The following is a 72,089-nucleotide window of genomic DNA, read 5'->3' as shown; positions in this document are numbered from 1 at the left end:
AGTAGTTTTACTCATTGAATTGACAAGTGCAGCCTTTGCATTGAATGAACGTGTGCAGTTTCATTCACTAAATAAGCGTATTAAGCTTATTATTATTGAAACACGGAATAACATTTGATTCACTGAATCAATTAATAAAGTTTGATTCAACGAATCAAGGATGCAGTTTGTTTCACGGTATGAAAGCATTTCGCGTGACACATTGAATGAATAAGAGAAGCTCGACTCGTTGAATTAACACGTGCAGTTTGATTCATGGAGTGAATGTGTGCAGTTTGATTGAGACAATGTGTGAATCTTATGACATTTCACAGCATGAGTAGCTGTATTCATTGAATTGACAAATGCAGTTTGCTTCATGAACTAAATGTGTGCAATTTGTTTGATTGAATCAATGCGTTAAGCTTGTGGCATTGAAAGAATGAGAGAACCTCTACTCATTGAATTATCATGTGCAATCTGCCTCATTGATTAACCGAGTGTAGTAGGATACACTAAATTAGGTTTGCTCGATTGAAACAAGGAATAAGGTTCAATGATTCAATGAATGCAGTTTGTTTAATTAAATGAAAATGGTGAGCTTGACACCTTGAATGAATGAGAGAAGCTCTACTCATTGAATTAAGACCGGCAGTTTGGTTCATGAAGTGAATATGTGCAGTTTGATTGAGACAATGTGTGAAGCTCGTGACATTGAATGAATGGGTAAATGTATTCCTTTAATTGAGATATGCAGTTTGCTTCATGACATAAATGTATTCAAGTTGTTTGATTGAATCAATGCGTTAGAGATTGTGGCATTGAACGAAGGAAATTACTTCTACTCATTGAATTATCGTGTGTAGTCTCTTCGATTGAATGAACGAGTGTACTAGATACATTAAATTAGGTTTGTTCAATTGAAACAAGGAATAAGTTTTGACTCATTGAATCAATGATCGTAGTTTTATTCAATGATTCAATGAAAGCAGTTTGTTTAATTAAATGAAATTTGTGAGCTTGACACCTTGAATGAATGAGAGAAGCTCTACTCATTGAATTAAGACGGGCAGTTTGGTTCATGTATTAAACGTGTGCAGTTTGACAGAGACAATGCGTGAAACTTGTGCCATTGAATGAATGGGAGAAGTTGAATTGGCAACTGCAGACTCTTACATTGAATGCAGATGGTTTCACTAAAAAAGGGAGATAGGTTTGTTCCTTTGAAAGAAGGAATAAGGTTTGATACATTGAATCAATGATTGCAGTTTGATTCAATGAATGCAGTTTGTTTCATTGAAATAAAGCTTTAAGCTTGACACATTGAATGATTGCGAAAAACTCCCCTCACTGCATTAAGACGTGTAGTTTGGTTCATGTAGAGAACGTTTGCAGTTTGATAGCGACAATGCGTCAAACTTGTGCCATTGAATGTATGAAAGTAGTTCTACTCATTGAATTGACAAGTGCAGCCTTTGCATTGAATGAACGTGTGCAGTTTCATTCACTAAATAAGCGTATTAAGCTTATTAATATTGAAACACGGAATAACATTTGATTCACTGAATCAATTTATAAAGTTTGATTCAATGAATCAAGGATGCAGTTTGTTTCACGGTATGAAAGCATTTAGCGTGACACATTGAATGAATAAGAGAAGCTCAACTCGTTGAATTAACACGTGCAGTTTGATTCATGGAGTGAATGTGTGCAGTTTGATTGAGACAATGTGTGAATCTTATGACATTTGACAGCATGAGTAGCTGTATTCATTGAATTGACAAATTCAGTTTGCTTCATGAACTAAATGTGTAAATTTTGTTTGATTGAATCAATGCGTTAAGCTTGTGGCATTGAAAGAATGAGAGAACCTCTACTCATTGAATTATCATGTGCAGTCTGCCTCATTGATTAAACGAGTGTAGTCGGATACACTAAATTAGGTTTGCTCGATTGAAACAAGGAATAAGGTTAGATTCAATGATTCAATGAATGCAGTTTGTTTAATTAAATGAAAATGGTGAGCTTGACACCTTGAATGAATGAGAGAAGCTCTACTCATTGAATTAAGACGGGCAGTTTGGTTCATGTATTAAACGTGTGCAGTTTGACAGAGACAATGCGTGAAACTTGTGCCATTGAATGAATGGGAGTAGTTGAATTGGCAACTGCAGACTCTTACATTGAATGCAGTTTGTTTCACTAAAAAAGGGAGATAGGTTTGTTCCTTTGAAAGAAGGAATAAGGTTTGATACATTGAATCAATGATTGCAGTTTGATTCAATGAATGCAGTTTGTTTCATGAAATAAAGGTTTAAGCTTGACACATTGAATGATTGTGAAAAACTCACCTCACATTGCATTTAGACGTGTAATTTGGTTCATGTAGAGAACGTTTGCAGTTTGATAGCGACAATGCGTCAAACTTGTGCCATTGAATGTATGAAAGTAGTTCTACTCATTGAATTGACAAGTGCAGCCTTTGCATTGAATGAACGTGTGCAGTTTCATTCACTAAATAAGCGTATTAAGCTTATTAATATTGAAACACGGAATAACATTTGATTCACTGAATCAATTAATAAAGTTTGATTCAATGAATCAAGGATGCAGTTTGTTTCACGGTATGAAAGTATTTAGCGTGACACATTGAATGAATAAGAGAAGCTCCACTCGTTGAATTAACACGTGCAGTTTGATTCATGGAGCGAATGTGTGCTGTTTGATTGAGACAATGTGTGAATCTAATGACATTTGACAGCATGAGTAGCTGTATTCATTGAATTGACAAATGCAGTTTGCTTCATGAACTAAATGTGTGCAATTTGTTTGATTGAATCAATGCGTTAAGCTTGTGGCATTGAAAGAATGAGAGAACCTCTACTCATTGAATTATCATGTGCATTCTGCCTCATTGATTAAACGAGTGTAGTAGGATACACTAAATTAGGTTTGCTCGATTGAAACAAGGAATAAGGTTAGATTCAATGATTCAATGAATGCAGTTTGTTTAATTAAATGAAAATGGTGAGCTTGACACCTTGAATGAATGAGAGAAGCTCTACTCATTGAATTAAGACGGGCAGTTTGGTTCATGAAGGGAATATGTGCAGTTTGATTGAGACAATGTGTGAAGCTCGTGACATTGAATGAATGGGTAAATGTATTCCTTTAATTGAGATATGCAGTTTGCTTCATGACATAAATGTATTCAAGTTGTTTGATTGAATCAATGCGTTAGAGAATGTGGCATTGAACGAAGGAAATTACTTCTACTCATTGAATTATCGTGTGAAGTCTCTTTCATTTAATGAACGAGTGTAGTAGGATACATTATATTAGGTTTGTTCGATTGAAACAAGGAATAAGGTTTGATTCATTGAATCAATGATCGTAGTTTGATTCAATGATTCAATGAAAGCAGTTTGTTTAATTAAATGAAAATTGTGAGCTTGACACCTTGAATGAATGAGAGAAGCTCTACTCATTGAATTAAGACGGGCAGTTTGGTTCATGTATTAAACGTGTGCAGTTTGACAGAGACAATGCGGGAAACTTGTGCCATTGAATGAACGGGAGTAGTTGAATTGGCAACTGCAGACTCTTACATTGAATGCAGTTTGTTTCACTAAAAAAGGGAGATAGGTTTGTTCCTTTGAAACAAGGAATAAGGTTTGATACATTGAATCAATGATTGCAGTTTGATTCAATGAATGCAGTTTGTTTCATTGAAATAAAGCTTTAAGCTTGACACATTGAATGATTGCGAAAAACTCCCCTCACTGCATTAAGACGTGTAGTTTGGTTCATGTAGAGAACGTTTGCAGTTTGATAGCGACAATGCGTCAAACTTGTGCCATTGAATGAATGAAAGTAGTTCTACTCATTGAATTGACAAGTGCAGCCTTTGCATTGAATGAACGTGTGCAGTTTCATTCACTAAATAAGCGTATTAATCTTATTTTTATTGAAACACGGAATAACATTTGATTCACTGAATCAATTAATAAAGTTTGATTCAATGAATCAAGGATGCAGTTTGTTTCACGGTATGAAAGCATTTAGCGTGACACATTGAATGAATAAGAGAAGCTCGACTCGTTGAATTAACACGTGCAGTTTGATTGAGACAATGTGTGAATCTTATGACATTTGACAGCATGAGTAGCTGTATTCATTGAATTGACAAATGCAGTTTGCTTCATGAGCTAAATGTGTGCAATTTGTTTGATTGAATCAATGCGTTAAGCTTGTGGCATTGAAAGAATGAGAGAAGCTCTACTCATTGAATTAAGACCGGCAGTTTGGTTCATGTATTAAACGTGTGCAGTTTGACAGAGACAATGCGTGAAACTTGTGCCATTGAATGAACGGGAGTAGTTGAATTGGCAACTGCAGACTCTTACATTGAATGCAGTTTGTTTCACTAAAAAAGGGAGATAGGTTTGTTCCTTTGAAACAAGGAATAAGGTTTGATACATTGAATCAATGATTGCAGTTTGATTCAATGAATGCAGTTTGTTTCATTGAAATAAAGCTTTAAGCTTGACACATTGAATGATTGCGAAAAACTCCCCTCACTGCATTAAGACGTGTAGTTTGGTTCATGTAGAGAACGTTTGCAGTTTGATAGCGACATTGCGTCAAACTTGTGCCATTGAATGAATGAAAGTAGTTCTACTCATTGAATTGACAAGTGCAGCCTTTGCATTGAATGAACGTGTGCAGTTTCATTCACTAAATAAGCGTATTAAGCTTATTTTTATTGAAACACGGAATAACATTTGATTCACTGAATCAATTAATAAAGTTTGATTCAATGAATCAAGGATGCAGTTTGTTTCACGGTATGAAAGCATTTAGCGTGACACATTGAATGAATAAGAGAAGCTCGACTCGTTGAATTAACACGTGCAGTTTGATTGAGACAATGTGTGAATCTTATGACATTTGACAGCATGAGTAGCTGCATTCATTGAATTGACAAATGCAGTTTGCTTCATGAGCTAAATGTGTGCAATTTGTTTGATTGAATCAATGCGTTAAGCTTGTGGCATTGAAAGAATGAGAGAAGCTCTACTCATTGAATTAAGACCGGCAGTTTGGTTCATGTATTAAACGTGTGCAGTTTGACAGAGACAATGCGTGAAACTTGTGCCATTGAACGGGAGTAGTTGAATTGGCAACTGCAGACTCTTACATTGAATGCAGTTTGTTTCACTAAAAAAGGGAGATAGGTTTGTTCCTTTGAAACAAGGAATAAGGTTTGATACATTGAATCAATGATTGCAGTTTGATTCAATGAATGCAGTTTGTTTCATTGAAATAAAGCTTCAAGCTTGACACATTGAATGATTGCGAAAAACTCCCCTCACTGCATTAAGACGTGTAGTTTGGTTCATGTAGAGAACGTTTGCAGTTTGATAGCGACATTGCGTCAAACTTGTGCCATTGAATGAATGAAAGTAGTTCTACTCATTGAATTGACAAGTGCAGCCTTTGCATTGAATGAACGTGTGCAGTTTCATTCACTCAATAAGCGTATTAAGCTTATTTTTATTGAAACACGGAATAACATTTGATTCACTGAATCAATTAATAAAGTTTGATTCAATGAATCAAGGATGCAGTTTGTTTCACGGTATGAAAGCATTTAGCGTGACACATTGAATGAATAAGAGAAGCTCGACTCGTTGAATTAACACGTGCAGTTTGATTCATGGAGTGAATGTGTGCAGTTTGATTGAGACAATGTGTGAATCTTATGACATTTGACAGCATGAGTAGCTGTATTCAATGAATTGACAAATGCAGTTTGCTTCATGAACTAAATGTGTGCAATTTGTTTGATTGAATCAATGCGTTAAGCTTGTGGCATTGAAAGAATGAGAGAACCTCTACTCAATGAATTATCATGTTCAGTCTGCCTCATTGATTAAACGAATGTAGTAGGATACACTAAATTCGGTTTGCTCAATTGAAACAAGGAATAAGGTTCGATTCAATGATTCAATGAATGCAGTTTGTTTAATTAAATGAAAATGGTGAGCTTGACACCTTGAATGAATGAGAGAAGCTCTACTCATTGAATTAAGACGGGCAGTTTGGTTCATGTATTAAACGTGTGCAGTTTCACAGAGACAATGCGTGAAACTTGTGCCATTGAATGAATGGGAGTAGTTGAATTGGCAACTGCAGACTCTTACATTGAATGCAGTTTGTTTCACTAAAAAAGGGAGATAGGTTTGTTCCTTTGAAAGAAGGAATAAGGTTTGATACATTGAATCAATGATTGCAGTTTGATTCAATGAATGCAGTTTGTTTCATTGAAATAAAGCTTTAAGCTTGACACATTGAATGATTGAGAAAAACTCCCCTCACTGCATTAAGACGTGTAGTTTGGTTCATGTAGAGAACGTTTGCAGTTTGACAGCGAAAAAGCGTGAAACTTGTGCCATTGAATGAATGAAAGTAGTTCTAATCATTGAATTGACAAGTGCAGCGTTTGCATTGAATGAACGTGTGCAGTTTCATTCACTAAATAGGCGTATTAAGCTTATTTTTATTGAAACACGGAATAACATTTGATTCACTGAATCAATTTATAAAGTTTGATTCAATGAATCAAGGATGCAGTTTGTTTCACGGTATGAAAGCATTTAGCGTGACACATTGAATGAATAAGAGAAGCTCGACTCGTTGAATTAACACGTGCAGTTTGATTCATGGAGTGAATGTATGCAGTTTGATTGAGACAATGTGTGAATCTTATGACATTTGACAGCATGAGTAGCTGTATTCAATGAATTGACAAATGCAGTTTGCTTCATGAACTAAATGTGTGCAATTTGTTTGATTGAATCAATGCGTTAAGCTTGTGGCATTGAAAGAATGAGAGAACCTCTACTTATTGAATTATCATGTGCAGTCTGCCTCATTGATTAAACGAGTGTAGTAGGATACACTAAATTAGGTTTGCTCGATTGAAACAAGGAGTAAGGTTAGATTCAATGATTCAATGAATGCAGTTTGTTTATTTAAATGAAAATGGCAGTTTGCTTCATGACATAAATGTATTCAAGTTGTTTGATTGAATCAATGCGTTAGAGATTGTGGCATTGAACGAAGGAAATTACTTCTACTCATTGAATTATCGTGTGCAGTCTCTTTCATTGAATGAACGAGTGTAGTAGCATACATTAAATTAGGTTTGTTCGATTGAAACAAGGAATAAGGTTTGATTCATTGAATCAATGACCGTAGTTTGATTCAATGATTCAATGAAAGCAGTTTGTTTAATTAAATGAAAATTGTGAGCTTGACACCTTGAATGAATGAGAGAAGCTCTACTCATTGAATTAAGACGGGCAGTTTGGTTCATGTATTAAACGTGTGCAGTTTGACAGAGACAATGCGTGAAACTTGTGCCATTGAATGAATGGGAGTAGTTGAATTGGCAACTGCAGACTCTTACATTGAATGCAGTTTGTTTCACTAAAAAAGGGAGATAGGTTTGTTCCTTTGAAAGAAGGAATAAGGTTTGATACATTGAATCAATGATTGCAGTTTGATTCAATGAATGCAGTTTGTTTCATTGAACTAAAGCTTTAAGCTTCACACATTGAATGATTGTGAAATACTCCCCTCACTGCATTAAGACGTGTAGTTTGGTTCATGTAGAGAACGTTTGCAGTTTGATAGCGACAATGCGTCAATCTTGTGCCATTGAATGAATGAAAGTAGTTCTACTCATTGAATTGACAAGTGCAGCCTTTGCATTGAATGAACGTGTGCAGTTTCATTCACTAAATAAGCGTATTAAGCTTATTATTATTGAAACACGGAATAACATTTGATTCACTGAATCAATTTATAAAGTTTAATTCAATGAATCAAGGATGCAGTTTGTTTCACGGTATGAAAGCATTTAGCGTGACACATTGAATGAATAAGAGAAGCTCGACTCGTTGAATTAACACGTGCAGTTTGATTCATGGAGTGAATGTGTGCAGTTTGATTGAGACAATGTGTGAATCTTATGACATTTGACAGCATGAGTAGCTGTATTCATTGAATTGACAAATGCAGTTTGCTTCATGAACTAAATGTGTGCAATTTGTTTGATTGAATCAATGCGTTAAGCTTGTGGCATTGAAAGAATGAGAGAACCTCTACTCATTGAATTATCATGTGCAGTCTGCCTCATTGATTAAACGAGTGTAGTAGGATACACTAAATTAGGTTTGCTCGATTGAAACAAGGAATAAGGTTAGATTCAATGATTCAATGAATGCAGTTTGTTTAATTAAATGAAAATGGTGAGCTTGACACCTTGAATGAATGAGAGAAGCTCTACTCATTGAATTAAGACCGGCAGTTTGGTTCATGAAGGGAATATGTGCAGTTTGATTGAGACAATGTGTGAAGCTCGTGACATTGAATGAATGGGTAAATGTATTCCTTTAATTGAGATATGCAGTTTGCTTCATGACATAAATGTATTCAAGTTGTTTGATTGAATCAATGCGTTAGAGAATGTGGCATTGAACGAAGGAAATTACTTCTACTCATTGAATTATCGTGTGAAGTCTCTTTCATTTAATGAACGAGTGTAGTAGGATACATTATATTAGGTTTGTTCGATTGAAACAAGGAATAAGGTTTGATTCATTGAATCAATGATCGTAGTTTGATTCAATGATTCAATGAAAGCAGTTTGTTTAATTAAATGAAAATTGTGAGCTTGACACCTTGAATGAATGAGAGAAGCTCTACTCATTGAATTAAGACGGGCAGTTTGGTTCATGTATTAAACGTGTGCAGTTTGACAGAGACAATGCGGGAAACTTGTGCCATTGAATGAACGGGAGTAGTTGAATTGGCAACTGCAGACTCTTACATTGAATGCAGTTTGTTTCACTAAAAAAGGGAGATAGGTTTGTTCCTTTGAAACAAGGAATAAGGTTTGATACATTGAATCAATGATTGCAGTTTGATTCAATGAATGCAGTTTGTTTCATTGAAATAAAGCTTTAAGCTTGACACATTGAATGATTGCGAAAAACTCCCCTCACTGCATTAAGACGTGTAGTTTGGTTCATGTAGAGAACGTTTGCAGTTTGATAGCGACAATGCGTCAAACTTGTGCCATTGAATGAATGAAAGTAGTTCTACTCATTGAATTGACAAGTGCAGCCTTTGCATTGAATGAACGTGTGCAGTTTCATTCACTAAATAAGCGTATTAATCTTATTTTTATTGAAACACGGAATAACATTTGATTCACTGAATCAATTAATAAAGTTTGATTCAATGAATCAAGGATGCAGTTTGTTTCACGGTATGAAAGCATTTAGCGTGACACATTGAATGAATAAGAGAAGCTCGACTCGTTGAATTAACACGTGCAGTTTGATTGAGACAATGTGTGAATCTTATGACATTTGACAGCATGAGTAGCTGTATTCATTGAATTGACAAATGCAGTTTGCTTCATGAGCTAAATGTGTGCAATTTGTTTGATTGAATCAATGCGTTAAGCTTGTGGCATTGAAAGAATGAGAGAAGCTCTACTCATTGAATTAAGACCGGCAGTTTGGTTCATGTATTAAACGTGTGCAGTTTGACAGAGACAATGCGTGAAACTTGTGCCATTGAATGAACGGGAGTAGTTGAATTGGCAACTGCAGACTCTTACATTGAATGCAGTTTGTTTCACTAAAAAAGGGAGATAGGTTTGTTCCTTTGAAACAAGGAATAAGGTTTGATACATTGAATCAATGATTGCAGTTTGATTCAATGAATGCAGTTTGTTTCATTGAAATAAAGCTTTAAGCTTGACACATTGAATGATTGCGAAAAACTCCCCTCACTGCATTAAGACGTGTAGTTTGGTTCATGTAGAGAACGTTTGCAGTTTGATAGCGACATTGCGTCAAACTTGTGCCATTGAATGAATGAAAGTAGTTCTACTCATTGAATTGACAAGTGCAGCCTTTGCATTGAATGAACGTGTGCAGTTTCATTCACTAAATAAGCGTATTAAGCTTATTTTTATTGAAACACGGAATAACATTTGATTCACTGAATCAATTAATAAAGTTTGATTCAATGAATCAAGGATGCAGTTTGTTTCACGGTATGAAAGCATTTAGCGTGACACATTGAATGAATAAGAGAAGCTCGACTCGTTGAATTAACACGTGCAGTTTGATTGAGACAATGTGTGAATCTTATGACATTTGACAGCATGAGTAGCTGCATTCATTGAATTGACAAATGCAGTTTGCTTCATGAGCTAAATGTGTGCAATTTGTTTGATTGAATCAATGCGTTAAGCTTGTGGCATTGAAAGAATGAGAGAAGCTCTACTCATTGAATTAAGACAGGCAGTTTGGTTCATGTATTAAACGTGTGCAGTTTGACAGAGACAATGCGTGAAACTTGTGCCATTGAATGAACGGGAGTAGTTGAATTGGCAACTGCAGACTCTTACATTGAATGCAGTTTGTTTCACTAAAAAAGGGAGATAGGTTTGTTCCTTTGAAACAAGGAATAAGGTTTGATACATTGAATCAATGATTGCAGTTTGATTCAATGAATGCAGTTTGTTTCATTGAAATAAAGCTTCAAGCTTGACACATTGAATGATTGCGAAAAACTCCCCTCACTGCATTAAGACGTGTAGTTTGGTTCATGTAGAGAACGTTTGCAGTTTGATAGCGACATTGCGTCAAACTTGTGCCATTGAATGAATGAAAGTAGTTCTACTCATTGAATTGACAAGTGCAGCCTTTGCATTGAATGAACGTGTGCAGTTTCATTCACTCAATAAGCGTATTAAGCTTATTTTTATTGAAACACGGAATAACATTTGATTCACTGAATCAATTAATAAAGTTTGATTCAATGAATCAAGGATGCAGTTTGTTTCACGGTATGAAAGCATTTAGCGTGACACATTGAATGAATAAGAGAAGCTCGACTCGTTGAATTAACACGTGCAGTTTGATTCATGGAGTGAATGTGTGCAGTTTGATTGAGACAATGTGTGAATCTTATGACATTTGACAGCATGAGTAGCTGTATTCAATGAATTGACAAATGCAGTTTGCTTCATGAACTAAATGTGTGCAATTTGTTTGATTGAATCAATGCGTTAAGCTTGTGGCATTGAAAGAATGAGAGAACCTCTACTCAATGAATTATCATGTTCAGTCTGCCTCATTGATTAAACGAATGTAGTAGGATACACTAAATTCGGTTTGCTCAATTGAAACAAGGAATAAGGTTCGATTCAATGATTCAATGAATGCAGTTTGTTTAATTAAATGAAAATGGTGAGCTTGACACCTTGAATGAATGAGAGAAGCTCTACTCATTGAATTAAGACGGGCAGTTTGGTTCATGTATTAAACGTGTGCAGTTTCACAGAGACAATGCGTGAAACTTGTGCCATTGAATGAATGGGAGTAGTTGAATTGGCAACTGCAGACTCTTACATTGAATGCAGTTTGTTTCACTAAAAAAGGGAGATAGGTTTGTTCCTTTGAAAGAAGGAATAAGGTTTGATACATTGAATCAATGATTGCAGTTTGATTCAATGAATGCAGTTTGTTTCATTGAAATAAAGCTTTAAGCTTGACACATTGAATGATTGAGAAAAACTCCCCTCACTGCATTAAGACGTGTAGTTTGGTTCATGTAGAGAACGTTTGCAGTTTGACAGCGAAAAAGCGTGAAACTTGTGCCATTGAATGAATGAAAGTAGTTCTAATCATTGAATTGACAAGTGCAGCGTTTGCATTGAATGAACGTGTGCAGTTTCATTCACTAAATAGGCGTATTAAGCTTATTTTTATTGAAACACGGAATAACATTTGATTCACTGAATCAATTTATAAAGTTTGATTCAATGAATCAAGGATGCAGTTTGTTTCACGGTATGAAAGCATTTAGCGTGACACATTGAATGAATAAGAGAAGCTCGACTCGTTGAATTAACACGTGCAGTTTGATTCATGGAGTGAATGTATGCAGTTTGATTGAGACAATGTGTGAATCTTATGACATTTGACAGCATGAGTAGCTGTATTCAATGAATTGACAAATGCAGTTTGCTTCATGAACTAAATGTGTGCAATTTGTTTGATTGAATCAATGCGTTAAGCTTGTGGCATTGAAAGAATGAGAGAACCTCTACTTATTGAATTATCATGTGCAGTCTGCCTCATTGATTAAACGAGTGTAGTAGGATACACTAAATTAGGTTTGCTCGATTGAAACAAGGAGTAAGGTTAGATTCAATGATTCAATGAATGCAGTTTGTTTATTTAAATGAAAATGGCAGTTTGCTTCATGACATAAATGTATTCAAGTTGTTTGATTGAATCAATGCGTTAGAGATTGTGGCATTGAACGAAGGAAATTACTTCTACTCATTGAATTATCGTGTGCAGTCTCTTTCATTGAATGAACGAGTGTAGTAGCATACATTAAATTAGGTTTGTTCGATTGAAACAAGGAATAAGGTTTGATTCATTGAATCAATGACCGTAGTTTGATTCAATGATTCAATGAAAGCAGTTTGTTTAATTAAATGAAAATTGTGAGCTTGACACCTTGAATGAATGAGAGAAGCTCTACTCATTGAATTAAGACGGGCAGTTTGGTTCATGTATTAAACGTGTGCAGTTTGACAGAGACAATGCGTGAAACTTGTGCCATTGAATGAATGGGAGTAGTTGAATTGGCAACTGCAGACTCTTACATTGAATGCAGTTTGTTTCACTAAAAAAGGGAGATAGGTTTGTTCCTTTGAAAGAAGGAATAAGGTTTGATACATTGAATCAATGATTGCAGTTTGATTCAATGAATGCAGTTTGTTTCATTGAACTAAAGCTTTAAGCTTCACACATTGAATGATTGTGAAATACTCCCCTCACTGCATTAAGACGTGTAGTTTGGTTCATGTAGAGAACGTTTGCAGTTTGATAGCGACAATGCGTCAATCTTGTGCCATTGAATGAATGAAAGTAGTTCTACTCATTGAATTGACAAGTGCAGCCTTTGCATTGAATGAACGTGTGCAGTTTCATTCACTAAATAAGCGTATTAAGCTTATTATTATTGAAACACGGAATAACATTTGATTCACTGAATCAATTTATAAAGTTTAATTCAATGAATCAAGGATGCAGTTTGTTTCACGGTATGAAAGCATTTAGCGTGACACATTGAATGAATAAGAGAAGCTCGACTCGTTGAATTAACACGTGCAGTTTGATTCATGGAGTGAATGTGTGCAGTTTGATTGAGACAATGTGTGAATCTTATGACATTTGACAGCATGAGTAGCTGTATTCATTGAATTGACAAATGCAGTTTGCTTCATGAACTAAATGTGTGCAATTTGTTTGATTGAATCAATGCGTTAAGCTTGTGGCATTGAAAGAATGAGAGAACCTCTACTCATTGAATTATCATGTGCAGTCTGCCTCATTGATTAAACGAGTGTAGTAGGATACACTAAATTAGGTTTGCTCGATTGAAACAAGGAATAAGGTTAGATTCAATGATTCAATGAATGCAGTTTGTTTAATTAAATGAAAATGGTGAGCTTGACACCTTGAATGAATGAGAGAAGCTCTACTCATTGAATTAAGACCGGCAGTTTGGTTCATGAAGGGAATATGTGCAGTTTGATTGAGACAATGTGTGAAGCTCGTGACATTGAATGAATGGGTAAATGTATTCCTTTAATTGAGATATGCAGTTTGCTTCATGACATAAATGTATTCAAGTTGTTTGATTGAATCAATGCGTTAGAGAATGTGGCATTGAACGAAGGAAATTACTTCTACTCATTGAATTATCGTGTGAAGTCTCTTTCATTGAATGAACGAGTGTAGTAGCATACATTATATTAGGTTTGTTCGATTGAAACAAGGAATAAGGTTTGATTCATTGAATCAATTATCGTAGTTTTATTCAATGATTCAATGAAAGCAGTTTGTTTAATTAAATGAAAATTGTGAGCTTGACACCTTGAATGAATGAGAGAAGCTCTACTCATTGAATTAAGACGGGCAGTTTGGTTCATGTATTAAACGTGTGCAGTTTGACAGAGACAATGCGTGAAACTTGTGCCATTGAATGAATGGGAGTAGTTGAATTGGCAACTGCAGACTCTTACATTGAATGCAGTTTGTTTCACTAAAAAAGGGAGATAGGTTTGTTCCTTTGAAAGAAGGAATAAGGTTTGATACATTGAATCAATGATTGCAGTTTGATTCAATGAATGCAGTTTGTTTCATGAAATAAAGCTTTAAGCTTCACACATTGAATGATTGTGAAAAACTCGCCTCACTGCATTAAGACGTGTAGTTTGGTTCATGTAGAGAACGATTGCAGTTTGATAGCGACAATGCGACAAACTTGTGCCATTGAATGAATGAAATTAGTTCTACTCATTGAATTGACAAGTGCAGCCTTTGCATTGAATGAACGTGTGCAGTTTCATTCACTAAATAAGCGTATTAAGCTTATTATTATTGAAACACGGAACAACATTTGATTCACTGAATCAATTAATAAAGTTTGATTCAATGAATCAAGGATGCAGTTTGTTTCACGGTATGAAAGCATTTAGCGTGACACATTGAATGAATAAGAGAAGCTCGACTCGTTGAATTAACACGTGCAGTTTGATTGAGACAATGTGTGAAGCTCGTGACATTGAATGAATGGGTAAATGTATTCCTTTAATTGAGATATGCAGTTTGCTTCATGACATAAATGTATTCAAGTTGTTTGATTGAATCAATGCGTTAGAGATTGTGGCATTGAACGAAGGAAATTACTTCTACTAATTGAATTATCGTGTGCAGTCTCTTTCATTGAATGAACGAGTGTAGTAGCATACATTAAATTAGGTTTGTTCGATTGAAACAAGGAATAAGGTTTGATTCATTGAATCAATGACCGTAGTTTGATTCAATGATTCAATGAAAGCAGTTTGTTTAATTAAATGAAAATTGTGAGCTTGACACCTTGAATGAATGAGAGAAGCTCTACTCATTGAATTAAGACCGGCAGTTTGGTTCATGTATTAAACGTGTGCAGTTTGACAGAGACAATGCGTGAAACTTGTGCCATTGAATGAATGGGAGTAGTTGAATTGGCAACTGCAGACTCTTACATTGAATGCAGTTTGTTTCACTAAAAAAGGGAGATAGGTTTGTTCCTTTGAAAGAAGGAATAAGGTTTGATACATTGAATCAATGATTGCAGTTTGATTCAATGAATGCAGTTTGTTTCATTGAAATAAAGCTTTAAGCTTGACACATTGAATGATTGTGAAAAACTCCCCTCACTGCATTAAGACGTGTAGTTTGGTTCATGTAGAGAACGTTTGCAGTTTGATAGCGACAATGCGTCAAACTTGTGCCATTGAAATAATGAAATTAGTTCTACTCATTGAATTGACAAGTGCAGCCTTTGCATTGAATGAACGTGTGCAGTTTCATTCACTAAATAAGCGTATTAAGCTTATTTTTATTGAAACACGGAATAACATTTGATTCACTGAATCAATTTATAAAGTTTGATTCAATGAATCAAGGATGCAGTTTGTTTCACGGTATGAAAGCATTTAGCGTGACACATTGAATGAATAAGAGAAGCTCGACTCGTTGAATTAACACGTGCAGTTTGATTCATGGAGTGAATGTGTGCAGTTTGATTGAGACAATGTGTGAATCTTATGACATTTGACAGCATGAGTAGCTGTATTCATTGAATTGACAAATGCAGTTTGCTTCATGAACTAAATGTGTGCAATTTGTTTGATTGAATCAATGCGTTAAGCTTGTGGCATTGAAAGAATGAGAGAACCTCTACTCATTGAATTATCATGTGCAGTCTGCCTCATTGATTAAACGAGTGTAGTAGGATACACTAAATTAGGTTTGCTCGATTGAAACAAGGAATAAGGTTCGATTCAATGATTCAATGAATGCAGTTTGTTTAATTAAATGAAAATGGTGAGCTTGACACCTTGAATGAATGAGAGAAGCTCTACTCATTGAATTAAGACCGGCAGTTTGGTTCATGAAGGGAATATGTGCAGTTTGATTGAGACAATGTGTGAAGCTCGTGACATTGAATGAATGGGTAAATGTATTCCTTTAATTGAGATATGCAGTTTGCTTCATGACATAAATGTATTCAAGTTGTTTGATTGAATCAATGCGTTAGAGAATGTGGCATTGAACGAAGGAAATTACTTCTACTCATTGAATTATCGTGTGAAGTCTTTTTCATTGAATGAACGAGTGTAGTAGGATACATTATATTAGGTTTGTTCGATTGAAACAAGGAATAAGGTTTGATTCATTGAATCAATGACCGTAGTTTGATTCAATGATTCAATGAAAGCAGTTTGTTTAATTAAATGAAAATTGTGAGCTTGACACCTTGAATGAATGAGAGAAGCTCTACTCATTGAATTAAGACGGGCAGTTTGGTTCATGTATTAAACGTGTGCAGTTTGACAGAGACAATGCGTGAAACTTGTGCCATTGAATGAATGGGAGTAGTTGAATTGGCAACTGCAGACTCTTACATTGAATGCAGTTTGTTTCACTAAAAAATGGAGATAGGTTTGTTCCTTTGAAAGAAGGAATAAGGTTTGATACATTGAATCAATGATTGCAGTTTGATTCAATGATTGCAGTTTGATTCAATGAAATAAATCTTTAAGCTTGACACATTGAATGAATGTGAAAAACTCCCCTCACTGCATTAAGACGTGTAGTTTGGTTCATGTAGAGAACGTTTGCAGTTTGATAGCGACAATGCGTCAAACTTGTGCCATTGAATGAATGAAAGTAGTTCTACTCATTGACTTGACAAGTGCAGCCTTTGCATTGAATGAACGTGTGCAGTTTCATTCACTAAATAAGCGTATTAAGCTTAGAATTATTGAAACACGGAATAACATTTGATTCACTGAATCAATTAATAAAGTTTGATTCAATGAATCAAGGATGCAGTTTGTTTCACGGTATGAAAGCATTTAGCGTGACACATTGAATGAATAAGAGAAGCTCGACTCGTTGAATTAACACGTGCAGTTTGATTCATGGAGTGAATGTGTGCAGTTTGATTGAGGCAATGTGTGAATCTTATGACATTTGACAGCATGAGTAGCTGTATTCATTGAATTGACAAATGCAGTTTGCTTCATGAACTAAATGTGTGCAATTTGTTTGATTGAATCAATGCGTTAAGCTTGTGGCATTGAAAGAATGAGAGAACCTCTACTCATTGAATTATCATGTGCAGTCTGCCTCATTGATTAAACGAGTGTAGTAGGATACACTAAATTAGGTTTGCTCGATTGAAACAAGGAATAAGGTTAGATTCAATGATTCAATGAATGCAGTTTGTTTAATTAAATGAAAATGGTGAGCTTGACACCTTGAATGAATGAGAGAAGCTCTACTCATTGAATTAAGACCGGCAGTTTGGTTCATGAAGGGAATATGTGCAGTTTGATTGAGACAATGTGTGAAGCTCGTGACATTGAATGAATGGGTATATGTATTCCTTTAATTGAGATATGCAGTTTGCTTCATGACATAAATGTATTCAAGTTGTTTGATTGAATCAATGCGTTAGAGAATGTGGCATTGAACGAAGGAAATTACTTCTACTCATTGAATTATCGTGTGCAGTCTCTTTCATAGAATGAACGAGTGTAGTAGCATACATTAAATTAGGTTTGTTCGATTGAAACAAGGAATAAGGTTTGAATCATTGAATCAATGACCGTAGTTTGATTCAATGATTCAATGAAAGCAGTTTGTTTAATTAAATGAAAATTGTGAGCTTGACACCTTGAATGAATGAGAGAAGCTCTACTCATTGAATTAAGACGGGCAGTTTGGTTCATGTATTAAACGTGTGCAGTTTGACAGAGACAATGCGTGAAACTTGTGCCATTGAATGAATGGGAGTAGTTGAATTGGCAACTGCAGACTCTTACATTGAATGCAGTTTGTTTCACTAAAAAAGGGAGATAGGTTTGTTCCTTTGAAAGAAGGAATAAGGTTTGATACATTGAATCAATGATTGCAGTTTGATTCAATGAATGCAGTTTGTTTCATTGAAATAAAGCTTTTAGCTTGACACATTGAATGAATGTGAAAAACTCCCCTCAATGCATTAAGACGTGTAGTTTGGTTCATGTAGAGAACGTTTGCAGTTTGATAGCGACAATGCGTCAATCTTGTGCCATTGAATGAATGAAAGTAGTTCTACTCATTGAATTGACAAGTGCAGCCTTTGCATTGAATGAACGTGTGCAGTTTCATTCACTAAATAAGCGTATTAAGCTTATTATTATTGAAACACGGAATAACATTTGATTCACTGAATCAATTTATAAAGTTTAATTCAATGAATCAAGGATGCAGTTTGTTTCACGGTATGAAAGCATTTAGCGTGACACATTGAATGAATAAGAGAAGCTCGACTCGTTGAATTAACACGTGCAGTTTGATTCATGGAGTGAATGTGTGCAGTTTGATTGAGACAATGTGTGAATCTTATGACATTTGACAGCATGAGTAGCTGTATTCATTGAATTGACAAATGCAGTTTGCTTCATGAACTAAATGTGTGCAATTTGTTTGATTGAATCAATGCGTTAAGCTTGTGGCATTGAAAGAATGAGAGAACCTCTACTCATTGAATTATCATGTGCAGTCTGCCTCATTGATTAAACGAGTGTAGTAGGATACACTAAATTAGGTTTGCTCGATTGAAACAAGGAATAAGGTTAGATTCAATGATTCAATGAATGCAGTTTGTTTAATTAAATGAAAATGGTGAGCTTGACACCTTGAATGAATGAGAGAAGCTCTACTCATTGAATTAAGACCGGCAGTTTGGTTCATGAAGGGAATATGTGCAGTTTGATTGAGACAATGTGTGAAGCTCGTGACATTGAATGAATGGGTAAATGTATTCCTTTAATTGAGATATGCAGTTTGCTTCATGACATAAATGTATTCAAGTTGTTTGATTGAATCAATGCGTTAGAGAATGTGGCATTGAACGAAGGAAATTACTTCTACTCATTGAATTATCGTGTGAAGTCTCTTTCATTGAATGAACGAGTGTAGTAGCATACATTATATTAGGTTTGTTCGATTGAAACAAGGAATAAGGTTTGATTCATTGAATCAATTATCGTAGTTTTATTCAATGATTCAATGAAAGCAGTTTGTTTAATTAAATGAAAATTGTGAGCTTGACACCTTGAATGAATGAGAGAAGCTCTACTCATTGAATTAAGACGGGCAGTTTGGTTCATGTATTAAACGTGTGCAGTTTGACAGAGACAATGCGTGAAACTTGTGCCATTGAATGAATGGGAGTAGTTGAATTGGCAACTGCAGACTCTTACATTGAATGCAGTTTGTTTCACTAAAAAAGGGAGATAGGCTTGTTCCTTTGAAAGAAGGAATAAGGTTTGATACATTGAATCAATGATTGCAGTTTGATTCAATGAATGCAGTTTGTTTCATGAAATAAAGCTTTAAGCTTCACACATTGAATGATTGTGAAAAACTCGCCTCACTGCATTAAGACGTGTAGTTTGGTTCATGTAGAGAACGATTGCAGTTTGATAGCGACAATGCGACAAACTTGTGCCATTGAATGAATGAAATTAGTTCTACTCATTGAATTGACAAGTGCAGCCTTTGCATTGAATGAACGTGTGCAGTTTCATTCACTAAATAAGCGTATTAAGCTTATTATTATTGAAACACGGAACAACATTTGATTCACTGAATCAATTAATAAAGTTTGATTCAATGAATCAAGGATGCAGTTTGTTTCACGGTATGAAAGCATTTAGCGTGACACATTGAATGAATAAGAGAAGCTCGACTCGTTGAATTAACACGTGCAGTTTGATTGAGACAATGTGTGAAGCTCGTGACATTGAATGAATGGGTAAATGTATTCCTTTAATTGAGATATGCAGTTTGCTTCATGACATAAATGTATTCAAGTTGTTTGATTGAATCAATGCGTTAGAGATTGTGGCATTGAACGAAGGAAATTACTTCTACTAATTGAATTATCGTGTGCAGTCTCTTTCATTGAATGAACGAGTGTAGTAGCATACATTAAATTAGGTTTGTTCGATTGAAACAAGGAATAAGGTTTGATTCATTGAATCAATGACCGTAGTTTGATTCAATGATTCAATGAAAGCAGTTTGTTTAATTAAATGAAAATTGTGAGCTTGACACCTTGAATGAATGAGAGAAGCTCTACTCATTGAATTAAGACCGGCAGTTTGGTTCATGTATTAAACGTGTGCAGTTTGACAGAGACAATGCGTGAAACTTGTGCCATTGAATGAATGGGAGTAGTTGAATTGGCAACTGCAGACTCTTACATTGAATGCAGTTTGTTTCACTAAAAAAGGGAGATAGGTTTGTTCCTTTGAAAGAAGGAATAAGGTTTGATACATTGAATCAATGATTGCAGTTTGATTCAATGAATGCAGTTTGTTTCATTGAAATAAAGCTTTAAGCTTGACACATTGAATGATTGTGAAAAACTCCCCTCACTGCATTAAGACGTGTAGTTTGGTTCATGTAGAGAACGTTTGCAGTTTGATAGCGACAATGCGTCAAACTTGTGCCATTGAAATAATGAAATTAGTTCTACTCATTGAATTGACAAGTGCAGCCTTTGCATTGAATGAACGTGTGCAGTTTCATTCACTAAATAAGCGTATTAAGCTTATTTTTATTGAAACACGGAATAACATTTGATTCACTGAATCAATTTATAAAGTTTGATTCAATGAATCAAGGATGCAGTTTGTTTCACGGTATGAAAGCATTTAGCGTGACACATTGAATGAATAAGAGAAGCTCGACTCGTTGAATTAACACGTGCAGTTTGATTCATGGAGTGAATGTGTGCAGTTTGATTGAGACAATGTGTGAATCTTATGACATTTGACAGCATGAGTAGCTGTATTCATTGAATTGACAAATGCAGTTTGCTTCATGAACTAAATGTGTGCAATTTGTTTGATTGAATCAATGCGTTAAGCTTGTGGCATTGAAAGAATGAGAGAACCTCTACTCATTGAATTATCATGTGCAGTCTGCCTCATTGATTAAACGAGTGTAGTAGGATACACTAAATTAGGTTTGCTCGATTGAAACAAGGAATAAGGTTCGATTCAATGATTCAATGAATGCAGTTTGTTTAATTAAATGAAAATGGTGAGCTTGACACCTTGAATGAATGAGAGAAGCTCTACTCATTGAATTAAGACCGGCAGTTTGGTTCATGAAGGGAATATGTGCAGTTTGATTGAGACAATGTGTGAAGCTCGTGACATTGAATGAATGGGTAAATGTATTCCTTTAATTGAGATATGCAGTTTGCTTCATGACATAAATGTATTCAAGTTGTTTGATTGAATCAATGCGTTAGAGAATGTGGCATTGAACGAAGGAAATTACTTCTACTCATTGAATTATCGTGTGAAGTCTTTTTCATTGAATGAACGAGTGTAGTAGGATACATTATATTAGGTTTGTTCGATTGAAACAAGGAATAAGGTTTGATTCATTGAATCAATGACCGTAGTTTGATTCAATGATTCAATGAAAGCAGTTTGTTTAATTAAATGAAAATTGTGAGCTTGACACCTTGAATGAATGAGAGAAGCTCTACTCATTGAATTAAGACGGGCAGTTTGGTTCATGTATTAAACGTGTGCAGTTTGACAGAGACAATGCGTGAAACTTGTGCCATTGAATGAATGGGAGTAGTTGAATTGGCAACTGCAGACTCTTACATTGAATGCAGTTTGTTTCACTAAAAAATGGAGATAGGTTTGTTCCTTTGAAAGAAGGAATAAGGTTTGATACATTGAATCAATGATTGCAGTTTGATTCAATGATTGCAGTTTGATTCAATGAAATAAATCTTTAAGCTTGACACATTGAATGAATGTGAAAAACTCCCCTCACTGCATTAAGACGTGTAGTTTGGTTCATGTAGAGAACGTTTGCAGTTTGATAGCGACAATGCGTCAAACTTGTGCCATTGAATGAATGAAAGTAGTTCTACTCATTGACTTGACAAGTGCAGCCTTTGCATTGAATGAACGTGTGCAGTTTCATTCACTAAATAAGCGTATTAAGCTTAGAATTATTGAAACACGGAATAACATTTGATTCACTGAATCAATTAATAAAGTTTGATTCAATGAATCAAGGATGCAGTTTGTTTCACGGTATGAAAGCATTTAGCGTGACACATTGAATGAATAAGAGAAGCTCGACTCGTTGAATTAACACGTGCAGTTTGATTCATGGAGTGAATGTGTGCAGTTTGATTGAGGCAATGTGTGAATCTTATGACATTTGACAGCATGAGTAGCTGTATTCATTGAATTGACAAATGCAGTTTGCTTCATGAACTAAATGTGTGCAATTTGTTTGATTGAATCAATGCGTTAAGCTTGTGGCATTGAAAGAATGAGAGAACCTCTACTCATTGAATTATCATGTGCAGTCTGCCTCATTGATTAAACGAGTGTAGTAGGATACACTAAATTAGGTTTGCTCGATTGAAACAAGGAATAAGGTTAGATTCAATGATTCAATGAATGCAGTTTGTTTAATTAAATGAAAATGGTGAGCTTGACACCTTGAATGAATGAGAGAAGCTCTACTCATTGAATTAAGACCGGCAGTTTGGTTCATGAAGGGAATATGTGCAGTTTGATTGAGACAATGTGTGAAGCTCGTGACATTGAATGAATGGGTATATGTATTCCTTTAATTGAGATATGCAGTTTGCTTCATGACATAAATGTATTCAAGTTGTTTGATTGAATCAATGCGTTAGAGAATGTGGCATTGAACGAAGGAAATTACTTCTACTCATTGAATTATCGTGTGCAGTCTCTTTCATAGAATGAACGAGTGTAGTAGCATACATTAAATTAGGTTTGTTCGATTGAAACAAGGAATAAGGTTTGAATCATTGAATCAATGACCGTAGTTTGATTCAATGATTCAATGAAAGCAGTTTGTTTAATTAAATGAAAATTGTGAGCTTGACACCTTGAATGAATGAGAGAAGCTCTACTCATTGAATTAAGACGGGCAGTTTGGTTCATGTATTAAACGTGTGCAGTTTGACAGAGACAATGCGTGAAACTTGTGCCATTGAATGAATGGGAGTAGTTGAATTGGCAACTGCAGACTCTTACATTGAATGCAGTTTGTTTCACTAAAAAAGGGAGATAGGTTTGTTCCTTTGAAAGAAGGAATAAGGTTTGATACATTGAATCAATGATTGCAGTTTGATTCAATGAATGCAGTTTGTTTCATTGAAATAAAGCTTTTAGCTTGACACATTGAATGAATGTGAAAAACTCCCCTCAATGCATTAAGACGTGTAGTTTGGTTCATGTAGAGAACGTTTGCAGTTTGATAGCGACAATGCGTCAATCTTGTGGCATTGAATGAATGAAAGTAGTTCTACTCATTGAATTGACAAGTGCAGCCTTTGCATTGAATGAACGTGTGCAGTTTCATTCACTAAATAAGCGTATTAAGCTTATTATTATTGAAACACGGAATAACATTTGATTCACTGAATCAATTTATAAAGTTTGATTCAATGAATCAAGGATGCAGTTTGTTTCACGGTATGAAAGCATTTAGCGTGACACATTGAATGAATCAGAGAAGCTCGACTCGTTGAATTAACACGTGCAGTTTGATTCATGGAATGAATGTGTGCAGTTTGATTGAGACAATGTGTGAATCTTATGACATTTGACAGCATGAGTAGCTGTATTCATTGAATTGACAAATGCAGTTTGCTTCATGAACTAAATGTGTGCAATTTGTTTGATTGAATCAATGCGTTAAGCTTGTGGCATTGAAAGAATGAGAGAACCTCTACTCATTGAATTATCATGTGCAGTCTGCCTCATTGATTAAACGAGTGTAGTAGGATACACTAAATTAGGTTTGCTCGATTGAAACAAGGAATAAGGTTAGATTCAATGATTCAATGAATGCAGTTTGTTTAATTAAATGAAAATGGTGAGCTTGACACCTTGAATGAATGAGAGAAGCTCTACTCATTGAATTAATACCGGCACTTTGGTTCATGAAGGGAATATGTGCAGTTTGATTGAGACAATGTGTGAAGCTCGTGACATTGAATGAATGGGTAAATGTATTCCTTTAATTGAGATATGCAGTTTGCTTCATGACATAAATGTATTCAAGTTGTTTGATTGAATCAATGCGTTAGAGAATGTGGCATTGAACGAAGGAAATTACTTCTACTCATTGAATTATCGTGTGAAGTCTCTTTCATTGAATGAACGAGTGTAGTAGCATACATTATATTAGGTTTGTTCGATTGAAACAAGGAATAAGGTTTGATTCATTGAATCAATTATCGTAGTTTTATTCAATGATTCAATGAAAGCAGTTTGTTTAATTAAATGAAAATTGTGAGCTTGACACCTTGAATGAATGAGAGAAGCTCTACTCATTGAATTAAGACGGGCAGTTTGGTTCATGTATTAAACGTGTGCAGTTTGACAGAGACAATGCGTGAAACTTGTGCCATTGAATGAATGGGAGTAGTTGAATTGGCAACTGCAGACTCTTACATTGAATGCAGTTTGTTTCACTAAAAAATGGAGATAGGTTTGTTCCTTTGAAAGAAGGAATAAGGTTTGATACATTGAATCAATGATTGCAGTTTGATTCAATGATTGCAGTTTGATTCAATGAAATAAATCTTTAAGCTTGACACATTGAATGAATGTGAAAAACTCACCTCACTGCATTAAGACGTGTAGTTTGGTTCATGTAGAGAACGTTTGCAGTTTGATAGCGACAATGCGTCAAACTTGTGCCATTGAATGAATGAAAGTAGTTCTACTCATTGAATTGACCAGTGCAGCCTTGGCATTGAATGAACGTGTGCAGTTTCATTCACTAAATAAGCGTATTAAGCTTATTATTATTGAAACACGGAATAACATTTGATTCACTGAATCAATTTATAAAGTTTGATTCAATGAATCAAGGATGCAGTTTGTTTCACGGTATGAAAGCATTTAGCGTGACACATTGAATGAATAAGAGAAGCTCGACTCGTTGAATTAACACGTGCAGTTTGATTGAGACAATGTGTGAATCTTATGACATTTGACAGCATGAGTAGCTGTATTCATTGAATTGAGAAATGCAGTTTGCTTCATGAACTAAATGTGTGCAATTTGTTTGATTGAATCAATGCGTTAAGCTTGTGGCATTGAAAGAATGAGAGAACCCCTACGCATTGAATTATCATGTGCAGTCTGCCTCATTGATTAAACGAGTGTAGTAGGATACACTAAATTAGGTTTGCTCGATTGAAACAAGGAATAAGGTTCGATTCAATGATTCAATGAATGCAGTTTGTTTAATTAAATGAAAATGGTGAGCTTGACACCTTGAATGAATGAGAGAAGCTCTACTCATTGAATTAAGACCGGCAATTTGGTTCATGAAGGGAATATGTGCAGTTTGATTGAGACAATGTGTGAAGCTCGTGACATTGAATGAATGGGTAAATGTATTCCTTTAATTGAGATATGCAGTTTGCTTCATGACATAAATGTATTCAAGTTGTTTGATTGAATCAATGCGTTAGAGATTGTGGCAGTGAACGAAGGAAATTACTTCTACTCATTGAAATATCGTGTGCAGTCTCTTTCATTGAATGAACGAGTGCACTGGGATACATTATATTAGGTTTGTTCGATTGAAACAAGGAATAAGGTTTGATTCATTGAATCAATGATCGTAGTTTGATTCAATGATTCAATGAAAGCAGTTTGTTTAATTGAATGAAAATTGTGAGCTTGACACCTTGAATGAATGAGAGAAGCTGTACTCATTGAATTAAGACGGGCAGTTTGGTTCATGTATTAAACGTGTGCAGTTTGACAGAGACAATGCGTGAAACTTGTGCCATTGAATGAATGGGAGTAGTTGAATTGGCAACTGCAGACTCTTACATTGAATGCAGTTGTTTCACTAAAAAAGGGAGATAGGTTTGTTCCTTTGAAAGAAGGAATAAGGTTTGATACATTGAATCAATGATTGCAGTTTGATTCAATGAATGCAGTTTGTTTCATTGAAATAAAGCTTTAAGCTTGACACATTGAATGATTGTGAAAAACTCCCCTCACTGCATTAAGACGTGTAGTTTGGTTCATGTAGAGAACGTTTGCAGTTTGATAGCGACAATGCGTCAAACTTGTGCCATTGAATGTATGAAAGTAGTTCTACTCATTGAATTGACAAGTGCAGCCTTTGCATTGAATGAACGTGTGCAGTTTCATTCACTAAATAAGCGTATTAAGCTTAGTATTATTGAAACACGGAATAACATTTGATTCACTGAATCAATTAATAAAGTTCGATTCAATGAATCAAGGATGCAGTTTGTTTCACGGTATGAAAGCATTTAGCGTGACACATTGAATGAATAAGAGAAGCTCGACTCGTTGAATTAACACGTGCAGTTTGATTCATGGAGTGAATGTGTGCAGTTTGATTGAGACAATGTGTGAATCTTATGACATTTGACAGCATGAGTAGCTGTATTCATTGAATTGACAAATGCAGTTTGCTTCATGAACTAAATGTGTGCAATTTGTTTGATTGAATCAATGCGTTAAGCTTGTGGCATTGAAAGAATGAGAGAACCTCTACTCATTGAATTATCATGTGCAGTCTGCCTCATTGATTAAACGAGTGTAGTAGGATACACTAAATTAGGTTTGCTCGATTGAAACAAGGAATAAGGTTCGATTCAATGATTCAATGAATGCAGTTTGTTTAATTAAATGAAAATGGTGAGCTTGACACCTTGAATGAATGAGAGAAGCTCTACTCATTGAATTAAGACGGGCAGTTTGGTTCATGAAGGGAATATGTGCAGTTTGATTGAGACAATGTGTGAAGCTCGTGACATTGAATGAATGGGTAAATGTATTCCTTTAATTGAGATATGCAGTTTGCTTCATGACATAAATGTATTCAAGTTGTTTGATTGAATCAATGCGTTAGAGAATGTGGCATTGAACGAAGGAAATTACTTCTACTCATTGAATTATCGTGTGCAGTCTCTTTCATTGAATGAACGAGTGTAGTAGCATACATTAAATTAGGTTTGTTCGATTGAAACAAGGAATAAGGTTTGATTCATTGAATCAATGACCGTAGTTTGATTCAATGATTCAATGAAAGCAGTTTGTTTAATTAAATGAAAATTGTGAGCTTGACACCTTGAATGAATGAGAGAAGCTCTACTCATTGAATTAAGACGGGCAGTTTGGTTCATGTATTAAACGTGTGCAGTTTGACAGAGACAATGCGTGAAACTTGTGCCATTGAATGAATGGGAGTAGTTGAATTGGCAACTGCAGACTCTTACATTGAATGCAGTTTGTTTCACTAGGTTTGTTCCTTTGAAAGAAGGAATGAGGTTTGATACATTGAATCAATGATTGCAGTTTGATTCAATGAATGCAGTTTGATTCATTGAAATAAAGCTTTCAGCTTGACACATTGAATGATTGTGAAAAACTCCCCTCACTGCATTAAGACGTGTAGTTTGGTTCATGTAGCGAACGTTTTCAGTTTGATAGCGACAATGCGTGAAACTTGTGCCATTGAATGAATGAAAGTAGTTCTACTCATTGAATTGACAAGTGCAGCCTTTGCATTGAATGAACGTGTGCAGTTTCATTCACTAAATAAGCGTATTAAGCTTATTTTTATTGAAACACGGAATAACATTTGATTCACTGAATCAATTAATAAAGTTTGATTCAATGAATCAAGGATGCAGTTTGTTTCACGGTATGAAAGCATTTAGCGTGACACATTGAATGAATAAGAGAAGCTCGACTCGTTGAATTAACACGTGCAGTTTGATTCATGGAGTGAATGTATGCAGTTTGATTGAGACAATGTGTGAATCTTATGACATTTGACAGCATGGGTAGCTGTATTCAATGAATTGACAAATGCAGTTTGCTTCATGAACTAAATGTGTGCAATTTGTTTGATTGAATCAATGCGTTAAGCTTGTGGCATTGAAAGAATGAGAGAACCTCTACTCATTAAATTATCATGTGCAGTCTGCCTCATTGATTAAACGAATGTAGTAGGATACACTAAATTAGGTTTGCTCGATTGAAACAAGGATTACGGTTAGATTCAATGATTCAATGAATGCAGTTTGTTTAATTAAATGAAAATGGTGAGCTTGACACCTTGAATGAATGAGAGAAGCGCTACTCATTGAATTAAGACCGGCAGTTTGGTTCATGAAGGGAATATGTGCAGTTTGATTGAGACAATGTGTGAAGCTCGTGACATTGAATGAATGGGTAAATGTATTCCTTTAATTGAGACATGCAGTTTGCTTCATGACATAAATGTATTCAAGTTGTTTGATTGAATCAATGCGTTAGAGATTGTGGCAGTGAACGAAGGAAATTACTTCTACTCATTGAAATATCGTGTGCAGTCTCTTTCATTGAATGAACGAGTGCACTGGGATACATTATATTAGGTTTGTTCGATTGAAACAAGGAATAAGGTTTGATTCATTGAATCAATGATCGTAGTTTGATTCAATGATTCAATGAAAGCAGTTTGTTTAATTGAATGAAAATTGTGAGCTTGACACCTTGAATGAATGAGAGAAGCTGTACTCATTGAATTAAGACGGGCAGTTTGGTTCATGTATTAAACGTGTGCAGTTTGACAGAGACAATGCGTGAAACTTGTGCCATTGAATGAATGGGAGTAGTTGAATTGGCAACTGCAGACTCTTACATTGAATGCAGTTGTTTCACTAAAAAAGGGAGATAGGTTTGTTCCTTTGAAAGAAGGAATAAGGTTTGATACATTGAATCAATGATTGCAGTTTGATTCAATGAATGCAGTTTGTTTCATTGAAATAAAGCTTTAAGCTTGACACATTGAATGATTGTGAAAAACTCCCCTCACTGCATTAAGACGTGTAGTTTGGTTCATGTAGAGAACGTTTGCAGTTTGCTAGCGACAATGCGTCAAACTTGTGCCATTGAATGTATGAAAGTAGTTCTACTCATTGAATTGACAAGTGCAGCCTTTGCATTGAATGAACGTGTGCAGTTTCATTCACTAAATAAGCGTATTAAGCTTAGTATTATTGAAACACGGAATAACATTTGATTCACTGAATCAATTAATAAAGTTCGATTCAATGAATCAAGGATGCAGTTTGTTTCACGGTATGAAAGCATTTAGCGTGACACATTGAATGAATAAGAGAAGCTCGACTCGTTGAATTAACACGTGCAGTTTGATTCATGGAGTGAATGTGTGCAGTTTGATTGAGACAATGTGTGAATCTTATGACATTTGACAGCATGAGTAGCTGTATTCATTGAATTGACAAATGCAGTTTGCTTCATGAACTAAATGTGTGCAATTTGTTTGATTGAATCAATGCGTTAAGCTTGTGGCATTGAAAGAATGAGAGAACCTCTACTCATTGAATTATCATGTGCAGTCTGCCTCATTGATTAAACGAGTGTAGTAGGATACACTAAATTAGGTTTGCTCGATTGAAACAAGGAATAAGGTTCGATTCAATGATTCAATGAATGCAGTTTGTTTAATTAAATGAAAATGGTGAGCTTGACACCTTGAATGAATGAGAGAAGCTCTACTCATTGAATTAAGACGGGCAGTTTGGTTCATGAAGGGAATATGTGCAGTTTGATTGAGACAATGTGTGAAGCTCGTGACATTGAATGAATGGGTAAATGTATTCCTTTAATTGAGATATGCAGTTTGCTTCATGACATAAATGTATTCAAGTTGTTTGATTGAATCAATGCGTTAGAGAATGTGGCATTGAACGAAGGAAATTACTTCTACTCATTGAATTATCGTGTGCAGTCTCTTTCATTGAATGAACGAGTGTAGTAGCATACATTAAATTAGGTTTGTTCGATTGAAACAAGGAATAAGGTTTGATTCATTGAATCAATGACCGTAGTTTGATTCAATGATTCAATGAAAGCAGTTTGTTTAATTAAATGAAAATTGTGAGCTTGACACCTTGAATGAATGAGAGAAGCTCTACTCATTGAATTAAGACGGGCAGTTTGGTTCATGTATTAAACGTGTGCAGTTTGACAGAGACAATGCGTGAAACTTGTGCCATTGAATGAATGGGAGTAGTTGAATTGGCAACTGCAGACTCTTACATTGAATGCAGTTTGTTTCACTAGGTTTGTTCCTTTGAAAGAAGGAATGAGGTTTGATACATTGAATCAATGATTGCAGTTTGATTCAATGAATGCAGTTTGATTCATTGAAATAAAGCTTTAAGCTTGACACATTGAATGATTGTGAAAAACTCCCCTCACTGCATTAAGACGTGTAGTTTGGTTCATGTAGAGAACGTTTTCAGTTTGATAGCGACAATGCGTGAAACTTGTGCCATTGAATGAATGAAAGTAGTTCTACTCATTGAATTGACAAGTGCAGCCTTTGCATTGAATGAACGTGTGCAGTTTCATTCACTAAATAAGCGTATTAAGCTTATTTTTATTGAAACACGGAATAACATTTGATTCACTGAATCAATTAATAAAGTTTGATTCAATGAATCAAGGATGCAGTTTGTTTCACGGTATGAAAGCATTTAGCGTGACACATTGAATGAATAAGAGAAGCTCGACTCGTTGAATTAACACGTGCAGTTTGATTCATGGAGTGAATGTATGCAGTTTGATTGAGACAATGTGTGAATCTTATGACATTTGACAGCATGGGTAGCTGTATTCAATGAATTGACAAATGCAGTTTGCTTCATGAACTAAATGTGTGCAATTTGTTTGATTGAATCAATGCGTTAAGCTTGTGGCATTGAAAGAATGAGAGAACCTCTACTCATTAAATTATCATGTGCAGTCTTCCTCATTGATTAAACGAATGTAGTAGGATACACTAAATTAGGTTTGCTCGATTGAAACAAGGATTACGGTTAGATTCAATGATTCAATGAATGCAGTTTGTTTAATTAAATGAAAATGGTGAGCTTGACACCTTGAATGAATGAGAGAAGCTCTACTCATTGAATTAAGACCGGCAGTTTGGTTCATGAAGGGAATATGTGCAGTTTGATTGAGACAATGTGTGAAGCTCGTGACATTGAATGAATGGGTAAATGTATTCCTTTAATTGAGACATGCAGTTTGCTTCATGACATAAATGTATTCAAGTTGTTTGATTGAATCAATGCGTTAGAGATTGTGGCTGTGAACGAAGGAAATTACTTCTACTCATTGAAATATCGTGTGCAGTCTCTTTCATTGAATGAACGAGTGCACTGGGATACATTATATTAGGTTTGTTCGATTGAAACAAGGAATAAGGTTTGATTCATTGAATCAATGATCGTAGTTTGATTCAATGATTCAATGAAAGCAGTTTGTTTAATTGAATGAAAATTGTGAGCTTGACACCTTGAATGAATGAGAGAAGCTGTACTCATTGAATTAAGACGGGCAGTTTGGTTCATGTATTAAACGTGTGCAGTTTGACAGAGACAATGCGTGAAACTTGTGCCATTGAATGAATGGGAGTAGTTGAATTGGCAACTGCAGACTCTTACATTGAATGCAGTTGTTTCACTAAAAAAGGGAGATAGGTTTGTTCCTTTGAAAGAAGGAATAAGGTTTGATACATTGAATCAATGATTGCAGTTTGATTCAATGAATGCAGTTTGTTTCATTGAAATAAAGCTTTAAGCTTGACACATTGAATGATTGTGAAAAACTCCCCTCACTGCATTAAGACGTGTAGTTTGGTTCATGTAGAGAACGTTTGCAGTTTGATAACGACAATGCGTCAAACTTGTGCCATTGAATGTATGAAAGTAGTTCTACTCATTGAATTGACAAGTGCAGCCTTTGCATTGAATGAACGTGTGCAGTTTCATTCACTAAATCAGCGTATTAAGCTTAGTATTATTGAAACACGGAATAACATTTGATTCACTGAATCAATTAATAAAGTTCGATTCAATGAATCAAGGATGCAGTTTGTTTCACGGTATGAAAGCATTTAGCGTGACACATTGAATGAATAAGAGAAGCTCGACTCGTTGAATTAACACGTGCAGTTTGATTCATGGAGTGAATGTGTGCAGTTTGATTGAGACAATGTGTGAATCTTATGACATTTGACAGCATGAGTAGCTGTATTCATTGAATTGACAAATGCAGTTTGCTTCATGAACTAAATGTGTGCAATTTGTTTGATTGAATCAATGCGTTAAGCTTGTGGCATTGAAAGAATGAGAGAACCTCTACTCATTGAATTATCATGTGCAGTCTGCCTCATTGATTAAACGAGTGTAGTAGGATACACTAAATTAGGTTTGCTCGATTGAAACAAGGAATAAGGTTCGATTCAATGATTCAATGAATGCAGTTTGTTTAATTAAATGAAAATGGTGAGCTTGACACCTTGAATGAATGAGAGAAGCTCTACTCATTGAATTAAGACGGGCAGTTTGGTTCATGAAGGGAATATGTGCAGTTTGATTGAGACAATGTGTGAAGCTCGTGACATTGAATGAATGGGTAAATGTATTCCTTTAATTGAGATATGCAGTTTGCTTCATGACATAAATGTATTCAAGTTGTTTGATTGAATCAATGCGTTAGAGAATGTGGCATTGAACGAAGGAAATTACTTCTACTCATTGAATTATCGTGTGCAGTCTCTTTCATTGAATGAACGAGTGTAGTAGCATACATTAAATTAGGTTTGTTCGATTGAAACAAGGAATAAGGTTTGATTCATTGAATCAATGACCGTAGTTTGATTCAATGATTCAATGAAAGCAGTTTGTTTAATTAAATGAAAATTGTGAGCTTGACACCTTGAATGAATGAGAGAAGCTCTACTCATTGAATTAAGACGGGCAGTTTGGTTCATGTATTAAACGTGTGCAGTTTGACAGAGACAATGCGTGAAACTTGTGCCATTGAATGAATGGGAGTAGTTGAATTGGCAACTGCAGACTCTTACATTGAATGCAGTTTGTTTCACTAGGTTTGTTCCTTTGAAAGAAGGAATGAGGTTTGATACATTGAATCAATGATTGCAGTTTGATTCAATGAATGCAGTTTGATTCATTGAAATAAAGCTTTAAGCTTGACACATTGAATGATTGTGAAAAACTCCCCTCACTGCATTAAGACGTGTAGTTTGGTTCATGTAGAGAACGTTTTCAGTTTGATAGCGACAATGCGTGAAACTTGTGCCATTGAATGAATGAAAGTAGTTCTACTCATTGAATTGACAAGTGCAGCCTTTGCATTGAATGAACGTGTGCAGTTTCATTCACTAAATAAGCGTATTAAGCTTATTTTTATTGAAACACGGAATAACATTTGATTCACTGAATCAATTAATAAAGTTTGATTCAATGAATCAAGGATGCAGTTTGTTTCACGGTATGAAAGCATTTAGCGTGACACATTGAATGAATAAGAGAAGCTCGACTCGTTGAATTAACACGTGCAGTTTGATTCATGGAGTGAATGTATGCAGTTTGATTGAGACAATGTGTGAATCTTATGACATTTGACAGCATGGGTAGCTGTATTCAATGAATTGACAAATGCAGTTTGCTTCATGAACTAAATGTGTGCAATTTGTTTGATTGAATCAATGCGTTAAGCTTGTGGCATTGAAAGAATGAGAGAACCTCTACTCATTAAATTATCATGTGCAGTCTGCCTCATTGATTAAACGAATGTAGTAGGATACACTAAATTAGGTTTGCTCGATTGAAACAAGGAATACGGTTAGATTCAATGATTCAATGAATGCAGTTTGTTTAATTAAATGAAAATGGTGAGCTTGACACCTTGAATGAATGAGAGAAGCTCTACTCATTGAATTAAGACCGGCAGTTTGGTTCATGAAGGGAATATGTGCAGTTTGATTGAGACAATGTGTGAAGCTCGTGACATTGAATGAATGGGTAAATGTATTCCTTTAATTGAGACATGCAGTTTGCTTCATGACATAAATGTATTCAAGTTGTTTGATTGAATCAATGCGTTAGAGAATGTGGCATTGAACGAAGGAAATTACTTCTACTCATTGAATTATCGTGTGAAGTCTCTTTCATTGAATGAACGAGTGCACTGGGATACATTATATTAGGTTTGTTCGATTGAAACAAGGAATAAGGTTTGGTTCATTGAATCAATGATCGTAGTTTGATTCAATGATTCAATGAAAGCAGTTTGTTTAATTAAATGAAAATTGTGAGCTTGACACCTTGAATGAATGAGAGAAGCTCTACTCATTGAATTAAGACGGGCAGTTTGGTTCATGTATTAAACGTGTGCAGTTTGACAGAGACAATGCGTGAAACTTGTGCCATTGAATGAATGGGAGTAGTTGAATTGGCAACTGCAGACTCTTACATTGAATGCAGTTTGTTTCGCTAAAAAAGGTAGATAGGTTTGTTCCTTTGAAAGAAGGAATAAGGTTTGATACATTGAATCAATAATTGCAGTTTGATTCAATGAATGCAGTTTGTTTCATGAAATAAAGGTTTAAGCTTGACACATTGAATGATTGTGAAAAACTCACCTCACTGCATTAAGACGTGTAGTTTGGTTCATGTAGAGAACGTTTGCAGTTTGATAGCGACAATGCGTCAAACTTGTGCCATTGAATGAATGAAAGTAGTTCTACTCATTGAATTGACCAGTGCAGCCTTTGCATTGAATGAACGTGTGTAGTTTCATTCACTAAATAAGCGTATTAAGCTTATTATTATTGAAACACGGAATAACATTTGATTCACTGAATCAAATAATAAAGTTTGATTCAATGAATCAAGGATGCAGTTTGTTTCACGGTATGAAAGCATTTAGCGTGACACATTGAATGAATAAGAGAAGCTCGACTCGTTGAATTAACACGTGCAGTTTGATTGAGACAATGTGTGAATCTTATGACATTTGACAGCATGAGTAGCTGTATTCATTGAATTGACAAATGCAGTTTGCTTCATGAACTAAATGTGTGCAATTTGTTTGATTGAATCAATGCGTTAAGCTTGTGGCATTGAAAGAATGAGAGAACCTCTACTCATTGAATTATCATGTGCAGTCTGCCTCATTGATTAAACGAGTGTAGTAGGATACACTAAATTAGGTTTGCTCGATTGAAACAAGGAATAAGGTTCGATTCAATGATTCAATGAATGCAGTTTGTTTAATTAAATGAAAATGGTGAGCTTGACACCTTGAATGAATGAGAGAAACTCTACTCATTGAATTAAGACCGGCAGTTTGGTTCATGAAGGGAATATGTGCAGTTTGATTGAGACAATGTGTGAAGCTCGTGACATTGAATGAATGGGTAAATGTATTCCTTTAATTGAGATATGCAGTTTGCTTCATGACATAAATGTATTCAAGTTGTTTGATTGAATCAATGCGTTAGAGATTGTGGCATTGAACGAAGGAAATTACTTCTACTCATTGAAATATCGTGTGCAGTCTCTTTCATTGAATGAACGAGTGCACTGGGATACATTATATTAGGTTTGTTCGATTGAAACAAGGAATAAGGTTTGATTCATTGAATCAATGATCGTAGTTTTATTCAATGATTCAATGAAAGCAGTTTGTTTAATTAAATGAAAATTGTGAGCTTGACACCTTGAATGAATGAGAGAAGCTCTACTCATTGAATTAAGACGGGCAGTTTGGTTCATGTATTAAACGTGTGCAGTTTGACAGAGACAATGCGTGAAACTTGTGCCATTGAATGAATGGGAGCAGTTGAATTGGCAACTGCAGACTCTTACATTGAATGCAGTTTGTTACACTAAAAAAGGGAGATAGGTTTGTTCCTTTGAAACAAGGAATAAGGTTTGATACATTGAATCAATGATTGCAGTTTGATTCAATGAATGCAGTTTGTTTCATTGAAATAAAGCTTTAAGCTTGACACATTGAATGATTGTGAAAAACTCCCCTCACTGCATTAAGACGTGTAGTTTGGTTCATGTAGAGAACGTTTGCAGTTTGATAGCGACAATGCGTCAAACTTGTGCCATTGAATGAATGAAAGTAGTTCTACTCATTGAATTGACAAGTGCAGCCTTTGCATTGAATGAACGTGTGCAGTTTCATTCACTAAATAAGCGTATTAAGCTTAGTATTATTGAAACACGGAATAACATTTGATTCACTGAATCAATTAATAAAGTTTGATTCAATGAATCAAGGATGCAGTTTGTTTCACGGTATGAAAGCATTTAGCGTGACACATTGAATGAATAAGAGAAGCTCGACTCGTTGAATTAACACGTGCAGTTTGATTCATGGAGTGAATGTGTGCAGTTTGATTGAGGCAATGTGTGAATCTTATGACATTTGACAGCATGAGTAGCTGTATTCATTGAATTGACAAATGCAGTTTGCTTCATGAACTAAATGTGTGCAATTTGTTTGATTGAATCAATGCGTTAAGCTTATGGCATTGAAAGAATGAGAGAACCTCTACTCATTGAATTATCATGTGCAGTCTGCCTCATTGATTAAACGAGTGTAGTAGGATACACTAAATTAGGTTTGCTCGATTGAAACAAGGAATAAGGTTAGATTCAATGATTCAATGAATGCAGTTTGTTTAATTAAATGAAAATGGTGAGCTTGACACCTTGAATGAATGAGAGAAGCTCTACTCATTGAATTAAGACCGGCAGTTTGGTTCATGAAGGGAATATGTGCAGTTTGATTGAGACAATGTGTGAAGCTCGTGACATTGAATGAATGGGTATATGTATTCCTTTAATTGAGTTATGCAGTTTGCTTCATGACATAAATGTATTCAAGTTGTTTGATTGAATCAATGCGTTAGAGAATGTGGCATTGAACGAAGGAAATTACTTCTACTCATTGAATTATCGTGTGCAGTCTCTTTCATTGAATGAACGAGTGTAGTAGCATACATTAAATTAGGTTTGTTCGATTGAAACAAGGAATAAGGTTTGAATCATTGAATCAATGACCGTAGTTTGATTCAATGATTCAATGAAAGCAGTTTGTTTAATTAAATGAAAATTGTGAGCTTGACACCTTGAATGAATGAGAGAAGCTCTACTCATTGAATTAAGACGGGCAGTTTGGTTCATGTATTAAACGTGTGCTGTTTGACAGAGACAATGCGTGAAACTTGTGCCATTGAATGAATGGGAGTAGTTGAATTGGCAACTGCAGACTCTTACATTGAATGCAGTTTGTTTCACTAAAAAAGGGAGATAGGTTTGTTCCTTTGAAAGAAGGAATAAGGTTTGATACATTGAATCAATGATTGCAGTTTGATTCAATGAATGCAGTTTGTTTCATTGAAATAAAGCTTTTAGCTTGACACATTGAATGAATGTGAAAAACTCCCCTCAATGCATTAAGACGTGTAGTTTGGTTCATGTCGAGAACGTTTGCAGTTTGATAGCGACAATGCGTCAATCTTGTGCCATTGAATGAATGAAAGTAGTTCTACTCATTGAATTGACAAGTGCAGCCTTTGCATTGAATGAACGTGTGCAGTTTCATTCACTAAATAAGCGTATTCAGCTTATTATTATTGAAACACCGAATAACATTTGATTCACTGAATCAATTTATAAAGTTTGATTCAATGAATCAAGGATGCAGTTTGTTTCACGGTATGAAAGCATTTAGCGTGACACATTGAATGAATAAGAGAAGCTCGACTCGTTGAATTAACACGTGCAGTTTGATTCATGGAGTGAATGTGTGCAGTTTGATTGAGACAATGTGTGAATCCTATGACATTTGACAGCATGAGTAACTGTATTCATTGAATTGACAAATGCAGTTTGCTTCATGAACTAAATGTGTGCAATTTGTTTGATTGAATCAATGCGTTAAGCTTGTGGCATTGAAAGAATGAGAGAACCTCTACTCATTGAATTATCATGTGCAGTCTGCCTCATTGATTAAACGAGTGTAGTAGGATACACTAAATTAGGTTTGCTCGATTGAAACAAGGAATAAGGTTTGATTCAATGATTCAATGAATGCAGTTTGTTTAATTAAATGAAAATGGTGAGCTTGACACCTTGAATGAATGAGAGAAGCTCTACTCATTGAATTAAGACCGGCAGTTTGGTTCATGAAGGGAATATGTGCAGTTTGATTGAGACAATGTGTGAAGCTCGTGACATTGAATGAATGGGTAAATGTATTCCTTTAATTGAGATATGCAGTTTGCTTCATGACATAAATGTATTCAAGTTGTTTGATTGAATCAATGCGTTAGAGAATGTGGCATTGAACGAAGGAAATTACTTCTACTCATTGAATTATCGTGTGAAGTCTCTTTCATTGAATGAACGAGTGTAGTAGGATACATTATATTAGGTTTGTTCGATTGAAACAAGGAATAAGGTTTGATTCATTGAATCAATTATCGTAGTTTTATTCAATGATTCAGTGAAAGCAGTTTGTTTAATTAAATGAAAATTGTGAGCTTGACACCTTGAATGAATGAGAGAAGCTCTACTCATTGAATTAAGACGGGCAGTTTGGTTCATGTATTAAACGTGTGCAGTTTGACAGAGACAATGCGTGAAACTTGTGCCATTGAATGAACGGGAGTAGTTGAATTGGCAACTGCGGACTCTTACATTGAATGCAGTTTGTTGCACTAAAAAAGGGAGATTGGTTTGTTCCTTTGAAAGAAGGAATAAGGTTTGATACATTGAATCAATGATTGCAGTTTGATTCAATGAATGCAGTTTGTTTCATGAAATAAAGCTTTAAGCTTGACACATTGAATGATTGTGAAAAACTCACCTCACTGCATTAAGACGTGTAGTTTGGTTCATGTAGAGAACGTTTGCAGTTTGATAGCGACAATGCGTCAAACTTGTGCCATTGAATGAATGAAAGTAGTTCTACTCATTGAATTGACCAGTGCAGCCTTTGCATTGAATGAACGTGTGCAGTTTCATTCACTAAATAAGCGTATTCAGCTTATTTTTATTGAAACACGGAATAACATTTGATTCACTGAATCAAATAATAAAGTTTGATTCAATGAATCAAGGATGCAGTTTGTTTCACGGTATGAAAGCATTTAGCGTGACACATTGAATGAATAAGAGAAGCTCGACTCGTTGAATTAACACGTGCAGTTTGATTGAGACAATGTGTGAATCTTATGACATTTGACAGCATGAGTAGCTGTATTCATTGAATTGACAAATGCAGTTTGCTTCATGAACTAAATGTGTGCAATTTGTTTGATTGAATCAATGCGTTAAGCTTGTGGCATTGAAAGAATGAGAGAACCTCTACTCATTGAATTATCATGTGCAGTCTGCCTCATTGATTAAACGAGTGTAGTAGGATACACTAAATTAGGTTTGCTCGATTGAAACAAGGAATAAGGTTAGATTCAATGATTCAATGAATGCAGTTTGTTTAATTAAATGAAAATGGTGAGCTTGACACCTTGAATGAATGAGAGAAGCTCTACTCATTGAATTAAGACCGGCAGTTTGGTTCATGAAGGGAATATGTGCAGTTTGATTGAGACAATGTGTGAAGCTCGTGACATTGAATGAATGGGTAAATGTATTCCTTTAATTGAGATATGCAGTTTGCTTCATGACATAAATGTATTCAAGTTGTTTGATTGAATCAATGCGTTAGAGATTGTGGCATTGAACGAAGGAAAGTACTTCTACTCATTGAATTATCGTGTGCAGTCTCTTTCATTGAATGAACGAGTGCAGTAGGATACATTATATTCGGTTTGTTCGATTGAAACAAGGAATACGGTTTGATTCATTGAATCAATGATCGTAGTTTTATTCAATGATTCAATGAAAGCAGTTTGTTTAATTAAATGAAAATTGTGAGCTTGACACCTTGAATGGATGAGAGAAGCTCTACTCATTGAATTAAGACGGGCAGTTTGGTTCATGTATTAAACGTGTGCAGTTTGACAGAGACAATGCGTGAAACTTGTGCCATTGTATGAACGGGAGTAGTTGAATTGGCAACTGCAGACTCTTACATTGAATGCAGTTTGTTTCACTAAAAAAGGGAGATAGGTTTGTTCCTTTGAAAGAAGGAATAAGGTTTGATACATTGAATCAATGATTGCAGTTTGATTCAATGAATGCAGTTTGTTTCATTGAAATAAAGCTTTAAGCTTGACACATTGAATGATTGTGAAAAACTCGCCTCACTGCATTAAGACGTGTAGTTTGGTTCATGTAGAGAACGTTTGCACTTTGATAGCGACAATGCGTGAAACTTGTGCCATTGAATGAATGAAAGTAGTTCTACTCATTGAATTGACAAGTGCAGCCTTTGCATTGAATGAACGTGTGCAGTTTCATTCACTAAATAAGCGTATTCAGCTTATTATTATTGAAACACGGAATAACATTTGATTCACTGAATCAATTAATAAAGTTTGATTCAATGAATCAAGGATGCAGTTTGTTTCACGGTATGAAAGCATTTCGCGTGACACATTGAATGAATAAGAGAAGCTCGACTCGTGGAATTAACACGTGCAGTTTGATTCATGGAGTGAATGTGCGCAGTTTGATTGAGACAATGTGTGAATCTTATGACATTTGACAGCATGAGTAGCTGTATTCATTGAATTGACAAATGCAGTTTGCTTCATGAACTAAATGTGTGCAATTTGTTTGATTGAATCAATGCGTTAAGCTTGTGGCATTGAAAGAATGAGAGAACCTCTACTCATTGAATTATCATGTGCAGTCTGCCTCATTGATTAAACGAGTTTAGTAGGATACACTAAATTAGGTTTGCTCGATTGAAACAAGGAATAAGGTTAGATTCAATGATTCAATGAATGCAGTTTGTTTAATTAAATGAAAATGGTGAGCTTGACACCTTGAATGAATGAGAGAAGCTCTACTCATTGAATTAAGACGGGCAGTTTGGTTCATGAAGGGAATATGTGCAGTTTGATTGAGACAATGTGTGAAGCTCGTGACATTGAATGAATGGGTAAATGTATTCCTTTAATTGAGATATGCAGTTTGCTTCATGACATAAATGTATTCAAGTTGTTTGATTGAATCAATGCATTAGAGATTGTGGCATTGAACGAAGGAAAGTACTTCTACTCATTGAATTATCGTGTGCAGTCTCTTTCATTGAATGAACGAGTGCCGTAGGATACATTATATTAGGTTTGTTCGATTGAAACAAGGAATACGGTTTGATTCATTGAATCAATGATCGTAGTTTTATTCAATGATTCAATGAAAGCAGTTTGTTTAATTAAATGAAAATTGTGAGCTTGACACTTTGAATGGATGAGAGAAGCTCTACTCATTGAATTAAGACGGGCAGTTTGGTTCATGTATTAAACGTGTGCAGTTTGACAGAGACAATGCGTGAAACTTGTGCCATTGTATGAACGGGAGTAGTTGAATTGGCAACTGCAGACTCTTACATTGAATGCAGTTTGTTTCACTAAAAAAGGGAGATAGGTTTGTTCCTTTGAAAGAAGGAATAAGGTTTGATACATTGCATCAATGATTGCAGTTTGATTCAATGAATGCAGTTTGTTTCATTGAAATAAAGCTTTAAGCTTGACACATTGAATGATTGTGAAAAACTCGCCTCACTGCATTAAGACGTGTAGTTTGGTTCATGTAGAGAACGTTTGCAGTTTGATAGCGACAATGCATCAAACTTGTGCCATTGAATGAATGAAAGTAGTTCTTCTCATTGAATTGACAAGTGCAGCCTTTGCATTGAATGAACGTGTGCAGTTTCATTCACTAAATAAGCGTATTAAGCTTATTATTATTGAAACACGGAATAGCATTTGATTCACTGAATCAATTAATAAAGTTTGATTCAATGAATCAAGGATGCAGTTTGTTTCACGGTATGAAAGCATTTAGCATGACACATTGAATGAATAAGAGAAGCTCGACTCATTGAATTAACACGTGCAGTTTGATTCATGGAGTGAAAGTGTGCAATTTGATTGAGACAATGTGTGAATCTAATGACATTTGACAGCATGAGTAGCTGTATTCATTGAATTGACAAATGCAGTTTGCTTCATGAACTAAATGTGTGCAATTTGTTTGATTGAATCAATGCGTTAAGCTTGTGGCATTGAAAGAATGAGAGAACCTCTACTCATTGAATTATCATGTGCAGTCTGCCTCATTGATTAAACGAGTGTCGTAGGATACACTAAATTAGGTTTGCTCGATTGAAACAAGGAATAAGGTTAGATTCAATGATTCAATGAATGCAGTTTGTTTAATTAAATGAAAATGGTGAGCTTGACACCTTGAATGAATGAGAGAAGCTCTACTCATTGAATTAAGACGGGCAGTTTGGTTCATGAAGGGAATATGTGCAGTTTGATTGAGACAATGTGTGAAGCTCGTGACATTGAATGAATGGGTATATGTATTCCTTTAATTGAGATATGCAGTTTGCTTCATGACATAAATGTATTCAAGTTGTTTGATTGAATCAATGCGTTAGAGATTGTGGCATTGAACGAAGGAAAGTACTTCTTCTCATTGAATTATCGTGTGCAGTCTCTTTCATTGAATGAACGAGTGCAGTAGGATACATTATATTAGGTTTGTTCGATTGAAACAAGGAATACGGTTTGATTCATGGAATCAATTATCGTAGTTTTATTCAATGATTCAATGAAAGCAGTTTGTTTAATTAAATGAAAATTGTGAGCTTGACTCCTTGAATGGATGAGAGAAGCTCTACTCATTGAATTAAGACGGGCAGTTTGGTTCATGTATTAAACGTGTGCAGTTTGACAGAGACAATGCGTGAAACTTGTACCATTGTATGAACGGGAGTAGTTGAATTGGCAACTGCAGACTCTTACATTGAATGCAGTTTGTTTCACTAAAAAAGGGAGATAGGTTTGTTCCTTTGAAAGAAGGAATAAGGTTTGATACATTGAATCAATGATTGCAGTTTGATTCAATGAATGCAGTTTGTTTCATTGAAATAAAGCTTTAAGCTTGACACATTGAATGATTGTGAAAAACTCGCCTCACTGCATTAAGACGTGTAGCTTGGTTCATGTAGAGAACGTTTGCAGTTTGATAGCGACAATGCGTCAAACTTGTGCCATTGAATGAATGAAAGTAGTTCTACTCATTGAATTGACAAGTGCAGCCTTTGCATTGAATGAACGTGTGCAGTTTCATTCACTAAATAAGCGTATTAAGCTTATTATTATTGAAACACGGAATAACATTTGATTCACTGAATCAATTAATAAAGTTTGATTCAATGAATCAAGGATGCAGTTTGTTTCACGGTATGAAAGCATTTAGCGTGACAGATTGAATGAATAAGAGACGCTCGACTCGTTGAATTAACACGTGCAGTTTGATTCATGGAGTGAATGTGTGCAGTTTGATTGAGACAATGTGTGAATCTAATGACATTTGACAGCATGAGTAGCTGTATTCATTGAATTGACAAATGCAGTTTGCTTCATGAACTAAATGTGTGCAATTTGTTTGATTGAATCAATGCGTTAAGCTTGTGGCATTGAAAGAATGAGAGAAACTCTACTCATTGAATTATCATGTGCAGTCTGCCTCATTGATTAAACGAGTGTAGTAGGATACACTAAATTAGGTTTGCTCGATTGAAACAAGGAATAAGGTTAGATTCAATGATTCAATGAATGCAGTTTGTTTAATTAAATGAAAATGGTGAGCTTGACACCTTGAATGAATGAGAGAAGCTCTACTCATTGAATTAAGACGGGCAGTTTGGTTCATGAAGGGAATATGTGCAGTTTGATTGAGACAATGTGTGAAGCTCGTGACATTGAATGAATGGGTAAATGTATTCCTTTAATTGAGATATGCAGTTTGCTTCATGACATAAATGTATTCAAGTTGTTTGATTGAATCAATGCGTTAGAGATTGTGGCATTGAACGAAGGAAAGTACTTCTACTCATTGAATTATCGTGTGCAGTCTCTTTCATTGAATGAACGAGTGCAGTAGGATACATTATATTAGGTTTGTTCGATTGAAACAAGGAATACGGTTTGATTCATTGAATCAATGATCGTAGTTTTATTCAATGATTCAATGAAAGCAGTTTGTTTAATTAAATGAAAATTGTGAGCTTGACACCTTGAATGGATGAGAGAAGCTCTACTCATTGAATTAAGACGGGCAGTTTGGTTCATGTATTAAACGTGTGCAGTTTGACAGAGACAATGCGTGAAACTTGTGCCATTGTATGAACGGGAGTAGTTGAATTGGCAACTGCAGACTCTTACATTGAATGCAGTTTGTTTCACTAAAAAAGGGAGATAGGTTTGTTCCTTTGAAAGAAGGAATAAGGTTTGATACATTGAATCAATGATTGCAGTTTGATTCAATGAATGCAGTTTGTTTCATTGAAATAAAGCTTTAAGCTTGACACATTGAATGATTGTGAAAAACTCGCCTCACTGCATTAAGACGTGTAGTTTGGTTCATGTAGAGAACGTTTGCAGTTTGATAGCGACAATGCGTCAAACTTGTGCCATTGAATGAATGCAAGTAGTTCTACTCATTGAATTGACAAGTGCAGCCTTTGCATTGAATGAACGTGTGCAGTTTCATTCACTAAATAAGCGTATTAAGCTTATTATTATTGAAACACGGAATAACATTTGATTCACTGAATCAATTAATAAAGTTTAATTCAATGAATCAAGGATGCAGTTTGTTTCACGGTATGAAAGCATTTAGCGTGACACATTGAATGAATAAGAGAAGCTCGACTCATTGAATTAACACGTGCAGTTTGATTCATGGAGTGAATGTGTGCAGTTTGATTGAGACAATGTGTGAATCTAATGACATTTGACAGCATGAGTAGCTGTATTCATTGAATTGACAAATGCAGTTTGCTTCATGAACTAAATGTGTGCAATTTGTTTGATTGAATCAATGCGTTAAGCTTGTGGCATTGAAAGAATGAGAGAACCTCTACTCATTGAATTATCATGTGCAGTCTGCCTCATTGATTAAACGAGTGTAGTAGGATACACTAAATTAGGTTTGCTCGATTGAAACAAGGAATAAGGTTAGATTCAATGATTCAATGAATGCAGTTTGTTTAATTAAATGAAAATGGTGAGCTTGACACCTTGAATGAATGAGAGAAGCTCTACTCATTGAATTAAGACGGGCAGTTTGGTTCATGAAGGGAATATGTGCAGTTTGATTGAGACAATGTGTGAAGCTCGTGACATTGAATGAATGGGTAAATGTATTCCTTTAATTGAGATATGCAGTTTGCTTCATGACATAAATGTATTCAAGTTGTTTGATTGAATCAATGCGTTAGAGATTGTGGCATTGAACGAAGGAAAGTACTTCTACTCATTGAATTATCGTGTGCAGTCTCTTTCATTGAATGAACGAGTGCAGTAGGATACATTATATTAGGTTTGTTCGATTGAAACAAGGAATACGGTTTGATTCATTGAATCAATGATCGTAGTTTTATTCAATGATTCAATGAAAGCAGTTTGTTTAATTAAATGAAAATTGTGAGCTTGACACCTTGAATGGATGAGAGAAGCTCTACTCATTGAATTAAGACGGGCAGTTTGGTTCATGTATTAAACGTGTGCAGTTTGACAGAGACAATGCGTGAAACTTGTGCCATTGTATGAACGGGAGTAGTTGAATTGGCAACTGCAGACTCTTACATTGAATGCAGTTTGTTTCACTAAAAAAGGGAGATAGGTTTGTTCCTTTGAAAGAAGGAATAAGGTTTGATACATTGAATCAATGATTGCAGTTTGATTCAATGAATGCAGTTTGTTTCATTGAAATAAAGCTTTAAGCTTGACACATTGAATGATTGTGAAAAACTCGCCTCACTGCATTAAGACGTGTAGTTTGGTTCATGGAGAGAACGTTTGCAGTTTGATAGCGACAATGCGTCAAACTTGTGCCATTGAATGAATGCAAGTAGTTCTACTCATTGAATTGACAAGTGCAGCCTTTGCATTGAATGAACGTGTGCAGTTTCATTCACTAAATAAGCGTATTAAGCTTATTATTTTTGAAACACGGAATAACATTTGATTCACTGAATCAATTAATAAAGTTTGATTCAATGAATCAAGGATGCAGTTTGTTTCACGGTATGAAAGCATTTAGCGTGACACATTGAATGAATAAGAGAAGCTCGACTCATTGAATTAACACGTGCAGTTTGATTCATGGAGTGAATGTGTGCAGTTTGATTGAGACAATGTGTGAATGTAATGACATTTGACAGCATGAGTAGCTGTATTCATTGAATTGACAAATGCAGTTTGCTTCATGAACTAAATGTGTGCAATTTGTTTGATTGAATCAATGCGTTAAGCTTGTGGCATTGAAAGAATGAGAGAACCTCTACTCATTGAATTATCATGTGCAGTCTGCCTCATTGATTAAACGAGTGTAGTAGGATACACTAAATTAGGTTTGCTCGATTGAAACAAGGAATAAGGTTAGATTCAATGATTCAATGAATGCAGTTTGTTTAATTAAATGAAAATGGTGAGCTTGACACCTTGAATGAATGAGAGAAGCTCTACTCATTGAATTAAGACGGGCAGTTTGGTTCATGAAGGGAATATGTGCAGTTTGATTGAGACAATGTGTGAAGCTCGTGACATTGAATGAATGGGTAAATGTATTCCTTTAATTGAGATATGCAGTTTGCTTCATGACATAAATGTATTCAAGTTGTTTGATTGAATCAATGCGTTAGAGATTGTGGCATTGAACGAAGGAAAGTACTTCTACTTATTGAATTATCGTGTGCAGTCTCTTTCATTGAATGAACGAGTGCAGTAGGATACATTATATTAGGTTTGTTCGATTGAAACAAGGAATACGGTTTGATTCATTGAATCAATGATCGTAGTTTTATTCAATGATTCAATGAAAGCAGTTTGTTTAATTAAATGAAAATTGTGAGCTTGACTCCTTGAATGGATGAGAGAAGCTCTACTCATTGAATTAAGACGGGCAGTTTGGTTCATGTATTAAACGTGTGCAGTTTGACAGAGACAATGCGTGAAACTTGTGCCATTGTATGAACGGGAGTAGTTGAATTGGCAACTGCAGACTCTTACATTGAATGCAGTTTGTTTCACTAAAAAAAGTTTGTTCCTTTGAAAAAAGGAATAAGGTTTGAAACATTGAATCAATGATTGCAGTTTGATTCAATGAATGCAGTTTGTTTCATTGAAATAAAGCTTTAAGCTTGACACATTGAATGATTGCGAAAAACTCCCCTCACTGCATTAAGACGTGTAGTTTGGTTCATGTAGAGAACGTGTGCAGTTTGACAGAGACAATGCGTGAAACTTGTGCCATTGAATGAATGGGTGTAGTTGAATTGGCAACTGCAGACTCTTACATTGAATGCAGTTTGTTTCACTAAAAAAGGGAGATAGGTTTGTTCCTTTGAAAGAAGGAATAAGGTTTGATACATTGTATCAATGATTGCAGTTTGATTCAATGAATGCAGTTTGTTTCATTGAAATAAAGCTTTAAGCTTGACACATTGAATGATTGCGAAAAACTCTCCTCACTGCATTAAGACGTGTAGTTTGGTTCATGTAGAAAACGTTTGCAGTTTGATAGCGACAATGCGTGAAACTTGTGCCATTGAATGAATGAACGTAGTTCTACTCATTGAATTGACAAGTGCAGCCTTTGCATTGAATGAACGTGTGCAGTTTCATTCACTAAAAAAGCGTATTAAGCTTATTTTTATTGAAACACGGAATAACATTTGATTCACTGAATCAATTAATAAAGTTTGATTCAATGAATCAAGAATGCAGTTTGTTTCACGGTATGAAAGCATTTAGCGTGACACATTGAATGAATAAGAGAAGCTCGACTCGTTGAATTAACACGTGCAGTTTGATTCATGGAGTGAATGTGTGCAGTTTGATTGAGACAATGTGTGAATCTTATGACATTTGACAGCATGAGTAGCTGTATTCATTGAATTGACAAATGCAGTTTGCTTCATGAACTAAATGTGTGCAATTTGTTTGATTGAATCAATGCGTTAAGCTTGTGGCATTGAAAGAATGAGAGAACCTCTACTCATTGAATTATCATGTGCAGTCTGCCTCATTGATTAAACGAGTGTAGTAGGATACACTAAATTAGGTTTGCTCGATTGAAACAAGGAATAAGGTTAGATTCAATGATTCAATGAATGCAGTTTGTTTAATTAAATGAAAATGGTGAGCTTGACACCTTGAATGAATGAGAGAAGCTCTACTCATTGAATTAAGACGGGCTGTTTGGTTCATGAAGTGAATATGTGCAGTTTGATTTAGACAATGTGTGAAGCTCGTGACATTGAATGAATGGGTATATGTATTCCTTTAATTGAGATATGCAGTTTGCTTCATGACATAAATGTATTCAAGTTGTTTGATTGAATCAATGCGTTAGAGATTGTGGCATTGAACGAAGGAAATTACTTCTACTCATTGAATTATCGTGTGCAGTCTCTTTCATTGAATGGACGATTGTAGTAGGATACATTAAATTAGGTTTGTTCGATTGAAACAAGGAATAAGGTTTGATTCATTGAATCAATGACCGTAGTTTGATTCAATGATTCAATGAAAGCAGTTTGTTTAATTAAATGAAAATTGCGAGCTTGACATCTTGAATGAACGAGAGAAGCTCTACTCATTGAATTAAGACGGGCAGTTTGGTTCATGTATTAAACGTGTGCAGTTTGACAGAGACAATGCGTGAAACTTGTGCCATTGAATGAATGGGAGTAGTTGAATTGGCAACTGCAGACTCTTACATTGAATGCAGTTTGTTTCACTAAAAAAGGGAGATAGGTTTGTTCCTTTGAAAGAAGGAATAAGGTTTGATACATTGAATCAATGATTGCAGTTTGATTCAATGAATGCAGTTTGTTTCATTGAAATAAAGCTTTAAGCTTGACACATTGAATGATTGCGAAAAACTCCTCTCACTGCATTAAGACGTGCAGCTTGGTTCATGTAGAGAACGTTTGCAGTTTGATAGCGACAATGCGTGAAACTTGTGCCATTGAATGAATGAAAGTAGTTCTACTAATTGAATTGACAAGTGCAGCCTTTGCATTGAATGAACGTGTGCAGTTTCATTCACTAAATAAGCGTATTAAGCTTATTATTATTGAAACACGGAATAACATTTGATTCACTGAATCAATTAATAAAGTTTGATTCACTGAATCAAGGATGCAGTTTGTTTCACGGTATGAAAGCATTTAGCGTGACACATTGAATGAATAAGAGAAGCTCGACTCGTTGAATTAACACGTGCAGTTTGATTCATGGAGTGAATGTGTGCAGTTTGATTGAGACAATGTGTGAATCTTATGACATTTGACAGCATGAGTAGCTGTATTCAATGAATTGACAAATGCAGTTTGCTTCATGAACTAAATGTGTGCAATTTGTTTGATTGAATCAATGCGTTAAGCTTGTGGCATTGAAAGAATGAGAGAACCTCTACTCATTGAATTATCATGTGCAGTCTGCCTCATTGATTAAACGAATGTAGTTTGGATACACTAAATTAGGTTTGCTCGATTGAAACAAGGAATAAGGTTAGATTCAATGATTCAATGAAAGCAGTTTGTTTAATTAAATGAAAATGGTGAGCTTGACACCTTGAATGAATGAGAGAAGCTCTACTCATTGAATTAAGACGGGCAGTTTGGTTCATGTATTAAACGTGTGCAGTTCGACAGAGACAATGCGTGAAAATTGTGCCATTGAATGAATGGGAGTAGTTGAATTGGCAACTGCAGACTCTTACATTGAATGCAGTTTGTTTCACTAAAAAAGGGAGATAGGTTTGTTCCTTTGAAAGAAGGAATAAGGTTTGATACATTGAATCAATGATTGCAATTTGATTCAATGAATGCAGTTTGTTTCATGAAATAAAGCTTTAAGCTTGACACATTGAATGATTGTGAAAAACTCACCTCACTGCATTAAGACGTGTAGTTTGGTTCATGTAGAGAACGTTTGCAGTTTGATCGCGACAATGCGTGAAACTTGTGCCATTAAATGAATGAAAGTAGTTCTACTCATTGAATTGACAAGTGCAGCCTTTGCATTGAATGAACGTGTGCAGTTTCATTCCCTAAATAAGCGTATTAAGCTTATTATTATTGAAACACGGAATAACATTTGATTCACTGAATCAATTAATAAAGTTTGATTCAATGAATCAAGGATGCAGTTTGTTTCACGGTATGAAAGCATTTAGCGTGACACATTGAATGAATAAGAGAAGCTCGACTCGTTGAATTAACACGTGCAGTTTGATTGAGACAATGTGTGAATCTTATGACATTTGACAGCATGAGTAGCTGTATTCATTGAATTGACAAATGCAGTTTGCTTCATGAACTAAATGTGTGCAATTTGTTTGATTGAATCAATGCGTTAAGCTTGTGGCATTGAAAGAATGAGAGAACCTCTACTCATTGAATTATCATGTGCAGTCTGCCTCATTGATTAAACGAGTGTAGTAGGATACACTAAATTAAGTTTGCTCGATTGAAACAAGGAATAAGGTTCGATTCAATGATTCAATGAATGCAGTTTGTTTAATTAAATGAAAATGGTGAGCTTGACACCTTGAATGAATGAGAGAAGCTCTACTCATTGAATTAAGACCGGCAGTTTGGTTCATGAAGGGAATATGTGCAGTTTGATTGAGACAATGTGTGAAGCTCGTGACATTGAATGAATGGGTAAATGTATTCCTTTAATTGAGATATGCAGTTTGCTTCATGACATAAATGTATTCAAGTTGTTTGATTGAATCAATGCGTTAGAGATTGTGGCATTGAACGAAGGAAATTACTTCTACTCATTGAAATATCGTGTGCAGTCTCTTTCATTGAATGAACGAGTGCACTGGGATACATTATATTAGGTTTGTTCGATTGAAACAAGGAATAAGGTTTGATTCATTGAATCAATGATTGCAGTTTGATTCAATGAATGCAGTTTGTTTCATTGAAATAAAGCTGTAAGCATGACACATTGAATGATTGCGAAAAACTCCCCTCACTGCATTAAGACGTGTAGTTTGGTTCATGTAGAGAACGTTTGCAGTTTGACAGAGACAATGCGTGAAACTTGTGCCATTGAATGAATGGGTGTAGTTGAATTGGCAACTGCAGACTCTTACATTGAATGCAGTTTGTTTCACTAAAAAAGGGAGATAGGTTTGTTCCTTTGAAAGAAGGAATAAGGTTTGATACATTGAATCAATGATTGCAGTTTGATTCAATGAATGCAGTTTGTTTCATTGAAATAAAGCTTTAAGCTTGACACATTGAATGATTGCGAAAAACTCTCCTCACTGCATTAAGACGTGTAGTTTGGATCATGTAGAAAACGTTTGCAGTTTGATAGCGACAATGCGTGAAACTTGTGCCATTGAATGAATGAACGTAGTTCTACTCATTGAATTGACAAGTGCAGCCTTTGCATTGAATGAACGTGTGCAGTTTCATTCACTAAATAAGTGTATTAAGCTTATTTTTATTGAAACACGGAATAACATTTGATTCACTGAATCAATTAATAAAGTTTGATTCAATGAATCAAGGATGCAGTTTGTTTCACGGTATGAAAGCATTTCGCGTGACACATTGAATGAATAAGAGAAGCTCGACTCGTTGAATTAACACGTGCAGTTTGATTCATGAAGTGAATGTGCGCAGTTTGATTGAGACAATGTGTGAATCTTATGACATTTGACAGCATGAGTAGCTGTATTCATTGAATTGACAAATGCAGTTTGCTTCATGAACTAAATGTGTGCAATTTGTTTGATTGAATCAATGCGTTAAGCTTGTGGCATTGAAAGAATGAGAGAACCTCTACTCATTGAATTATCATGTGCAGTCTGCCTCATTGATTAAACGAGTGTAGTAGGATACACTAAATTAGGTTTGCTCGATTGAAACAAGGAATACGGTTTGATTCAATGATTCAATGAATGCAGTTTGTTTAATTAAATGAAAATTGTGAGCTTGACTCCTTGAATGGATGAGAGAAGCTCTACTCATTGAATTAAGACGGGCAGTTTGGTTCATGTATTAAACGTGTGCAGTTTGACAGAGACAATGCGTGAAACTTTGTACCATTGTATGAACGGGAGTAGTTGAATTGGCAACTGCAGACTCTTACATTGAATGCAGTTTGTTTCACTAAAAAAGGGAGATAGGTTTGTTCCTTTGAAAGAAGGAATAAGGTTTGATACATTGAATCAATGATTGCAGTTTGATTCAATGAATGCAGTTTGTTTCATTGAAATAAAGCTTTAAGCTTGACACATTGAATGATTGTGAAAAACTCGCCTCACTGCATTAACGTTTGCAGTTTGATAGCGACAATGCGTCAAACTTGTGCCATTGAATGAATGCAAGTAGTTCTACTCATTGAATTGACAAGTGCAGCCTTTGCATTGAATGAACGTGTGCAGTTTCATTCACTAAATAAGCGTATTAAGCTTATTATTATTGAAACACGGAATAACATTTGATTCACTGAATCAATTAATAAAGTTTGATTCAATGAATCAAGGATGCAGTTTGTTTCACGGTATGAAAGCATTTAGCGTGACACATTGAATGAATAAGAGAAGCTCGACTCATTGAATTAACACGTGCAGTTTGATTCATGGAGTGAATGTGTGCAGTTTGATTGAGACAATGTGTGAATCTAATGACATTTGACAGCATGAGTAGCTGTATTCATTGAATTGACAAATGCAGTTTGCTTCATGAACTAAATGTGTGCAATTTGTTTGATTGAATCAATGCGTTAAGCTTGTGGCATTGAAAGAATGAGAGAACCTCTACTCATTGAATTATCATGTGCAGTCTGCCTCATTGATTAAACGAGTGTAGTAGGATACACTAAATTAGGTTTGCTCGATTGAAACAAGGAATAAGGTTAGATTCAATGATTCAATGAATGCAGTTTGTTTAATTAAATGAAAATGGTGAGCTTGACACCTTGAATGAATGAGAGAAGCTCTACTCATTGAATTAAGACCGGCAGTTTGGTTCATGAAGGGAATATGTGCAGTTTGATTGAGACAATGTGTGAAGCTCGTGACATTGAATGAATGGGTAAATGTATTCCTTTAATTGAGATATGCAGTTTGCTTCATGACATAAATGTATTCAAGTTGTTTGATTGAATCAATGCGTTAGAGATTGTGGCATTGAACGAAGGAAAGTACTTCTACTCATTGAATTATCGTGTGCAGTCTCTTTCATTGAATGAACGAGTGCAGTAGGATACATTATATTCGGTTTGTTCGATTGAAACAAGGAATACGGTTTGATTCATTGAATCAATGATCGTAGTTTTATTCAATGATTCAATGAAAGCAGTTTGTTTAATTAAATGAAAATTGTGAGCTTGACACCTTGAATGGATGAGAGAAGCTCTACTCATTGAATTAAGACGGGCAGTTTGGTTCATGTATTAAACGTGTGCAGTTTGACAGAGACAATGCGTGAAACTTGTGCCATTGTATGAACGGGAGTAGTTGAATTGGCAACTGCAGACTCTTACATTGAATGCAGTTTGTTTCACTAAAAAAGGGAGATAGGTTTGTTCCTTTAAAGAAGGAATAAGGTTTGATACATTGAATCAATGATTGCAGTTTGATTCAATGAATGCAGTTTGTTTCATTGAAATAAAGCTTTAAGCTTGACACATTGAATGATTGTGAAAAACTCGCCTCACTGCATTAAGACGTGTAGTTTGGTTCATGGAGAGAACGTTTGCAGTTTGATAGCGACAATGCGTCAAACTTGTGCCATTGAATGAATGCAAGTAGTTCTACTCATTGAATTGACAAGTGCAGCCTTTGCATTGAATGAACGTGTGCAGTTTCATTCACTAAATAAGCGTATTAAGCTTATTATTTTTGAAACACGGAATAACCTTTGATTCACTGAATCAATTAATAAAGTTTGATTCAATGAATCAAGGATGCAGTTTGTTTCACGGTATGAAAGCATTTAGCGTGACACATTGAATGAATAAGAGAAGCTCGACTCATTGAATTAACACGTGCAGTTTGATTCATGGAGTGAATGTGTGCAGTTTGATTGAGACAATGTGTGAATCTAATGACATTTGACAGCATGAGTAGCTGTATTCATTGAATTGACAAATGCAGTTTGCTTCATGAACTAAATGTGTGCAATTTGTTTGATTGAATCAATGCGTTAAGCTTGTGGCATTGAAAGAATGAGAGAACCTCTACTCATTGAATTATCATGTGCAGTCTGCCTCATTGATTAAACGAGTGTAGGAGGATACACTAAATTAGGTTTGCTCGATTGAAACAAGGAATAAGGTTAGATTCAATGATTCAATGAATGCAGTTTGTTTAATTAAATGAAAATGGAGAGCTTGACACCTTGAATGAATGAGAGAAGCTCTACTCATTGAATTAAGACGGGCAGTTTGGTTCATGAAGGGAATATGTGCAGTTTGATTGAGACAATGTGTGAAGCTCGTGACATTGAATGAATGGGTAAATGTATTCCTTTAATTGAGATATGCAGTTTGCTTCATGACATAAATGTATTCAAGTTGTTTGATTGAATCAATGCGTTAGAGATTGTGGCATTGAACGAAGGAAAGTACTTCTACTCATTGAATTATCGTGTGCAGTCTCTTTCATTGAATGAACGAGTGCAGTAGGATACATTATATTAGGTTTGTTCGATTGAAACAAGGAATACGGTTTGATTCATTGAATCAATGATCGTAGTTTTATTCAATGATTCAATGAAAGCAGTTTGTTTAATTAAATGAAAATTGTGAGCTTGACACCTTGAATGAATGAGAGAAGCTCTACTCATTGAATTAAGACGGGCAGTTTGGTTCATGTATTAAACGTGTGCAGTTTGACAGAGACAATGCGCGAAACTTGTGCCATTGAATGAACGGGAGTAGTTGAATTGGCAACTGCGGACTCTTACATTGAATGCAGTTTGTTTCACTAATAAAGGGAGATAGGTTTGTTCCTTTGAAAGAAGGAATAAGGTTTGATACATTGAATCAATGATTGCAGTTTGATTCAATGAATGCAGTTTGTTTCATTGAAATAAAGCCTTAAGCTTGACACATTGAATGATTGCGAAAAACTCCCCTCACTGCATTAAGACGTGTAGTTTGGTTTATGTAGAGAACGTTTGCAGTTTGATAGCGACAATGCGTCAAACTTGTGCCATTGAATGAATGAAAGTAGTTCTACTCATTGAATTGACAAGTGCAGCCTTTGCATTGAATGAACGTGTGCATTTTCATTCACTAAATAAGCGTATTAAGCTTATTTTTATTGAAACACGGAATAACATTTGATTCACTGAATCAATTAATAAAGTTTGATTCAATGAATCAAGGATGCAGTTTGTTTCACGGTATGAAAGCATTTAGCGTGACACATTGAATGAATAAGAGAAGCTCGACTCGTTGAATTAACACGTGCAGTTTGATTCATGGAGTGAATGTGTGCAGTTTGATTGAGACAATGTGTGAATCTTATGACATTTGACAGCATGAGTAGCTGTATTCAATGAATTGACAAATGCAGTTTGCTTCATGAACTAAATGTGTGTAATTTGTTTGATTGAATCAATGCGTTAAGCTTGTGGCATTGAAAGAATGAGAGAACCTCTACGCATTGAATTATCATGTGCAGTCTGCCTCATTGATTAAACGGGTGTAGTAGGATACACTAAATTAGGTTTGCTCGATTGAAACAAGGAATAAGGTTAGATTCAATGATTCAATGAATGCAGTTTGTTTAATTAAATGAAAATGGTGAGCTTGACACCTTGATTGAATGAGAGAAGCTCTACTCATTGAATTAAGACGGGCAGTTTGGTTCATGTATTAAACGTGTGCAGTTTGACAGAGACAATGCGTGAAACTTGTGCCATTGAATGAATGGGAGTAGTTGAATTGGCAACTGCAGACTCTTACATTGAATGCAGTTTGTTTCACTAAAAAAGGGAGATAGGTTTGTTCCTTTGAAAGAAGGAATAAGGTTTGATACATTGAATCAATGATTGCAGTTTGATTCAATGAATGCAGTTTGTTTCATGAAATAAAGCTTTAAGCTTGACACATTGAATGATTGTGAAAAACTCACCTCACTGCATTAAGACGTGTAGTTTGGTTCATGTAGAGAATGTTTGCAGTTTGATAGCGACAATGCGTGAAACTTGTGCCATTGAATGAATGATAGTAGTTCTACTCATTGAATTGACAAGTGCAGCCTTTGCATTGAATGAACGTGTGCAGTTTCATTCACTAAATAAGCGTATTAAGCTTGTTATTATTGAAACACGGAATAACATTTGATTCACTGAATCAATTAATAAAGTTTGATTCAATGAATCAAGGATGCAGTTTGTTTCACGGTATGAAAGCATTTAGCGTGACACATTGAATGAATAAGAGAAGCTCGACTCGTTGAATTAACACGTGCAGTTTGATTGAGACAATGTGTGAATCTTATGACATTTGACCGCATGAGTAGCTGTATTCATTGAATTGACAAATGCAGTTTGCTTCATGAACTAAATGTGTGCAATTTGTTTGATTGAATCAATGCGTTAAGCTTGTGGCATTGAAAGAATGAGAGAACCTCTACTCATTGAATTATCATGTGCAGTCTGCCTCATTGATTAAACGAGTGTAGTAGGATACACTAAATTAGGTTTGCTCGATTGAAACAAGGAATAAGGTTCGATTCAATGATTCAATGAATGCAGTTTGTTTAATTAAATGAAAATGGTGAGCTTGACACCTTGAATGAATGAGAGAAGCTCAACTCATTGAATTAAGACCGGCAGTTTGGTTCATGAAGGGAATATGTGCAGCTTGATTGAGACAATGTGTGAAGCTCGTGACATTGAATGAATGGGTAAATGTATTCCTTTAATTGAGATATGCAGTTTGCTTCATGACATAAATGTATTCAAGTTGTTTGATTGAATCAATATGTTAGAGATTGTGGCTTTGAACGAAGGAAATTACTTCTACTCATTGAAATATCGTGTGCAGTCTCTTTCATTGAATGAACGAGTGCACTGGGATACATTATATTAGGTTTGTTCGATTGAAACAAGGAATAAGGTTTGATTCGTTGAATCAATGAGCGTAGTTTTATTCAATGATTCAATGAAAGCAGTTTGTTTAATTAAATGAAAATTGTGAGCTTGACACCTTGAATGAATGAGAGAAGCTGTACTCATTGAATTAAGACGGGCAGTTTGGTTCATGTATTAAACGTGTGCTGTTTGACAGAGACAATGCTTGAAACTTGTGCCATTGAATAGAAGTTGAATTGGCAACTGCAGACTCTTACATTGAATGCAGTTTGTTTCACTAAAAAAGGGAGATAGGTTTGTTCCTTTGAAAGAAGGAATAAGGTTTGATACATTGAATCAATGATTGCAGTTTGATTCAATGAATGCAGTTTGTTTCATTGAAATAAAGCTTTAAGCTTGACACATTGAATGCTTGTGAAAAACTCGCCTCACTGCATTAAGACGTGTAGTTTGGTTCATGTAGAGAACGTTTGCAGTTTGATAGCGACAATGCGTCAAACTTGTGCCATTGAATGAATGCAAGTAGTTCTACTCATTGAATTGACAAGTGCAGCCTTTGCATTGAATGAACGTGTGCAGTTTCATTCACTAAATAAGCGTATTCAGCTTATTATTTTTGAAACACGGAATAACATTTGATTCACTGAATCAATTAATAAAGTTTGATTCAATGAATCAAGGATGCAGTTTGTTTCACGGTATGAAAGCATTTAGCGTGACACATTGAATGAATAAGAGAAGCTCGACTCATTGAATTAACACGTGCAGTTTGATTCATGGAGTGAATGTGTGCAGTTTGATTGAGACAATGTGTGAATTTAATGACATTTGACAGCATGAGTAGCTGTATTCATTGAATTGACAAATGCAGTTTGCTTCATGAACTAAATGTGTGCAATTTGTTTGATTGAATAAATCCGTTAAGCTTGTGGCATTGAAAGAATGAGAGAACCTCTACTCATTGAATTATCATGTGCAGTCTGCCTCATTGATTAAACTAGTGTAGTAGGATACACTAAATTAGGTTTGCTCGATTGAAACAAGGAATAAGGTTAGATTCAATGATTCAATGAATGCAGTTTGTTTAATTAAATGAAAATGGTGAGCTTGACACCTTGAATGAATGAGAGAAGCTCTACTCATTGAATTAAGACGGGCAGTTTGGTTCATGAAGTGAATATGTGCAGTTTGATTTATACAATGTGTGAAGCTCGTGACATTGAATGAATGGGTATATGTATTCCTTTAATTGAGATATGCAGATTGCTTCATGACATAAATGTATTCAAGTTGTTTGATTGAATCAATGAGTTAGAGATTGCGGCATTGAACGAAGGAAATTACTTCTACTCATTGAATTATCGTGTGAAGTCTCTTTCACTGAATGAACGAGTGTAGTTGGAAACATTATATTAGGTTTGTTCGATTGAAACAAGGAATACGGTTTGATTCATGGAATCAATTATCGTAGTTTGAATCAATGATTCAATGAAAGCAGTTTGTTTAATTAAATGAAAATTGTGAGCTTGACACCTTGAATGAATGAGAGAAGCTCTACTCATTGAATTAAGACGGGCAGTTTGGTTCATGTATTAAACGTGTGCAGTTTGACAGAGACAATGCGTGAAACTTGTGCCATTGAATGAACGGGAGTAGTTGAATTGGCAACTGCAGACTCTTACATTGAATGCAGTTTGTTTCACTAAAAAAGGGAGATAGGTTTGTTCCTTTGAAAGAAGGAATAAGGTTTGATACATTGAATCAATGATTGCAGTTTGATTCAATGAATGCAGTTTGTTTCATTGAAATAAAGCTTTAAGCTTGACACATTGAATGATTGCGAAAAACTCCCCTCACTGCATTAAGACGTGTAGTTTGGTTCATGTAGAGAACGTTTGCAGTTTGATAGCGACAATGCGTGAAACTTGTGCCATTGAATGAATGAAAGTAGTTCTACTAATTGAATTGACAAGTGCAGCCTTTGCATTGAATGAACGTGTGCAGTTTCATTCACTAAATAAGCGTATTAAGCTTATTATTATTGAAACACGGAATAACATTTGATTCACTGAATCAATTAATAAAGTTTGATTCACTGAATCAAGGATGCAGTTTGTTTCACGGTATGAAAGCATTTAGCGTGACACATTGAATGAATAAGAGAAGCTCGACTCGTTGAATTAACACGTGCAGTTTGATTGAGACAATGTGTGAATCTTATGACATTTGACAGCATGAGTAGCTGTATTCATTGAATTGACAAATGCAGTTTGCTTCATGACCTAAATGTGTGCAATTTGTTTGATTGAATCAATGCGTTAAGCTTGTGGCATTGAAAGAATGAGAGAACCTCTACTCATTGAATTATCATGTGCAGTCTGCCTCATTGATTAAACGAGTGTAGTAGGATACACTAAATTAGGTTTGCTCGATTGAAACAAGGAATAAGGTTCGATTCAATGATTCAATGAATGCAGTTTGTTTAATTAAATGAAAATGGTGAGCTTGACACCTTGAATGAATGAGAGAAGCTCTACTCATTGAATTAAGACCGGCAGTTTGGTTCATGAAGGGAATATGTGCAGTTTGATTGAGACAATGTGTGAAGCTCGTGACATTGAATGAATGGGTAAATGTATTCCTTTAATTGAGATATGCATTTTGCTTCATGACATAAATGTATTCAAGTTGTTTGATTGAATCAATGCGTTAGAGATTGTGGCATTGAACGAAGGAAATTACTTCTACTCATTGAAATATCGTGTGCAGTCTCTTTCATTGAATGAACGAGTGCACTGGGATACATTATATTAGGTTTGTTCGATTGAAACAAGGAATAAGTTTTGATTCATTGAATCAATGATTGCAGTTTGATTCAATGAATGCAGTTTGTTTCATTGAAATAAAGCTGTAAGCATGACACATTGAATGATTGCGAAAAACTCCCCTCACTGCATTAAGACGTGTAGTTTGGTTCATGTAGAGAACGTTTGCAGTTTGACAGAGACAATGCGTGAAACTTGTGCCATTGAATGAATGGGTGTAGTTGAATTGGCAACTGCAGACTCTTACATTGAATGCAGTTTGTTTCACTAAAAAAGGGAGATAGGTTTGTTCCTTTGAAAGAAGGAATAAGGATTGATACATTGAATCAATGATTGCAGTTTGATTCAATGAATGCAGTTTGTTTCATTGAAATAAAGCTTTAAGCTTGACACATTGAATGATTGCGAAAAACTCTCCTCACTGCATTAAGACGTGTAGTTTGGTTCATGTAGAAAACGTTTGCAGTTTGATAGCGACAATGCGTGAAACTTGTGCCATTGAATGAATGAACGGAGTTCTACTCATTGAATTGACAAGTGCAGCCTTTGCATTGAATGAACGTGTGCAGTTTCATTCACTAAATAAGCGTATTAAGCTTATTTTTATTGAAACACGGAATAACATTTGATTCACTGAATCAATTAATAAAGTTTGATTCAATGAATCAAGGATGCAGTTTGTTTCACGGTATGAAAGCATTTAGCGTGACACATTGAATGAATAAGAGAAGCTCGACTCGTTGAATTAACACGTGCAGTTTGATTCATGGAGTGAATGTGTGCAGTTTGATTGAGACAATGTGTGAATCTTATGACATTTGACAGCATGAGTAGCTGTATTCATTGAATTGACAAATGCAGTTTGCTTCATGAACTAAATGTGTGCAATTTGTTTGATTGAATCAATGCGTTAAGCTTGTGGCATTGAAAGAATGAGAGAACCACTACTCATTGAATTATCATGTGCAGTCTGCCTCATTGATTAAACGAGTGTAGTAGGATACACTAAATTAGGTTTGCTCGATTGAAACAAGGAATAAGGTTCGATTCAATGATTCAATGAATGCAGTTTGTTTAATTAAATGAAAATGGTGAGCTTGACACCTTGAATGAATGAGAGAAGCTCTACTCATTGAATTAAGACCGGCAGTTTGGTTCATGAAGGGAATATGTGCAGTTTGATTGAGACAATGTGTGAAGCTCGTGACATTGAATGAATGGGTAAATGTATTCCTTTAATTGAGATATGCAGTTTGCTTCATGACATAAATGTATTCAAGTTGTTTGATTGAATCAATGCGTTAGAGAATGTGGCATTGAACGAAGGAAATTACTTCTACTCATTGAATTATCGTGTGAAGTCTCTTTCATTGAATGAACGAGTGTAGTAGGATACATTATATTAGGTTTGTTCGATTGAAACAAGGAATAAGGTTTGATTCATTGAATCAATTATCGTAGTTTTATTCAATGATTCAATGAAAGCAGTTTGTTTTATTACATGAAAATTGTGAGCTTGACACCTTGAATGAATGAGAGAAGCTCTACTCATTGAATTAAGACGGGCAGTTTGGTTCATGTATTAAACGTGTGCAGTTTGACAGAGACAATGCGCGAAACTTGTGCCATTGAATGAACGGGAGTAGTTGAATTGGCAACTGCGGACTCTTACATTGAATGCAGTTTGTTTCACTAATAAAGGGAGATAGGTTTGTTCCTTTGAAAGAAGGAATAAGGTTTGATACATTGAATCAATGATTGCAGTTTGATTCAATGAATGCAGTTTGTGTCATTGAAATAAAGCCTTAAGCTTGACACATTGAATGATTGCGAAAAACTCCCCTCACTGCATTAAGACGTGTAGTTTGGTTTATGTAGAGAACGTTTGCAGTTTGATAGCGACAATGCGTCAAACTTGTGCCATTGAATGAATGAAAGTAGTTCTACTCATTGAATTGACAAGTGCAGCCTTTGCATTGAATGAACGTGTGCAGTTTCATTCACTAAATAAGCGGATTAAGCTTATTTTTATTGAAACACGGAATAACATTTGATTCACTGAATCAATTAATAAAGTTTGATTCAATGAATCAAGGATGCAGTTTGTTTCACGGTATGAAAGCATTTAGCGTGACACATTGAATGAATAAGAGAAGCTCGACTCGTTGAATTAACACGTGCAGTTTGATTCATGGAGTGAATGTGTGCAGTTTGATTGAGACAATGTGTGAATCTTATGACATTTGACAGCATGAGTAGCTGTATTCAATGAATTGACAAATGCAGTTTGCTTCATGAACTAAATGTGTGCAATTTGTTTGATTGAATCAATGCGTTAAGCTTGTGGCATTGAAAGAATGAGAGAACCTCTACTCATTGAATTATCATGTGCAGTCTGCCTCATTGATTAAACGAGTGTAGTAGGATACACTAAATTAGGTTTGCTCGATTGAAACAAGGAATAAGGTTAGATTCAATGATTCAATGAATGCAGTTTGTTTAATTAAATGAAAATGGTGAGCTTGACACCTTGAATGAATGAGAGAAGCTCTACTCATTGAATTAAGACCGGCTGTTTGGTTCATGAAGTGAATATGTGCAGATTGATTGAGACACTGTGTGAAGCTCGTGACATTGAATGAATGGGTAAATGTATTCCTTTAATTGAGATATGCAGTTTGCTTCATGACATAAATGTATTCAAGTTGTTTGATTGAATCAATGCGTTAGGGATTGTGGCATTGAACGAAGGAAATTACTTCTACTCATTGAATTATCGTGTGCAGTCTCTTTCATTGAATGAACGAGTGTAGTAGGATACATTATATTAGGTTTGTTCGATTGAAACAAGGAATAAGGTTTGATTCATTGAATCAATGATCGTAGTTTGATTCAATGAAAGCAGTTTGTTTAATTAAATGAAAATTGTGAGCTTGACACCTTGAATGAATGAGAGAAGCTGTACTCATTGAATTAAGAAGGGCAGTTTGGTTCATGTATTAAACGTGTGCTGTTTGACAGAGACAATGCTTGAAACTTGTGTCATTGAATAGTAGTTGATTTGGCAACTGCAGACTCTTACATTGAATGCAGTTTGTTTCACGAAAAAAGGGAGATAGGTTTGTTCCTTTGAAAGAAGGAATAAGGTTTGATACATTGAATCAATGATTGCAGTTTGATTCAATGACTGCAGTTTGTTTCATTGAAATAAAGCTTTAAGCTTGACACATTGAATGGTTGCGAAAAACTCCCCTCACTGCATTAAGACGTGTAGTTTGGTTCATGTAGAGAACGTTTGCAGTTTGATAGCGACAATGCGTCAAACTTGTGCCGTTGAATGTATGAAAGTAGTTCTACTCATTGAATTGACAAGTGCAGCCTTTGCATTGAATGAACGTGTGCAGTTTCATTCACTAAATAAGCGTATTTAGCTTATTAATATTGAAACACGGAATAACATTTGATTCACTGAATCAATTAATAAAGTTTGATTCAATGAATCAAGGATGCAGTTTGTTTCACGTTATGAAAGCATTTAGCGTGACACATTGAATGAACAAGAGAAGCTCGAGTCGTTGAATTAACACGTGCAGTTAGATTCATGGAGTGAATGTGTGCAGTTTGATTGAGACAATGTGTGAATCTAATGACATTTGACAGCATGAGTAGCTGTATTCATTGAATTGACAAATGCAGTTTGCTTCATGAACTAAATGTGTGCAATTTGTTTGATTGAATCAATGCGTTAAGCTTGTGGCATTGAAAGAATGAGAGAACCTCTACTCATTGAATTATCATGTGCAGTCTGCCTCATTGATTAAACGAGTGTAGTAGGATACACTAAATTAGGTTTGCTCGATTGAAACAAGGAATAAGGTTAGATTCAATGATTCAATGAATGCAGTTTGTTTAATTAAATGAAAATGGTGAGCTTGACACCTTGAATGAATGAGAGAAGCTCTACTCATTGAATTAAGACGGGCTGTTTGGTTCATGAAGTGAATATGTGCAGGTTGATTGAGACAATGTGTGAAGCTCGTGACATTGAATGAATGGGTATATGTATTCCTTTAATTGAGATATGCAGTTTGCTTCATGACATAAATGTATTCAAGTTGTTTGATTGAATCAATGCGTTAGAGATTGTGGCATTGAACGAAGGAAATTACTTCTACTCATTGAAATATCGTGTGCAGTCTCTTTCATTGAATGAACGAGTGCACTGGGATACATTATATTAGGTTTGTTCGATTGAAACAAGGAATAAGGTTTGATTCATTGAATCAATGATCGTAGTTTTATTCAATGATTCAATGAAAGCAGTTTGTTTAATTAAATGAAAATTGTGAGCTTGACACCTTGAATGAATGAGAGAAGCTCTACTCATTGAATTAAGACGGGCAGTTTGGTTCATGTATTAAACGTGTGCAGTTTGACAGAGACATTGCGTGAAACTTGTGCCATTGAATGAACGGGAGTAGTTGAATTGGCAACTGCAGACTCTTACATTGAATGCAGTTTGTTTCACTAAAAAAGGGAGATAGGTTTGTTCCTTTGAAAGAAGGAATAAGGTTTGATACATTGAATCAATGATTGCAGTTTGATTCAATGAATGCAGTTTGTTTCATTGAAATAAAGCTTTAAGCTTGACACATTGAATGATTGCGAAAAACTCCCCTCACTGCATTAAGACGTGTAGTTTGGTTCATGTAGAGAACGTTTGCAGTTTGATAGCGACAATGCGTCAAACTTGCGCCATTGAATGTATGAAAGTAGTTCTACTCATTGAATTGACAAGTGCAGCCTTTGCATTGAATGAACGTGTGCAGTTTCATTCACTAAATAAGCCTATTAAGCTTATTAATATTGAAACACGGAATAACATTTGATTCACTGAATCAATTAATAAAGTTTGATTCAATGAATCAAGGATGCAGTTTGTTTCACGGCATGAAAGCATTTAGTGTGACACATTGAATGAATAAGAGAGGCTCCACTCGTTGAATTAACACGTGCAGTTTGATTCATGGAGTGAATGTGTGCAGTTTGATTGAGACAATGTGTGAATCTTACGACATTTGACAGCATGAGTAGCTGTATTCATTGAATTGACAAATGCAGTTTGCTTCATGAACTAAATGTGTGCAATTTGTTTGATTGAATCAATGCGTTAAGCTTGTGGCATTGAAAGAATGAGAGAACCTCTACTCATTGAATTATCATGTGCAGTCTGCCTCATTGATTAAACGAGTGTAGTAGGATACACTAAATTAGGTTTGCTCGATTGAAACAAGGAATAAGGTTAGATTCAATGATTCAATGAATGCAGTTTGTTTAATTAAATGAAAATGGTGAGCTTGACACCTTGAATGAATGAGAGAAGCTCTACTCATTGAATTAAGACCGGCAGTTTGGTTCATGAAGGGAATATGTGCAGTTTGATTGAGACACTGTGTGAAGCTCGTGACATTGAATGAATGGGTAAATGTATTCCTTTAATTGAGATATGCAGTTTGCTTCATGACATAAATGTATTCAAGTTGTTTGATTGAATCAATGCGTTAGGGATTGTGGCATTGAACGAAGGAAATTACTTCTACTCATTGAATTATCGTGTGCAGTCTCTTTCATTGAATGAACGAGTGTAGTAGGATACATTATCTTAGGTTTGTTCGATTGAAACAAGGAATAAGGTTTGATTCATTGAATCAATGACCGTAGTTTGATTCAATGATTCAATGAAAGCAGTTTGTTTAATTAAATGAAAATTGTGAGCTTGACACCTTGAATGAATGAGAGAAGCTCTACTCATTGAATTAAGACAGGCAGTTTGGTTCATGTATTAAACGTGTGCAGTTTGACAGAGACAATGCGTGAAACTTGTGCCATTGAATGAATGGGAGTAGTTGAATTGGCAACTGCAGACTCTTACATTGAATGCAGTTTGTTTCACTAAAAAAGGGAGATAGGTTTGTTCCTTTGAAAGAAGGAATAAGGTTTGATACATTGAATCAATGATTGCAGTTTGATCAATGAATGCAGTTTGTTTCATTGAAATAAAGCTTTAAGCTTGACACATTGAATGATTGCGAAAAACTCCCCTCACTGCATTTAGACGTGTAGTTTGGTTCATGTAGAGAACGTTTGCAGTTTGACAGCGACAATGCGTCAAACTTGTGCCATTGAATGAATGAAAGTAGTTCTACTCATTGAATTGACAAGTGCAGCCTTTGCATTGAATGAACGTGTGCAGTTTCATTCACTAAATAAGCGTATTAAGCTTATTTTTATTGAAACACGGAATAACATTTGATTCACTGAATCAATTAATAAAGTTTGATTCAATGAATCAAGGATGCAGTTTGTTTCACGGTATGAAAGCATTTAGCGTGACACATTGAATGAATAAGAGAAGCTCGACTCGTTGAATTAACACGTGCAGTTTGATTGAGACAATGTGTGAATCTTATGACATTTGACAGCATGAGTAGCTGTATTCATTGAATTGACAAATGCAGTTTGCTTCATGACCTAAATGTGTGCAATTTGTTTGATTGAATCAATGCGTTAAGCTTGTGTCATTGAAAGAATGAGAGAACCTCAAAGGGCCTGTACTGCGCTGTATTCTTCTATGTTCTATGTTCTATGTTCATTGAATTATCATGTGCAGTCTGCCTCATTGATTAAACGAGTGTAGTAGGATACACTAAATTAGGTTTGCTCGATTGAAACAAGGAATAAGGTTCGATTCAATGATTCAATGAATGCAGTTTGTTTAATTAAATGAAAATGGTGAGCTTGACACCTTGAATGAATGAGAGAAGCTCAACTCATTGAATTAAGACCGGCAGTTTGGTTCATGAAGGGAATATGTGCAGCTTGATTGAGACAATGTGTGAAGCTCGTGACATTGAATGAATGGGTAAATGTATTCCTTTAATTGAGATATGCAGTTTGCTTCATGACATAAATGTATTCAAGTTGTTTGATTGAATCAATATGTTAGAGATTGTGGCTTTGAACGAAGGAAATTACTTCTACTCATTGAAATATCGTGTGCAGTCTCTTTCATTGAATGAACGAGTGCACTGGGATACATTATATTAGGTTTGTTCGATTGAAACAAGGAATAAGGTTTGATTCGTTGAATCAATGAGCGTAGTTTTATTCAATGATTCAATGAAAGCAGTTTGTTTAATTAAATGAAAATTGTGAGCTTGACACCTTGAATGAATGAGAGAAGCTGTACTCATTGAATTAAGACGGGCAGTTTGGTTCATGTATTAAACGTGTGCTGTTTGACAGAGACAATGCTTGAAACTTGTGCCATTGAGTAGGAGTTGAATTGGCAACTGCAGACTCTTACATTGAATGCAGTTTGTTTCACTAAAAAAGGGAGATAGGTTTGTTCCTTTGAAAGAAGGAATAAGGTTTGATACATTGAATCAATGATTGCAGTTTGATTCAATGAATGCAGTTTGTTTCATTGAAATAAAGCTTTAAGCTTGACACATTGAATGATTGCGAAAAACTCCCCTCACTGCATTAAGACGTGTAGTTTGGTTCATGTAGAGAACGTTTGCAGTTTGATAGCGACAATGCGTCAAACTTGTGCCATTGAAGGAATGAAAGTAGTTCTACTCATTGAATTGACAAGTGCAGCCTTTGCATTGAATGAACGTGTGCAGTTTCATTCAATAAATAAGCGTATTAAGCTTATTAATATTGAAACACGGAATAACATTTGATTCACTGAATCAATTAATAAAGTTTGATTCACTGAATCAAGGATGCAGTTTGTTTCACGGTATGAAAGCATTGAGCGTGACACATTGAATGAATAAGAGAAGCTCCACTCGTTGAATTAACACGTGCAGTTAGATTCATGGAGTGAATGTGTGCAGTTTGATTGAGACAATGTGTGAATCTAATGACATTTGACAGCATGAGTAGCTGTATTCATTGAATTGACAAATGCAGTTTGCTTCATGAACTAAATGTGTGCAATTTGTTTGATTGAATCAATGCGTTAAGCTTGTGGCATTGAAAGAATGAGAGAACCTCTACTCATTGAATTATCATGTGCAGTCTGCCTCATTGATTAAACGAGTGTAGTAGGATACACTAAATTAGGTTTGCTCGATTGAAACAAGGAATAAGGTTCGATTCAATGATTCAATGAATGCAGTTTGTTTAATTAAATGAAAATGGTGAGCTTGACACCTTGAATGAATGAGAGAAGCTCTACTCATTGAATTAAGACCGGCAGTTTGGTTCATGAAGGGAATATGTGCAGTTTGATTGAGACAATGTGTGAAGCTCGTGACATTGAATGAATGGGTAAATGTATTCCTTTAATTGAGATATGCAGTTTGCTTCATGACATAAATGTATTCAAGTTGTTTGATTGAATCAATGCGTTAGAGAATGTGGCATTGAACGAAGGAAATTACTTCTACTCATTGGATTATCGTGTGAAGTCTCTTTCATTGAATGAACGAGTGTAGTAGGATACATTATATTAGGTTTGTTCGATTGAAACAAGGAATAAGATTTGATTCATTGAATCAATTATCGTAGTTTTATTCAATGATTCAATGAAAGCAGTTTGTTTAATTAAATGAAAATTGTGAGCTTGACACCTTGAATGAATGAGCGAAGCTCTACTCATTGAATTAAGACGGGCAGTTTGGTTCATGTATTAAACGTGTGCAGTTTGACAGAGACAATGCGTGAAACTTGTGCCATTGAATGAACGGGAGTAGTTGAATTGGCAACTGCAGACTCTTACATTGAATGCAGTTTGTTTCACTAAAAAAGGGAGATAGGTTTGTTCCTTTGAAACAAGGAATAAGGTTTGATACATTGAATCAATGATTGCAGTTTGATTCAATGAATGCTGTTTGTTTCATTGAAATAAAGCTTTAAGCTTGACACATTGAATGATTGTGAAAAACTCACCTCACTGCATTAAGACGTGTAGTTTGGTTCATGTAGAGAACGTTTGCAGTTTGATAGCGACAATGCGTGAAACTTGTGCCATTGAATGAATGAAAGTAGTTCTACTCATTGAATTGACAAGTGCAGCCTTTGCATTGAATGAACGTGTGCAGTTTCATTCAATAAATAAGCGTATTAAGCTTATTATTATTGAAACACGGAATAACATTTGATTCACTGAATCAATTAATAAAGTTTGATTCAATGAATCAAGGATGCAGTTTGTTTCACGGTATGAAAGCATTTAGCGTGACACATTGAATGAATAAGAGAAGCTCGACTCGTTGAATTAACACGTGCAGTTTGATTGAGACAATGTGTGAATCTTATGACATTTGACAGCATGAGTAGCTGTATTCATTGAATTGACAAATGCAGTTTGCTTCATGAACTAAATGTGTGCAATTTGTTTGATTGAATCAATGCGTTAAGCTTGTGGCATTGAAAGAATGAGAGAACCTCTACTCATTGAATTATCATGTGCAGTCTGCCTCATTGATTAAACGAGTGTAGTAGGATACACTAAATTAGGTTTGCTCGATTGAAACAAGGAATAAGGTTCGATTCAATGATTCAATGAATGCAGTTTGTTTAATTAAATGAAAATGGTGAGCTTGACACCTTGAATGAATGAGAGAAGCTCTACTCATTGAATTAAGACCGGCAGTTTGGTTCATGAAGGGAATATGTGCAGTTTGATTGAGACAATGTGTGAAGCTCGTGACATTGAATGAATGGGTAAATGTATTCCTTTAATTGAGATATGCAGTTTGCTTCATGACATAAATGTATTCAAGTTGTTTGATTGAATCAATGCGTTAGAGAATGTGGCATTGAACGAAGGAAATTACTTCTACTCATTGAATTATCGTTTGCAGTCTCTTTCATTGAATGAACGAGTGTAGTAGGATAAATTATGTTAGGTTTGTTCGATTGAAACAAGGAATAAGGTTTGATTCATTGAATCAATTATCGTAGTTTTATTCAATAATTCAATGAAAGCAGTTTTTTTAATTAAATGAAAATTGTGAGCTTGACACCTTGAATGAATGAGAGAAGCTCTACTCATTGAATTAAGACGGGCAGTTTGGTTCATGTATTAAACGTGTGCAGTTTGACAGAGACAATGCGTGCAACTTGTGCCATTGAATGAACGGGAGTAGTTGAATTGGCAACTGCGGACTCTTACATTGAATGCAGTGTGTTTCACTAAAAAAGGGAGATAGGTTTGTTCCTTTGAAAGAAGGAATAAGGTTTGACACATTGAATCAATGATTGCAGTTTGATTCAATGAATGCAGTTTGTTTCATTGAAATAAAGCTTAAGCTTGACACATTGAATGATTGCGAAAAACTCCCCTCACTGCATTAAGACGTGTAGTTTGGTTCATGTAGAGAACGTTTGCAGGTTGATAGCGACAATGCGTCAAACTTGTGCCATTGAATGAATGAAAGTAGTTCTACTCATTGAATTGACAAGTGCAGCCTTTGCATTGAATGAACGTGTGCAGTTTCATTCACTAAATAAGCGTATTAAGCTTATTTTTATTGAAACACGGAATAACATTTGATTCACTGAATCAATTAATAAAGTTTGATTCAATGAATCAAGGATGCAGTTTGTTTCACTGTATGAAAGCATTTAGCGTGACACATTGAATGCATAAGAGAAGCTCGACTCGTTGAATTAACACGTGCAGTTTGATTCATGGAGTGAATGTGTGCAGTTTGATTGAGACAATGTGTGAATCTTATGACATTTGACAGCATGAGTAGCTGTATTCAATGAATTGACAAATGCAGTTTGCTTCATGAACTAAATGTGTGCAATTTGTTTGATTGAATCAATGCGTTAAGCTTGTGGCATTGAACGAAGGAAATTACTTCTACTCATTGAAATATCGTGTGCAGTCTCTTTCATTGAATGAACGAGTGCACCGGGATACATTATATTAGGTTTGTTCGATTGAAACAAGGAATAAGGTTTGATTCGTTGAATCAATGAGCGTAGTTTTATTCAATGATTCAATGAAAGCAGTTTGTTTAATTAAATGAAAATTGTGAGCTTGACACCTTGAATGAATGAGAGAAGCTGTACTCATTGAATTAAGACGGGCAGTTTGGTTCATGTATTAAACGTGTGCTGTTTGACAGAGACAATGCTTGAAACTTGTGCCATTGAATAGTAGTTGAATTGGCAACTGCAGACTCTTACATTGAATGCAGTTTGTTTCACTAAAAAAGGGAGATAGGTTTGTTCCTTTGAAAGAAGGAATAAGGTTTGATACATTGAATCAATGATTGCAGTTTGATTCAATGAATGCAGTTTGTTTCATTGAAATAAAGCTTTAAGCTTGACACATTGAATGATTGCGAAAAACTCCCCTCACTGCATTAAGACGTGTAGTTTGGTTCATGTAGAGAACGTTTGCAGTTTGATAGCGACAATGCGTCAAACTTGTGCCATTGAATGTATGAAAGTAGTTCTACTCATTGAATTGACAAGTGCAGCCTTTGCATTGAATGAACGTGTGCAGTTTCATTCACTAAATAAGCGTATTAAGCTTATTTTTATTGAAACACGGAATAACATTTGATTCACTGAATCAATTAATAAAGTTTGATTCAATGAATCAAGGATGCAGTTTGTTTCACGGTATGAAAGCATTTAGCGTGACACATTGAATGAATAAGAGAAGCTCGACTCGTTGAATTAACACGTGCAGTTAGATTCATGGAGTGAATGTGTGCAGTTTGATTGAGACAATGTGTGAATCTCAT

The sequence above is a fragment of the Chiloscyllium plagiosum genome, unplaced genomic scaffold (genome assembly GCF_037043375.1).
Source record: "Chiloscyllium plagiosum isolate Xiang-an unplaced genomic scaffold, Cpla_swu_hap1 HiC_scaffold_23, whole genome shotgun sequence".
NCBI classification, from domain to species: domain Eukaryota; kingdom Metazoa; phylum Chordata; class Chondrichthyes; order Orectolobiformes; family Hemiscylliidae; genus Chiloscyllium; species Chiloscyllium plagiosum.
This window is presented reverse-complemented; position numbering follows the sequence as displayed.